The sequence below is a fragment of the Hevea brasiliensis genome, chromosome 16 (genome assembly GCF_030052815.1).
Source record: "Hevea brasiliensis isolate MT/VB/25A 57/8 chromosome 16, ASM3005281v1, whole genome shotgun sequence".
NCBI lineage: Eukaryota > Viridiplantae > Streptophyta > Magnoliopsida > Malpighiales > Euphorbiaceae > Hevea > Hevea brasiliensis.
Genome location: NC_079508.1, coordinates 67,729,260 through 67,801,348, shown reverse-complemented (window position 1 = coordinate 67,801,348; position 72,089 = coordinate 67,729,260). Strand labels below are relative to the sequence as shown.

Sequence of the window (72,089 nt, the reverse complement as noted above, 5' to 3'; positions counted from 1 at the left end):
TATTCCAACGTTCTAGCTTTCAAAAATGGCGGCTGGAAAGTATTGAGTTTTTTTAAATTATTATTTAAAGGTTTTTGTGATCGTTATATGATTCTCACTAAAGTGAAAAAGGTAAAAAATCATCATTTTAATTAAAAAAAAAACGTAAAAAATTGTCATTTTAATTTAAAAAAAAAATTAGAGGAAGCTATTTATGAGAATAAAAATTTATAAAATTACTTTTAAAATAGAGATTCTAGGTTTAGGGTCCGTGTACGCGTGAAAAAGTATTAGACACCCTATTTCGTCCCTTAATAAAGACAAGCAGATTTAACGATGTACTCTTTATAATTTAAGATTGATAATTTTGGAGTTAGTATTATGATGTTAGTCCATGTTATTGATGAGAGAAACATTTGGTATTTCACTATTTTGGGTTGCCTAGGAACAAGAGTATATGGGATGACCCTTTAGTGAATTGATGTTGTGTTTGTTTAATTTGTTATATATTTGTTAGGTTTCTCCCTTGTTGAATTAGGACTCTAATTCCGAAAAGGTATTATTTGGTCCTTAAAGATTCGTAACGAGTGAGGAGGACTCTCGACTTACACATTATGTACCTCAACATTGACGTTCAACTAACTGAGGGTGCGGTGTGTGTAAAGGATACTTTGAGAACCGATATGGGTATAGATTTTCATTCCTATTGATTAGAACTCTAATTCAAAAGGAATGTACTAATTAAAACCTAGAGAATTCCTTTTATTAATGAGGACTCTCAGTTAATAGAGGAAGGTTCCATTATCGGCATCATTACCAGTGAAACCTTTGCCTATATCATTTCATCTTAAAATAATTAAATGTTTTTGGAATTTCGATATTTTGATTAAGCCGAACTAAATGAAGAACTCTACCTTAATAATATAAATATAAGGGCCTTGAGGAGGACTCTCCATCGGACCTCAATATAAGATTTGGGATTCTTTGGAATGACTCTCCTGCAGACCCATTATTTTGAATATATGATGAATTTTATAATGAAAGTATTGGGACTAAAAAGCAAAGGACTCTCTCCCGATCTCTCCTAATTTATACAAAACATCTTTATTAGAACTTTAGCCAAGAGAATTCGGGAAAGGACTCTCTCCCGGTCTCTTAAAACATTTTTATTATAATTTTGGCTAAGAAAATTCAGGAAATGACTCTCTCCCGATCTCTTAAAATATTTTTATTAGAACTTTAGCTAAGAGAATTCAGGTAAGGACTCTCTCCCGATCTCTTAGAATATTTTTTATTAAAATTTTGGCTAAGAGAATTTAGGAAAGGATTCTTTCCCGATTTCTTAAAATATTTTTATTAGAATTTTTGCTAAGAGAATTCAGGTAAAGACTCTCTCCCGATCTCTTAAAATATTTTTTATTATAATTTTGGCTAAGAGAAATCAGAAAATGACTCTCTCCCGATCTCTTAAAATATTTTATTAGAACTTTTGGCTAAGAGAATTCAAGAAAGGACTCTCTCCCGATCTCTTTTGGTTAAGAACTCAGTAAAGGACTCTCTCCCGGTCTTTCTGATGTAGTATCGGACACTTTATAAAAGGTTAAGTTACAGGAATTAAAGGACTCTCTCCTGATCCCCCTGATTCGTTAAAGGTGAATTCTAAAGGTCTCGGATGTGGAACCAAACTTTTTTCGACCTTACTTCAAAACTAGAACGAAGGCATAATGTGCATCACTTCTCGCTCTTCATATTATCTAAACTTTCTTAGTTTCCGATATCATGATTTATTGTCCGAACTCTTCTCGGCTTACTTCGACTCATCTGAGAGCTTTTAGATTTCCTATCTCGTAGTTTGCTTGTCCGAGCTAATCTCGGTCGCCGATCTCATCCTTACTTTTCCAAGCTAGTATAATTAGCTGACCTCTCAATTTACCCGAACTTTTCCTAATCATTTTCTTTCACTCAGATTGAGAATCTCCACATTGTCATTTCCATTCGTACTCCTTATGGTATTTACGGAATATCAGTGACTTGAACTGTCATTTCTCACACGAAATAATATAAGGAAATTAAGAATAACGTAAAGATAAAAAAAAAAAAACAAAAGTTATATTTGTGGGAAAAGTCAAATTTGACGTAAACTTATTATGAAGATTCGGTGTGATGAAGAATCTCAAAGATACTCTTGTTATAAATATAGGCTAGTTATACTTTGAGAATGATAAGTTAAACGCTTACTTGCAGAGAGCCGCAATAATAGATGAGTTGATACCAATGTCCTTACGAATATGGAGCTGCTGAAACTAAGATGGTAAGGTGACTCTGAGGTGCCAAAGGTGTTGAAAGTACGATCCTATTGACGGGCTGAGATTGGGTTTTCAAGATGATGCACGATTGTTCAGGATATGAATTGCAAGACCTGTAGCTTTAGTAAAGAGACCCTTAAGAAAACTTATTTCTAAAGTTTCTAGAAACCTTGGGGGTTTTTTATTGGAAAACAATAAAGCTACAGCAAAAATTTAGGGTTTTTACTTAATAATCACCCCCCCTCCCTAGGAGATGGGTGCTCAAAAATAGAGGGTCAAGATTTCAACAGGAGGAGATGAAGGGTTTAGATCTAAAAGGATACAATCATACGTCCTAGAATTAAAGAGAATCAAAATTGAAGGTTAGGATTTTGTTCAGAATCTCTGTCCTTTCATCTCTTCATCCAACAGTTAGGAATCTCGCCTTACAGAATGGATCCAAGGGCTGGGAGCAAAAGTTGCCGAATTAGTTATTCACTTTTTGATCTAAGGATTTTAAATCTATCCTTACAAGTGTGATCAACGGTGTAAATTGAGATGTACTGGACTGCTTTAACCATTTGAGATCCGATGGTAAGGAGTTAATCTTACAAATTGAGGGTCATGATTGAAAGTGATTTTGATTCTCCAAGCCCTTCAATCTCTATAGGTAATTTCTCAGTTTATCCGATCTCTTTTATGGTTGGTAGATCTGAGACCTCTTGTTTCGATCTCTTAATCCGACTCTTTCTGCATCTAATCTCTTTTCTTCTAGATCTTAATTTCCAATCCCTTCCTCATTTCTTGAAGCAATTAATTCTTCGATTACCGATGAATCGCTTCGAGTTCTACACGCAATAAGTGCCAATGCCCTATATATATGCAGAGGAATTTTGTCCTTCACAACCTCACATTCTCCCTTCTCCGGTGAATTTTAATGTATTCTCCCTCTTCTAATCCTTACTTTTCCGGTGAAAATTCATATCATGACAATCACCTTGATCTTTCTCTGTTAATCTTCTTTGCCTATCACCTGAAAATGGACGATTCCGGCGATCAGAGAATTATGAGAGCGTCATCTGATAACGATGAAAGAACCTGACTAATTTACTGATCAAGGTCAAAACTGACTATCTTGCCGATCTCCGATCGATTTACCGGTATGATCTGTAGACCGATCTTTGATAAGGGAATTGCTAATTTCAATCTTGATAAAGCGATCTTCAGGCTAATAATTTCTTTGACGAAATTGATATGATCATGGTGTATGAAGAGCAATTAAATGCAAGCTTCGATTTCTCCTAGATGAATTCTATAAAGCCGTTCTGAAGTTCCATAATGTCTGTGTAGCCCAGGTGCATCCGAACTCCTGGCAAACCCTGGTGGCCTTCAGAGGTCTTTGCCGGGCTAAAAAACTTGAGCCCACGGTGAAGGTTTATGCGACCTTTCACAAATATTCATATTTGGATGTGGTTATGGCCAAGCTAAAATGGTGAATGATGCGAGTGATCGCCCCTAAGGACTATGAGCTGCAACTCTCTGACCTTGACTCTGGGATCTGTATAATCTATATCCTTAGTCTCTTAATCTTAGCGAACTCACTAATTTGTTCTTTGTGCAGGTATTGCAAGAGGCGAGACTGCAAAAGAAAGCCGTAAGCAGAAAAAGGATGAAAGAAGCTGCTGTAACTGCTGCCCAGACGCCCAGATAGGACTTGGTAGAAGTTCCGAGCTCTCCGTTCTGACCTCCACAGTAGCCAACCTCAGAGCTAGAGGTCATCACTTCTCCGCCTCGGCAGGTTAAACCTCCAACTCCTCCGGTCTCTTCAAGTGCAGAAGGGGGGTCTTCCGGACCAGCCGTTAGGACGCTCTCCTGAGGTGATCAGGTCCTCCTTCAATCTCTGGAAATGAATCGCTTAGTTCTGAGTAATCTCGATCTGGCTAATGTCCTGGGCGCTACCATCTGTTTTCAAGAAGATCGGAATAGGATGGCCTAGGATAGTAGTGATGATCTCCTGACTCAGATGATGAGCTTAGGTTTGGAGGCTATTGCGAACCAGCATGCGATCAGAGAAAAGGCTCATCTCTTAAGACGGGAGATCATGAAAATGGTTTAGGACACAGCAGCCACCAAAGCCCAACTCTCAACTGCCAATGATCATATTGTTAAGTTAGAAGATCGGATGAAGTCTTGCGAAGAAATGATAGCCGAACTAGAGCAAGAACTTGAATATGCTCAGGCCTGCCGATCTACCGATCTCGCTCAATTTACTGAAGAAATCAAAGCGAAGGAGGAAGAGGCCCTGGTGAGAGAGGCCGATGCCTATGTGAATGCCCATAGCGATCTTTTGGTCGAACTCGTGAAGCGCTATCCTGAAGAAGACTTCTTCTGGATGGAGAAGCTTGCCCTAGAAGTTGAAGATGGTGTCGCAAGGGATTTTGCGGTCGCCTGGACGATCACTCACCGAAGTGGGAAAGAGTAAGAGTCGCCACCTTAGTTTTGAGGTGTAACACCCCTGATTTTTTTATATATTATTATTGGGCTTCGTGTAGGTATCCTCAATTCGCGAAAATTCGACAGTTGTCCGGATCTGTGAATTTCCGGCGCATGCACTCTTTGGAAAAGTCTCCGAATTGGATCGAGGTTTTGGCTACCCCACCATTGTCATGCATCCCGAGCGCGTTCCTGAAGTCGGAATCGGCAAAGGTAAACCTGAACCTTGCTTTTTCGTAATTTTCTAGTGCTTAAATCCATAAAATATTCGTGGTAGCTTAGAAAATTACGATTCTTTTTGCAATAGCTTAGTAATATTTCTAAGGACCGCGGGGCAGAGTTTTATAATTTTTAGAGCTTATTTGAGCAGTTTTTGCAAAAATGATCAATTATAAGGACTAAATTGAAATATTACATACTGTGATAGATGATTGATTTGATGGGCCCAGGAGGGGCTGTGGATATATGGATTGTAAATATAAAAGTGTGTTTTGAGCCATTTTGCAGGTTGGGTAGGTCCTAGGTATAGGGGAGACTCTGCCGGATTTTCGGCACGACTTAGGATGTATTGGTCTTTTTTTTTGTTTGTATTGAGTCAAATTTATTAAATGATTGTAATAAAATTGTCAGGTGAGCCGGGACAGCCTTCTTCCTCCGCCCAGCCACCTCAGTGACCATCGTCAAGTCTGTGAGTAAAATATTAATTTTAATTGTAATTTCGATATTATTATATGTTCAAGCATGCCCATGCATCACTTATATGCATATATTTATGTAGTTAAACTCTAGGCACGATTTATGTTGCATTCGCAACTGTTAGCGTGCCATGGATGTTGTTGTGGAAATTTGGAGCAGTGTGCGTGCGTTGGCGTGCGTGTGATGTGGTGTGGACTATGGATAGGACGGGTAGTCACGGCTTGAGTTCTTCGCTGGGACCCGATCCTTCGAGGGGTAGTCACGGCTTGAGTTCTTCGCTGGGACCCTCGATTTGGTTTATTAAGTGAAAGTCCGGCTTGAGTTCTTCGCTGGCACCAGGTTGGATTTAAGAGAGCTGTATAGGGGATCAGCTCCCATATGTTATGATTGATGCTACAGGGTGCGTGAGTGCTCCAAATTACCTTTTTGATGTTATAATGTGAAAATGTTGTTGATGTTGCATTTCACTCTACAGGGTGCATTAGTTTTAGATAGTTATAGAGATTATGGTTAAAATTGATATTTTACTCTCTGAGTCGAACGCTCACTCCTGTTCAATATTTTTTTCAGGCTACAGGAGGATTTTATTTTTGGTTAACCTGCTTTTCTCCTTCGCAGGTTGTTTATCAATATTTGTGTAATTTTATTTACTCCTAGAATTTCCGCATGTGTTAGAAGTATTTATTTGATTATGGTCTGTAATATTATTATCATGTTGGACCTGTAAACGTATAAGGATATGTATGTTTGATGGATTGGATGAGGGAGCTGAGCTCCCATTTATTTTATGAGGATATGAGTATGTGGAGGGTGAGCTGAGCTCCCCAATTGAGCATTTATTATGTTTACAGGTCGGGTGAGTAGAAAACACCCCGTTGGAAAGTCTATTTTATGGCCGGACTCTGTCCGTTTGTTTTCTTGATATTGGGCCCAAATGGGCCTTAGAGTTGGGTTAATGAACAGTTAGGCTTACTACGGGCCTCGGGGGCTTTAGGCTGGCCCAGGTCCTAGTGCCGGTCCGGTCCATAGGTTGGGTCGTGACATGAGGGAAACTAAAGAAAACCATTTGGAAAATAAATCGAAATGAAACCACTTCAAGACAGAGATTTTAGGTTCGGGGTCCGTAAACGGGTGGAGAAGGTGTTAGGCACCCCACCTCGTCCCTTAATAAGGGTAAGTAGATTTAATTTTGCATTAGTTAGGAGGGCTTGAATGGACATGTTGATCCTTTTGACTAAAGGAGCATTTGATTTTTCACTAAATTTGGATCACCCAGATACATAAGTAAATGAGACAACCTTAGTGAGTTACTGTTGCATGTTAATCTTATTTAAAAGAACTATTTTATTAAAATTTAATTTAAGAATTGTATAAGAACTCTTCTCCAAACTCTTTAATATTTATTAAAATTTTGAATTGAGATCGGATAAGAACTCTCCTCCGATCTCTATTAAAAATTTTGAGTTGAGACCGGATAAGAACTCTCCTCCGATCTCTATTTAATGCTTATTAAAATTTTGAGTTGAGACCGAATAAGAACTCTCCTCCGATCTCTATTTAATATTTATTAAAATTTTGAGTTGAGACCGGATAAGAACTCTCCTCCGATCTCTATTTAATATTTATTAAAATTTTGAGTTGAGACCGGATAAGAACTCTCCTCTGATCTCTATTAAGTATTTATTTGAAATTTTGAGTTGAGACCGGGTAAGAACTCTCTTCCGATCTCTATTAAATTAACAGGAACCTGAATGGGATCTTTCCGATCTCCCGAATTTTAATTTCAGCTACTTGTCATAAGGACCTGAAGCTAAGAATTCTGGTGTTCAAAGGTGCTGGGGATAAGGCTTCTTTTAACTAATTGGTATTTTGTGACTAAATAAGGGAAGATGGACTGAATTTTGCTGACCTCCCCTAAGGTCATTTTACCAATACCTATTAATGTCCGATCTATTCTGTTTTGTTTACTTTGGCTTTATTCCACTTTATGGCATCTTGTCGAATTGCCGTTTACGTCAGCCTAATAGTTGGACTATTTTCCTAACGTGTTATTCAGGCTCTCTCTCCCAAAAGAGACCCTTAAGTTGCAGTTACCTATGTCTTACCCAACCACTTATACGCTACTAGGAACTAGAAAATTTGCATTCAGAAATGACGAAGGTTAATAAAATGATGGACTGATCACTAAAGAAATAAACTCGAGAGTAACATTCTTTAAGGTTCTTTGGCACTAAATGAACTTGGAAAAAATCACATGCATAAAAAGAGCAAAGAAAATGCGAAAAGTAAACGTAAACACTTAACAAAACGGCAATATGAGCTCTTACCTGTAAGGAGCCAAATCTATTGAAATAACTACGGGGTGACAAATAGTAATAAGACAATGATCGATTAGCTTGAGGCTGATGTTTGTTGTGAATCAAGGGTGCTTAGCTAAAATGCAATCAGTTAAGATAAAGCCATTGAAATGAAATTGAGCTTGGATAATGGGAATGAAAGCAGAGATAATAAAAGGTGAAAGTGAGAGTGTGACAGATAATGAACAAGCGAAAATGTAGAGTTTCAGATTCGAATCCTTTTAAGAAAACACTTGAAAACTAGTTTCAAAAGTCTTTCTAATCAAAACTTCAAAGTAGCGAGTAACAAAGCTGAATCAAGTTTGAGTTCTTCCGCTATAATAACTACCTCTCTCTTTTGCCGTCCCTTGAGCAGTTTTCATGCGGTATTTATAGGAATCGGGTGCTCCCCATGAAGGGTCAGGATTTATTTTGAGGGAGATGGAGGGTCAAGATTTTGAAGGACATGATCGGATGCTTGAGAATTAAAGAGAACCAAAATGAACGGCTGAGATTATTCTTCATAATTTTTGTCCTTTTCTACTTTCAATCGACGGTCTCAAATCCTCTTGTCGGAGCGTCGAGGGCTAAGAGCGAAAGCGTCTTGTCGTCTCCTTTCTTGATCCAAGGGCTTGGGTTCGTCCTTACAAGTGAAATCAACGGTGGAGATTGGGATGTACAGGTGTCATGACATACCACGGCACTGTCAGCATTGCGGGCGATTCTTAGGCGTGCGGTGGGGATCTCGTCTGCCACGCTTTAACTACCTCGGCTCTGATTCTGACGACGGTTATTTGGGATTTGTCTTATTCTTTTTGCCTTTCGATCCCTCCCACGCTCCTATTCCGATCTCTCATGCTGATCTCCCATCTTCCGATCTCTATTCTTCAGATCCCTTAATCAGCCCTGGTCCGGTCGAAGCATTAATTGCTCTCGATTCCCGAAGCGTCCGCGTCGTTTTCTTCTTAGCAATAAATGCCCGATTTTCCCCTATATCTACCCCTGACAGAAGGAACCCTCCTCATTCGATTTTCCTTTCTTGCTTTTTCTTTCTTGTTTTAAGCTGTTCGTGATAATTCCGACTCATTTGTGGCTTTTGATCTTTTCCCGATGGACTTCTTTATCCATCGACTGAAAAATTACGATCCCAGTGATCGAATAATCGTGAAAACCTTAACTGATGATGGTGAGAATTGAATCGATTGACCGATCTGGGTTGCGGACTTCGATCGTGCCGATCTCGAGTCGCTCAACTGGAATAATCAGCGAACCGATTTCTGTTGAGCTGATTGCTAATGTTCGGCCGATCCCTGGCGATCGCTCTTCCGAGCTTATTCGGCTTCTCAGCACATTGGGTGTTCAAATGGTTTCCCTCCACATTGGGTGTTCGACAATGTTAAGCTCCGATCGGCGACACCCTGTGGATCAGTCACAATGTTGGCTATTGACATAGGCTTCTTTAGATAGGATGTTCCGCTGATCTTTAGAGGTCGGCCTTTTGATGTAATCAGATGTAATCCGATCTTGAGATCGCCCAAATGATGTAATCAAATGTACTCCGATCTCTTGAGATCGCCCAAATGATGTAATCCGATCTTTTGGAAATAAAGATTTTATTTTGTCAATTATCATCTTATTAATTATTTTTCGAGCTCTAATATGATTATCTGATCTGATTCTTTACCTGAATGACACTTATCCAATCTGTAATTCGAAACACCTGGATCTACCGCTCTATAATTAACCGATCTCTTTATGGAATCTTGGGAATATTTGTGAGACGTGTCAGAACAGCTGGCGAGTCCCACTAACCGATGCACTGCCTGGAACCTCGTGAGCATTAAATGCTCGGACTAGTATAAATAGGGGTGAGGGGTTAGCCATTTGCTCCTGTATGTCATTTTCAATCTCTCGCTCACAACCTCAAAGTTCTCTCGTTTGCTCAAGTTCTTCCGACGCCGATCAGACTCCGGTAAGGGCTTTGATCTTCTTTTTAGCTTAAGTTCTTTATTTCCTTTGAAAATGAGCGGTGCCGAGGGTCAGAGAGCGACGAGCCCTCCTTCCATTTAGTTCTCGTGGTCGTCTGACGAAGAAGAGGTGGTCGGGCCAAGCGCGCAACCAGAACCTACTAGGGTCTCCATTCCAGCTCGGGGGCGGATCGCACCATCAAGGTATGCACCATCTTCAGGAAGGGAGAATCTCCCTATGGACGAGTTGCCATCGATTTTGCAAGAATCCGATCTGCAATCGTTTAGCCAGGAGTACAATATTCGTCCTGATTCGTACGAACTTATCCGGTGTCACGGCGATCACCGAGCCGATCACTTCTTTGAAGAGAATGACATGGTTATGGTATATGAGGAACAGTTAAAGGCCGGTCTTCGGTTCCCTCTGGATGACTTCTTCAAGGAGGTCCTAAAACTTCACCGAGTGTGCATTGCTCAAGTTCACCCTAACTCGTGGCGGATATTAGTATCCTTCAGAGGCATATGCCGAGCTAAGGGAATCAGACCTCGACTAAGGTGTTCGCCGAATCAGGCTAACTTCGCGAAAGGACGGCGAGCATTGGTTCTTTCAGAAGCCTCATTGCGAGCTCTTCACCGATCCGCCCTCCTCCCTTAAAAATTGGAAGAACCGCTTTTTATTACGAGGAGCAAAAATCCGACTGCTTTGAGGACTTCCCCGTGTTGGTGGCACGGGGGCCCTTGCTTCAAGCGTATTACACGAACCGGGAGGAAAGCTTAATAGTGATGGATCTCAAGAATCGGTGCCACTCAAAAGTATTCTGTTTAGATGCGGTGGCCGAGCCGCACCATTGGACCATACTGGTGCTCACCGCCAAGATCGCGAACTTCCGCTCTCGACCTCGGCCTTTGGTATTTTCTACATCTCAGATCTCAGGACCTTAGCGATCTCACTGACCTCTTCTTTGTGCAGGTATGGCGGGTGATGAGGGTTCTAGGAAGCGGAAGAAAGAAAGAGAGATCTCCCGGAAAATAAAGGAGATGAAGCGTTCGGAAATGCTTCGAACTCCCGGCCATGAACCAGGGGAGACGCAAGGAGGCCCGTCCCGACCTTCGGGGCCGCCGATCACTGAAGCTGTCCGATCTCCTCCTCAACAGGAAGAGCTGGCTCCAGCTCCTCCAGTTGCTCCAAGCACAGAAAGGGGTCCTTCTCAATCTTCTGTGAGAGCCTCTTCTCGTGGTGCTCAAACGTTGATCGAGTCCCTGAAGAATAACCAGACTGTTCAGGAGAACCCCGGTTTTGCCAAAGTCTTGGGGTCTTCCATCTGCCTTCGGGAGGATCGGGACAGGCTATCCCCGGACAGCCTTGACGATATCTTGACTCGATCCATGAGCCTGAACGTGGAGTGTCTGGTGAACCAGACCATAGTTCGGGAAAAGGCTCATCGCCTGGGCAAGGAGGTCGAGAAGAAGAATCAGGAAGTGACTTCCCTCCGATCCCAACTCGCATCCGCTCAGGATTACATATCTCAAGTTGAGGGGCGGGCGAAGTTCTATGAAGACAGGCTGGCCGAACAGAATCATGTTCTGGCTGAAAGGGATCGTGCTCTCGGGGAAGTCCAGGCGCTCCGGGCCAACGAAGCTTCTCAGGTCGCTCAACTTATCGAGGAGCTTAAGGCGAAAGACGAAGAAATGGTGACAGGGATAGGCGGTGCCTATGTGAATGCTCACAAGGACCTCTTGGCGAACTCGAGCGTTACCCAGAAGAGGACTTCTCTTGGATGGCCGACCTGGCTCCCGGGGGCGAGGGTGAGGATAGTGAAGAGGAGGGAGAGGATGAGCGAAATGTAGATCAGGCTGGGGGATCACCCCCAGCCGAATAACTTGTACAAATTTTGCAATGAAATGAAATAGAATGCCTTTTTGTTCGATGAATGGTTGTGATCGGAAAATTTCTAAACCCTTGTTTGTCTGAGTATATTGAAATAACTGGAAGCGATTATTATCCTAAGTATGAGAGATCGGAAAACACAATATGCATGAGATTGGTAAAGAACCAACGTTAAACAGAACTTAATTGAAAATTTGGCTTGAACATCTAAGATCGGGATCTTCATTAAACCGAATTAGAAGCTTAGCTCGATTATTCCTAAACTTTTAAAAGGGAGGTCGACCATGAATACTGGCAGCAAGGATCTAGTGTTAATTCAATCTTGTCTGACAAGAGAGATCGGGAATATAGTTAACTGGTCAGGATATTTGACAATTGGCTTGAGAGATCGGTGAATGATTTGAGAGACCGGTAAGGCTTTAACGGATACGAGAGCTTAGCATTGACTCAACTCTCTGTGAAGAGAGATCGGAACTGTGATTAGATGGCAAGGAGAGACTTAGTGTTAGGGATCGGTTTCGAAGTTTGTTGATTCTGGGGATCGGCCAAAATATGGTGTCGACAGCTGCCCCTCTTTACATAATTTTTATCAAAGGGAAAAGAATTTCTCGTGTAAGAATTATGTAAAGATTCAGACCCATATTTTGGACGATTAAGTGCTCGAAGTTAGGGAACTAAAGCATACCTAAATCAGTGACCTAGAGATAGGCAACAGAAGTTAAAAGACTAGAAAATTAAAATCAACTTGGATCAAGGAACTAGAGGTTGACAACAGGAAATGTAAATTGCTAGAAATTAAAATCGACTTAGATCAAGGAACCAGAGGTCGACAATAAGAAATTTAAATACAGGAAATTAAAATCAACTTAGATCAAGGAACCAGAGATTGATAGCGGGAAATTTAAATGCAGGAAATTAAAATCAACTTAGATCAAGGAACCAGAGGTTGATAACAGGAAATTTTAATGCGGGAAATTAAAATCGACTTAGATCAAGGAACCAGAGGTTGATAAAAGGAAATTTAAATGGCAAGAAATTAAAATCGACTTAGATCAAGGAACCAGAGGTCGACAACAGGAAATTTAAATGTAGGAAATTAAAATCAACTTAGATCAAGGAACCAGAGGTTGATAACAGGAAATTTAAATGCGGAAAATTAAAATCAACTTAGATCAAGGAACCAGAGGTTGATAACAGGAAATTTAAATGCGGGAAATTAAAATCAACTTAGATCAAGGAACCAGAGGTTGATAACAGGAAATTTAAATTGCAGGAAAGTAAAATCGACTTAGATCAAGGAACCAGAGGTCGACAACAGGAAATTTAAATGTAGGAAATTAAAATCAACTTAGATCAAGGAACCAGAGGTTGATAACAGGAAATTTAAATGCGGGAAATTAAAATCAACTTAGATCAAGGAACCAGAGGTTGATAACAGGAAATTTAAATTGCACTTACAAAGCAAGCCTAATCCGGACACAAGAAGTTCTTCCCCAATGAAGTGTACTTAACAGAATCCCGAAGACCAATGACGAATGGAGGACGAGTTGCAAGACTTGACCTATGGCCTTGTTTCTTCAAATGCCCCTTTTCTGTTTTTGAGACTTTCTCCCGAAAAGCACCCTTGCGGGTTTTCACTTCCCCTTCGTCTATATGACTAGAAGCGCCCTTTCAGGTTTTCACCTCTAGTTTTTTTTTTTTTTTTTTTTTTAGGTCATTCCCTGCAAATCTCATAGTAAAGTACGTGAGGTTATCAATTGTCAAATCTTAATCTTATGGCAAAAATTTTAACTGATTTAAATAGCGCATTAAATAACGAGATTGCAGAAAGATAAATATAAGGGAAAGATAGAAACATGGGGAATGAAATGTGATTTTATTATGGTTTAATATAAACAAAGAAGAAGTTTCAAAGAAGAAGGGTACAAGGATAGATCTCACATATTCCCTGTGGCTGATTTTGAAATCCCTTAAATGCCATTATTTCAAGTTCTCTGAAGCCTCATGCCGTAACAGTTCCCTCTTCATCCTGGTTTCATGCCCCCCATTCCTTATTTCTCCCTTTTTGTTCTCGGGATGCCCTTTCGGGTTTTCACCCCTAGATTTTTTTTTTAAATCACTTTTTCAGGATGCCCTTTCGGGTTTTCATCCTTCACTCATTTTACAGAAAGTGCCCCTTCGGGGTTTTCGCCTTCTTTCACACATTTTGCTAGGAGCGCCCTTTCGGGTTTTCGCTCCTACCCATTTTCTTTTTCTTCTATTTTTTTTTTTTTTTTTAGGCATAGTATTTCTTGACGGTGTCAGCATTCACAGGTCTCGGAAACTCTTCACCGTCCATGTGGGTCAAAATCAAGGCTCCTCCAGAAAATGCCTTTTTAACCACATAAGGTCCCTCGTAGGTTGGCGACCATTTGCCCCGGAGATCATTTTGATTCGGTAGCACTTTCTTCAGAACTAGGTCCCCGGGTTGGAATTCGCGTGGGCGAACGCTTTTGTCAAATGCTCTAGCCATTCTCATCTGGTATAACTGCCCATGACATGCTGCTGCTAACCTTTTCTCATCAAGCAAGTTTAACTGATCCAACCTTGACTGGATCCATTCTGACTCATCAATTCCTGACTCCTTCAGAATCCTTAGGGAAGGAATTTCAACTTCAATAGGTGATACCGCTTCCATCCCGTAAACCAGTGAGTATGGAGTTGCCCCCGTTGAGGTTCTTACAGAAGTTCGATATGCGTGGAGAGCGTAAGGAAGCATATCGTGCCAATCCCTATATGTGACTGTCATTTTCCGGATTATCCTTTTGAGATTTTTGTTCGCAGTCTCCACCACTCCATTCATCTGGGGACGGTATGGGGAGGAATTGAGGTGTCGGATTTTGTATTGATCACACAATTTCTGGATCTTCGGGCCATTCAGATTCTTGGCATTGTCAGTGACGATTTCATTGGGGAGACCATGCCGGTAGATGATATTATTTCTGAGGAATTTGAGGAACGTGTTCTGCGTGATATGGGCGTATGACGTGGCTTCGACCCACTTGGAGAAATAGTCGATGGCTACAAGGATGAATCTGTGCCCATTGGATGCCTTGGGATTGATGGGACCAATCACATCAATGCCCCACATTGCGAAAGCCATGGTGAGACGAGGTTGAACAATTTGTGAGGTGGCACATTTATCGGATCGGCATAGATCTGACACTTATGGCACTTCCGGAAATACTCGATGCAATCCTTTTCCATTGTGGTCCAAAAATACCCACGTCGCATGATTTGCTTAGCCATCATGTGCCCATTGGCATGGGTTGCACAATTTCCTTCATGAGTCTCAAAAAGGATTTTCTTCGCCTCCTTCGCATCCACACATCTCAACAATTCACCGTTGGACCCTCTCTTGTATAGGGTTTCACCACTGGGGAAGTATCCCAATGCTAATCTCCGAAGCGTCCTCTTTTCGTTTCGGTTTGCCCCTGAGGGGAATTCTTTGGTTCTGCAGTAGACTAGGATGTCATGATACCAAGGCTTACCATCGGGCTTTTCTTCAATCATGAAGCAATAAGCTGGCTCATTCCTTGCTTTAATCCTCAATACTTGAGTTGTCTGCCCTTCTTCGATTTGAGCCATAACGGCTAGAGTGGCTAAGGTATCAGCAAATTGATTATTGTCTCGACTAAGGTGAGTGAAAGAGATCTCTTCGAACTTCTTAATCAGCTCCAGTAGGTACTTCTGATATGGGATCAGCTTGGGATCCTTGGTTTGCCATTCTCCCTTGACTTGATAAATAATCAGGGCCGAGTCTCCATATACCTCCAACTTCCTGATTTTCATTTCGATGGCAGCCTGTAGGCCCATCACACAAGCTTCGTATTCCGCAACGTTGTTGGTGCAGTCAAATCTCAACTTAACAGCTATCGAAAAGTGCTTCCCATCAGGGGATATCAATACTGCTCCAATTCCATTGCCTGACAAATTGACAGCTCCGTCGAAATACATTTCCCATACATCGGTTGGCTCCTCTTCTTCGCAGTCTACTTCATTAATATGCTCATCAGGGAACTCAAAATCCAGAGCTTCATAATCCTGGATAGGATTTTCTGCTAGAAGGTCAGCAATCACGCTACCTTTCACCGCTTTCCGAGTCATATAGACTATGTCATATTGGGAGAGTATAACCTGCCACTTGGCTATCCTACCTGGCACGAATGGGCTTTTGAATACATATTTGATAGGATCCATCCTGGAGATGAGCCATGTCTTGTGATTCAACATATAGTGCTTGAGGCGATTTGCTGTCCAGGCTAACGCGCAGCAAGTCTTTTCTAAGAAAGAGTACCTTGACTCACATTCGTTGAATTTCTTGCTCAGGTAATAAATGGCCCTCTCTTTTCGGCCGGTATCATCATGTTGTCCCAAAACGCATCCCATCGAATTCTGCTGGACTGCCATATACAGGATCAGAGGCCTGCCCGCCACAGGTGGAACTAATACTGGTGGGTTTGACAGATACTACTTGATTTTCTCAAAAGCCTCTTGACAAACTGAATCCCATTGGGTGGAATTATTCTTCCGGAGTAGTCTGAAAATAGGCTCAGCTTTGGCAGTGAGATTAGAAATAAATCTCGAAATGTAGTTTAACTTTCCCAGAAAACTGCGCACCTCCCTTTCTGTTTTTGGGGATGGCATTTCTTGAATAGCTCGAACCTTGTCTAGATCAACCTCTATTCCCCTCTCGCTTACTATGAATCCCAATAACTTTCCCGATCTAGCTCCGAATATGCATTTGGCAGGGTTCAGTTTCAGCTGGTATTTCCTGAGCCTTTCGAATACCCTCCTCATCACCTGTACATGGCTTTCTTTTCCTCTGGATTTAATGATCATATCATCTACATACACTTCCACCTCTTTATGCATCATATCGTGGAATAATGTGACCATTGCACGCTGGTAGGTAGCACCAGCATTCTTCAACCCGAAAGGCATGACCCGATAGCAGAATACTCCCCATTGAGTGATGAAAGCAGTTTTATCCTTGTCTTCCTCGTCCATCGGGATCTGATTGTACCCTGATGCCCCATCAATACACGAACACCTGCCCAATCCCGCAGCATTGTCAACTAACACATCAATGTGAGGGAGAGGGAAATCGTCTTTCAAGCTCGCTTTATTGAGATCCCTGTAATCGACGCACACGAACTCTCCGTCCTTCTTCATTCACAGGACCACATTAGCTATCCATTGGGGATATTTGACCACTTCCAGGAACCCAGCGTCATACTGTTTCTTGACTTCATCCCGAACTTTGAGCAGTGTGTCGGGATTCATTCTCCTTAACTTCTGCTTTACCGGGACTGTCCCTGGAATTAGGGGAATTTTGTGCGTCACTATCTGGGGGTTCAAACCAACCATATCATCATAGCTCTAGGAAAATACGTCGAGGAATTCTTTAAGCAGACTGATCATATCTCCCAATTCTTCACTCTCCACTACCTTAAGTTCCCTTTTTACTTCTTCCGTGCCTAAGTTTACGGTGCGCGTTTCGTCTCCACAAGGCACGAGGGAGGGCTCATCCTTTTCACTGTCTTCTTGTGTAGGGTCTTCCTCAGAATCATTTGAAGTAATGGCAGTTATGGGGATTTCAAAATTAACCAGAGGAATCTCTGAATCTATTGGATTATTAGGTGTTAATTGATGAATGGTCCTGAATGAATAAAAAAATGTATTATAAGGATGGAATTCAAAAGGAAAGAAAGAGAAGATTGGATTTTAAAATGCGCTATCAATCCATTAATATTTATGCCATAAGAAAAGGTCCATTTACAGTATTACACTTGTCACCATGGACAAAATGATCAAGTGTAGATAACCAAAGGTACTTTACTCGAAATTGAGTACAGGGATGTCCTCTGTTGTCCAGTTGTTCAGCTCTTGCCCCTCAGTCATTGGCGAGACTAGGGCCTCATACAAGGAATCCAGTTGGATGACATCTATGGATGGATCATCGGGTGATTCTTCTGTATTTGCCGGATGTTGAATGACCGGTTTAGTGAAGATCTCCGTAATTCTCGGGACTACTTTCATCTTTCCCATTTTCCGATCGAACCTTTGATCCCGGAGCATTTTCCTCATCCAGAAATGCCCATCCATAAGGGCATCTTCCTCATAACCCAAACCGCAGCGGCCCACCTTCTGAATAGCCGGTATGGGTTCCACGATTCCCTGTAATGTAGCGCCCAAGCCTTTGCCCTCTTCGTATCCTCCCCTTGTCATTATTTTGGCTACCATAGCCATAGCCCCTCCATTGCCTGAGATGGTTTCTTGTAACTCGAGGGCTTGGAAGGAGCTTTCCAATGACTCCTCAGCTGCCTCCACATAGGGAAGTGATTGCGGCTTGGTGACTAGCAAGGCCTCCTCTCCTTTTACTGTGACGATTTTGCCGTCCATGATGTATTTTATTTTCTGGTGCAGAGTTGAGGGAACGGCGTTCGCAGAATGGATCCAAGGCCTCCCCAGCAGCATAGTATAGGCAGGCTCAATGTTCATCACCTGGAATGTGACGTTGAAAGTGCATGCGCCAATCTGAAGCGGCAAGTCAATATCTCCCAACACTTCTCTTCTGGTACCGTCAAAGGCTCTTACTACCATAGCACTTTGACGTATATCCGATTGGTCAACTGGCAACCTAGCTAAGGTAGCACTAGGGAGTACATTGAGAGCTGACCCGTTATCAATAAGTACCTTGGCTACTATACAACCCTTACACTTTACTGATACATGCAGAGCTTTAGTGTGCCTTAAACCCGCAGGGTCTATCTCGTCCTCCGAAAAAGTAACAAAACTGGATGCTTGGATTTGTCCCACTATCTTTTCAAACTGCCCCGGTGTGATGTCGGGGCTCACAAAGGCCTGATCTAGGATTCTCTGCAAGGCTTGTCGGTGCACTTCCGAACTCAAGATCAGTGATAACAGCGAAATTCGGGCAGGCGTCTTTTTCAACTGCTCCACCACATCATACTCGCTCTGTTTCATTATTTGGAGCAGCAGTTCCTCCTCTGCTTTATGCTCAGCAGGCTCTGCTTCCTCTGTCTTCTCTACATCCTCTTCTGCATTCTTCAATGACTCTCCCACCTTTACTTTCCCTTTTCTCTTTTCTTTTTCCTCGTTCACGTAACACCTCCCACTTCGAGTTATGAACTCAACCTCTTGCTCATGCGAGGAGGATTTTGTGGTAGTGACAGGTCGAAGATTATCCTGGGAAGTAGCACTAGTGGTAGGTCCGGCATAAGTCATCTGAAAGTGTTCATGAGGAGTGAAACATGGCTTAGGAGGTGCCGGAGGTGAAGCAAGGCTAGGAGCCGGTGTGCTGCTTGACGCTCCTTGAGTGAAGACTTGGAAATTGTAGTTCCAAGGTATGGCGTGGGTGTTGGTAACAGGGAGCTGAGATGGGGCTCGGATAACCGTTACTGGTGGTGAGGCTACCGGGGGTGAGAAAGTGATTCTGGGTTTAGGGGTGGGAGCATTTTGGCTATATCTAGTGGTATTCACTCCCTCTTCCATCTTCGACCTTGTCTGGCATCTCAGAACCTTGAGAGACAATAAGTTCCGAACCTCTTGCCTGAATCCCTCACGACCACTGACTCGTGATCATTGCCCCTCCATGATAAGGACACCCGTACTCTCTTCCAATCCGCTACGAGAGGCAGGTAGCCTTCCCTCATTGCCACAGCAAAAATTTCCTTAAAGTAAGGAACCAGCTTGTCTACTTCCAGCGTTGATCCTTCTTCATCAGGCTCTATCATATTTAAACCACTGCTTGCATTATGGGTAGGCAGTGGGTTTGAGGTAACATTGGGGAGGGAACCATTTCCCTCAATCTTTAACCACCTGTTTCTGATTAAAGCGTGCACTCTCCCCCTGAGTGCTCCGCAGTTGTCAGTTGAGTGCCCTTGTGCCCCTCCATGGTACTCACAACGGGCAGTGGCATCATACCACCTGGGGTATGGTGGCTGGATCGGGTCTAGGGGAACTGGTACAATTTGGTTTATACCGACAAGGTATCGGTATATTTCACTGAGTGGGAGGGGAAGAGGTGGATCAGGGTTTCTTGGGGGTCTTGGGTTGTTTAGTGGTGGTCTTGATTGAGCAGGAGGAGGAGGTGGTCTCGGTTGGTAATTTGTAGGTGGGGGATATTGTGGGCGCGGGTGTGGATAATTAGGGAAAGGAGGTGGACTATTTGCGACTGTTTGGCCATGAGAGGAAGGATATGGCCGGTAGTTATTTTGGGGAAATGGGGAGTAATTATTCTGCCGGGTGACTGAATGGACATCACCCTCCTTTTTCTTGCCAAAATTGGCAGTTTTCTTTGCAGGGTTCTCAGCCAACTCCTGCAATCGTCCCATTCTTAGGTTGGCCTCTATTCTTTCACCAGCCTGTATGATGTCAGAGAAGCTGTTGGAAGTGTTCCCAATCATCAAATTGAAATAGGGGGCTTTCAACGTCTCAATGAATAGAGAGCACAGCTCATTGTCAGTCACCGGAGGATGGACTTCTGCCGCCTTTTCTCTCCATCTCTGGGCATATTCCTTGAAGCTTTCTCTGTCTTTCTGTACCAGGTTCTGGAGGTCCCTCCTTGTGGGGGCCACATCGCAGTTAAATTTGTACTGCTTTAAGAAGGCATCAGCTAAATCCTTCCAGGAGCGCAGTTTGCTCCTGTCCAACTGAATACACCACCTCAAAGCTGCCCCTGAGAGGCTCTCATGAAAGAAGTGGACCAGCAGTCTATCATCCTCTGTCAGAGCAGACATCTTGGCGATATAGGTGGCCAAGTGAATGCGAGGATCTGAATTCCCTGTGTACTTGTCGAAATCAGGGACCTTGAACTTGGGAGGCACCACCACATCGGGAACCAATCTAAGCGATGCCACGTCGACTGAACCATAAATATTTAGCCCTTCAATTGCTCTCAATCTCTCCTCTAGAGCAGATAGTTTCTCATTTTCTTTTGACTTATTTTCTCCTCCCACTGCGTGGAATACTCCCCCAGTTGGGAGATGAGGGGTGAAGTGAATGGGAGGGATTATATTTGAAGGGTATGGGTCGGTGTTTGGAACGGTTGGGTAATGAGAGTAAGGTAGGTCATTATTTGTGGTAACCGGATTGTGATGATTGTCGGTCCGGATGGGAGACTGAAAGGTAAAAGAAGTTGAAGCTTGGTGAGGATCATTTGTTGTAGGAGGTGGAGGAGGTAGTGGTAGGCTAGGCTCTGAAGTGGGTTTATTCTGGGACATTTCCCTCATTAGTCTCATAAGTTCTGAGACCTGATCCTTCAATTCGGAAACCTGCCCCTGTAGGTTCTGTACTTGTTCCTGATCTTCCATTATCTTCCTTGTTCGAGATCTTGTTAAGTACACTCGCTTGGGTGGAACCGTGTGCTTGGTCAGACTTGCCTTGTTTGAAGCAATATTGATTTCCTGTAAGGAGGTAAAGAAAATTTTAAATGAACTTTGAATTTTGCAAAGAAACTAAAAGTCCTGATCTGGACGAAGGATACAATGGCATTTGAGAGCCAGGTTGAAATTTGTAAAAGGATAATTGCATCAACTTTATCATGGCGTCGTTCGATAGTCTGACTGTGAATGACTGGATTGAATGCGTGTTTATGATACCTGTCCATATAGCGCATTCAATTTTTCATATAACCCTAGCGAGGGAGTTCCTACGGGAGTCATATTATTCATTCACAAATTTGCTAAACAATGGTCCAAAAATCATTTCATTAACTGAATAATTTGTACATCGTATCCTCTACATTGGCCTAGGCTCTGGAAGGTTCTTTATAATAAGATGACATCTTCTGAGATACTCATATAACCTTTCTTCTTGCTTGGCAGGGTCGAATACTTTGAGAGCATATTCGGATTCACGTAATAGTTCTTGTTTTCCCTGTGCTATCGTTCTTTCCAGCTGGTCAACATTCTCTTTCATTCCTTAATAGAGAGCAGCTTGTTTTTCTTTCTCTTTCCTTTCCTTAGCACACTCTTTCAAGATATCGTTGATGAGTAGTGCCTGTTCTTTCAATTCGAGCTTCTTCTTTTTGTTTTCCTGTTTATACTCTTCAACGAGCACCTCTTGGTATTTCATCTTTTCCTGAAGCTTTCTATTCTGCACTTTCACTTCTTTTACCTCAGCTTGAAGAGAGTCTTTTTCCTTTTCCCACTGTTCCTCTTGCTCTTCGAACCCCATCCTTACGGCCCTTGCCTCTTCCTTGAGCCTTCTCACTTTTCTTTTAAGTTTCTGCTGTTGGTCCTCCAACTGTTTTATTTGTTCTTGCAGTTGTGAGTTCTCGGTGTTTGCTTTTTGTAGTGAGTCAAGCAGACGATTATCAGCTTCTTCTAATAGGACGTTTTGGCGAGGGTTGCTGTCCTCGAATTCTGTAGTTGAGTGTTCTCGGTCCCTGTCAGCTCTCCATTTAAGATAATCGCCCGAGGCACTTGGGCCTTTAGGCGATCTCTCCATCAGAGTAATGTTTTCCCAAGACTTGCGAGCCAGTTTCAATCCTTCCTCTTCCTTGAGCTCATGGTAGAAGTGACCTTGGTGGTATTCTTCAATGTTGATCATGGACTGCGTTGAGCCAAAGCGCCTCATTACCAATGCCAGTGTAACTTGTGTATCCGGTTACTCCGATTAGGGATACCGACTGATTACCTCCCGTACCGATCAAAACGGGTTGGCCTGGCGTCCACAGCTTCCTCCAACAGTAATCATGGCTATTGAAACTCAAAATCCGTTCCCACCACTGCTGTTCATTCTTCGGACTGATTACTAACCGGGTCATCTTCTCGATGGGAGGCTGGTCAAGGTACCAAGTTAATCCCTTTGTCTCCACAGGACACATGTGACTGATAATCCAGAGGTATAGCAACTGAGAACAACACTTAATGGACCCTTTCCCCTGTTGTCTGCAGTAGGTTAGGGTTAACAAGGTTTCTGCAAGAATTGCCGGTATCGGATTGATCTCCTGCCTTTCTACCGTCCAGAATACTTCCACCGCGCTGCAAGTTACGATTCCCAATGGTCCCGGGAACAAAATCAGACCATAGATTCCCAAGGCGAGTGCCACTGAAGCTTGATCCCACTGTTTCTTTTGGAGGTACTGATCTAACCACTTCTGGAGATATGTCCAATACCAACCATATGTGTTTCCTTTGACAGTTTCTTTTGACTTTGCCTCCTCCGAAGGGATGCCCAACAAATGTGTTAATCGTTTCCAGGTCTGCCTATGCTCAAGGTGTAGGTAGATCCGATTCTGTGTTGAATAAGGAATCCCTAATAATGCCTGATATTCTTCCATAGTGGGAACTGTATCAATATCATTGAAAGAGAATACCCCGTACTTAGGGTTCCAAACTGACAACATGGCCTTTAATGCCGGAATTTGGACCTTGACTCGCATTAAGGTTGCAATCCTCCCATACTTCTCTTCAAATCGTGCCTTAACCTGATCGGGAAGCGACCTCCATCCATTAGACAGACCCTCGAGGCTGTTCATTCTGACGTCAATTTTATTCAGATCTAATGAAGGTAGTAAGCTAGCATGTGCCTTGGAAACATCATTTTGCGAGAATACACGACTATGAGCGAACTTGGACCAAAGTTTAGCATTCCGAACCTCTTCTGCCGACTGACTCGAGGATGCCATGATAAAAATGATGCCTATCCTTTTCACAGACTCTTGGTTTGGTGATGCCTGCGGAAAAACTCGTTAGCTAGACAAATTTGGGTAATTTTGAATTATACTGTTGACAAGGTGACACATACACATTTATCAAAGTAGGAAAATGTGTAGGTGTTTCAGTAGAATTCAAGATTACCCTCACAAAAACGAACAAAAGGAAATTAAAGCAGAGCAGGGTAAGAGTAAGTATGCCCCTTTTGTCCTATAATAGGGATACTCTTGATACCGGATGAGCGCTACCTATTTGGATAGTTCTACCTTACAAGGTAGCTTACTACGGCTTTCGGCTATCGTGATAGTTTAGCTCAGGATCTAATTTTCTAAAAGCCACAGGTTCCCAAATTGCCCCTACTGTAAACAGTAGAGCCCCATTCTATAACCATGATATTATCGGGAAAAATCCACGAGTACCACAGTAGATAGAACGAGTTTCAATCTGAGCAGAAGCCTTCACGGATACTAACGGGGTAGAACCCACGGGTACCGCTACATGACTCCCTCCTACTTTCCTAAAATGGTAAGAAAGCCCGGGTATAGGACCGAAGTGTGTGAGGACTTCGTGTGTAACATCCTCCCGGTAGCAACTCCGTACATTCTACTGTTCCGGTGACCGGTGTCGGTCCGGACAGCTAGAACGTCCGGAAAAATATTTAAACTTAAGTGAGAAACCAAAATTAACTCAAATATTAATGAGAAAAATTTAGTAAAAATTTTAGAAATAAAATCTGATTAAGTCAAAAGAGCGGTGCCCAAGCGATGGGTAACCAGAGGTAAGTTGCGGTTCTTGCAACGAGGAGCCCTAGACCCGGGGGAAAAATTATAAAATAATTTTTGGGACTCCAGAAAAGGGTTATTGAGGTTCCCATGGCATTAGAATGCCAAGAAAATATCTAGAAAAATTTTTCAATCAGTCAGACAATTTTGACCCGTTCGGTAAACGGAGGGCATTTTGGTCATTTCGCCTTGAGGTGATTTTTGGCCGACTTGTCCAGTTGAGTAAATAATTAATATGACATAAAATATGAATAAATATTACTAAAAATTAATGTGAAAATGAGTAGAGAAAAGAAAAGAAAATGAAAGAAAAACCTAAATATGACATCACATGATGTCATTTGGAGAAACTTCCACCAATCACAACCTAATAAGCCAAATTAAAAGAAAAAAATGACAAATGAAGACACAAAATTTCTGGTTCTTCTTCTTCATTTGGACGTGAATCTCTCCTCTCCCTCCACCATTTTATCAAGCTTTGAACTTGATTTTCTCTTCATCCACTCACTAAAACCCATAAGTCTCATCATCAAAAATTAATCCCACACCTAGACAAAGCGTATGGCAGCCTAGAAAAGGAAGGAAAGTGAAGTGTTAGCTTGAAGAAATCTGCCCTACAAGAGGTTAAAGTGAGGGGAGTGCTATCCTTTCAATCTCACTCCAATAATCCTTGTTAAAGCATCATTTTAAGATAATAAATGGTAAGAGTGTGAAGTAAAATATATGTGTTAGGGCATCTTTAATTTTTGGCAGCCCTAAGGAAGGATGAGGTTGATTGTTTTAATGAATTTAGAATGGATAGAAATGATGTTTAAGGTATGAATATGCATGGATGTTGAATTAGTGTGCTAATTGAGGTTTATGGGTAATTTAAATTGGACATTAGGGTTTTGAGAAGTGAAACTTGGATTTAGCTTATGGAATTGTAAAAGAACATTATAAGGGTCAATTAGTGACCTTTTTTGTTATGTTGTCCATGAATTGGACTGAAAAATAGTATAGCCAAGTGAATGTGTAGGCTGCCTTGTTAGTGCAGCAGAGGGACTGAAAATTCAGTCCACTTGCACAACCATAACTTTGGCTGTGTAGGTCCAATTGATGTTTGGCCAATTGGACATGAAACTAGGCTTATAATGGCACATTTTTGCTGAAGAAACCATGCCCAAAAGACCAAAGCAAGAGGACCAAAACTTGGCCCCAATCCGGACACACTGCAACAGCCCCTGCAGAATTGACCAAATGAACAGTAACTGTTCATTTGGCCATAACTCACTGTAGATATGGTCAATTGACCTGAAATTTTTACAGAAACAAGTTAAGACATAGACAAACAACTTTCATGAAGAAACCTACCCCAAATTATGACCAGAACCTAACCCAAATGGCAGTCACAGTTACTGTTCAAACCTGCAACTCTGCAGATTTTCATTTGAGCAGTAATGTTTGGATGGTTATAACTCTCTCTAGAAAACTCGGATTTAGGCGATTCTTGAACCGATGGAAACCTAAGGCATAGTAGAACATTTCATATGAAGAAAGTTAGACCAAATTATGAACTTAACTTGATCAAATTACTGACCAAAGTTGGACCAAAAATCTGCGGACCAAAATCTCAGCATGAGCGATTGCGTGAACAGTAAACTTATTTTGGCCATAACTTGAGCTACAAAACTCCAAATGGAGTGATTCAAAAAAGGAAATTCAACTAGACAAAATAAGGAACAACTTTCATGTTTACCATTTCCTCAAATTCCCACTGTAAAAATAACAAATGGAATAGTAAAGATGAAGCATGAAAACCGAAAATTTTGCTCAATTAGCATTAAGCTTAAAAATGGTATTGGCAACCAATACCAACAAGTTTGAAATACAAAATGTGGTATGTTTGAGGTGTTAAGACCAATACACCTATTTTCTATCCAAAAGTCAACATTTTTGTTGACCAATGAGGTGAATAGTGACACCAAAACCAAAAATTGGCAATTTTACCAAAATGACCTAAACTTTGAGAAAGTGACCAAAACTAATAAGTTTTGAATACAACATGTGGTATGTTGGGAGTACTAAAACCAATGTACCTATTGTTTATGCAAAAGTCAACATTTTAGTTGACTAATGAAATGAATAGTGACATGAAAACTTGAAATTCAAAAATTGTGAAACTTAAAAATGCAAAATGCCCTAGTAGGCCTAATGTGATTGGTTTGGATAGTTTGGCATGCCAATAGGGTATTGTTTTAGCAGTACTGCGAAAGGAAAGGCTTTATGCCTGTATTCATGGCTTTATGCCCGTATTCATGGCTTTTATGCCCGTATTCATGGCTTTTATGCCCGATTATGTGATATCATGGCTTTTTAGCCATACTGACTGCATACGTGGTAGACGTTCTGCGTCCCATGGTATGACGGCCCGAGGCACCGCGGTGTCCAGTGCCAACGACGTTATCGATCCGATCGTCCAAAGATAGGTTACTTGGGCATGGAAAAGTATAACTGTAATTGAACTGATTTTTAAAGAAAATACGAAAATTAAATATCAGAAATGATTACGATAGAATACAAAGAAACTCAAGATCATAAAGAAAATAAATAAACAAAATGCATGAAGAAGTTAATATCATAAAACGTAATTAGTCCTCGACTAAACATTAAGTTGGTAATTATTCAGTTCTTATGAACACAATGGCTAAGAAATTATGATTTTTATTTGCATATTATTTCTTTCTATTTTATTATTTGCACCACTAAGCTTTATGCTTAGCGCGTCGCTTTTGCAACGCGTGAGTGCGAAGATCTTGATCGAGCCGAGACCACGAGTTCGGTAAGGCGGTTCACGATTACGCATAGTGTCCGTGTCACCTCACAAAGCTCTGATGCATTGGTAGGACACTAGGTGTCATTTTGGTATTTTGTAATTGATCTTATTTTCTCATGTGTAAATGAACTTATAAAATGTAATTTGATGCTCATGTAAATAATGAGAATTGTGTTTGTAAATGAAAAAGTGAATGTTTATCTGTGATATATATATGATTATCACATGAAATGAATGATTGAGAAATGAATGTGAACTGAAAAATATTGAGATTTTGATAAATGGAGTTGAGATGAATGAATAAGAATATAGGAAGTGTTTTTCACAGGTTCCGAAGAACGGTTTTCTCCATTTTTAGCCGGTACTCTGCCGGATTTTCTTTTAAAATTTTCGGAACCTCCAATAAATTATAATTTCAATAAATGAATTATATTTCACAAATTATTTTCAAAACTATGATAAAAATGAATTAAGATAAAATAGAGTGCTCCGGCACACTGAGTGGCATAACTTGCTTGGCTACACTGTAGTCGGGTAAGGGGTGTCACATCGTGTGAGTGTTCAGTGTGTGAAGGGACACCTTTACCTCTTCCCAATTCAGGGGTATTTTATTTTTCCATTTTTCTTTTTCCCTTTTTTTTTCGAGACGAAGAGCACTGTAAGAGGATAAAACAAGCAAAACAAGCAAAACAAGCGGAACAGTTAGTAAGAATAAACAAAAATTAACACGTAAACTATCGCCGGGTGAGCCCACCTAACTATAATTTGATTGGAAAATTAAATCTACTTTTTAGACCTCTAGACCGGGGTTAAATTCGGATATCAACCTCCCCAGCGGAGTCGCCAAGCTGTCGCAAGGGATTTTGCGGTCGCCTGGACGATCCCTCACCGAAGTGGGAAAGAGTAAGAGTCGCCACCTTAGTTTTGAGGGAAACTAAAGAAAACCATTTGGAAAATAAATCGAAATGAAACCACTTCAAGACAGAGATTCTAGGTTCGGGGTCCGTAAACGGGTGGAGAAGGTGTTAGGCACCCCACCTCGTCCCTTAATAAGGGTAAGTAGATTTAATTTTGCATTAGTTAGGAGGGCTTGAATGGACATGTTGATCCTTTTGACTAAAGGAGCATTTGATTTTTCACTAAATTTGGATCACCCAGATACATAAGTAAATGAGACAACCTTAGTGAGTTACTGTTGCATGTTAATCTTATTTAAAAGAACTATTTTATTAAAATTTAATTTAAGAATTGTATAAGAACTCTTCTCCGAACTCTTTAATATTTATTAAAATTTTGAGTTGAGATCGGATAAGAACTCTCCTCCGATCTCTATTAAAAATTTTGAGTTGAGACCGGATAAGAACTCTCCTCCGATCTCTATTTAATGCTTATTAAAATTTTGAGTTGAGACCGGATAAGAACTCTCCTCCGATCTCTATTTAATATTTATTAAAATTTTGAGTTGAGACCGGATAAGAACTCTCCTCCGATCTCTATTTAATATTTATTAAAATTTTGAGTTGAGACCGGATAAGAACTCTCCTCCGATCTCTATTAAGTATTTATTTGAAATTTTGAGTTGAGACCGGATAAGAACTCTCTTCCGATCTCTATTAAATTAACAGGAACCTGAATGGGATCTTTCCGATCTCCCGAATTTTAATTTCAGCTACATGTCATAAGGACCTGAAGCTAAGAATTCTGGCGTTCAAAGGTGCTGGGGATAAGGCTTCTTTTAACTAATTGGTATTTTGTGACTAAATAAGGGAAGACGGACTGAATTTTGCTGACCTCCCCTAAGGTCATTTTACCAATACCTATTAATGTCCGATCTATTCTGTTTCGTTTACTTTGGCTTTATTCCACTTTATGGCATCTTGCCGAATTGCCGTTTACGTCAGCCTAATAGTTGGACTATTTTCCTGACGTGTTATTCAAGCTCTCTCTCTCAAAAGAGACCCTTAAGTTGCAGTTACCTACGTTTTACCCAACCACTTATACGCTACTAGGAACTAGAAAATTTGCATTCAGAAATGACGAAGGTTAATAAAATGATGGACTGATCACTAAAGAAATAAACTCGAGAGTAACATTCTTTAAGGTTCTTTGGCACTAAATGAACTTGGAGAAAATCACATGCATAAAAAGAGCAAAGAAAATGCGAAAAGTAAACGTAAACACTTAACAAAACGGCAATATGAGCTCTTACCTGTAAGGAGCCAAATCTATTGAAATAACCACGGGGTGACAAATAGTAATAAGGCATGGATGATTAGCTTGAGGCTGATGTTAGATTAGAATCAAGGGTGCTTAGCTAAAATGCAATCAGATTAAGATAAAAACCGAGTAAAATGAAATTGAGCTTGGATAATGGGAATGAAGACAGAGATAATAAAAGGCTGAAAGTGAGAGTGTGACCAGATAATGAACAAACTGAAAATGTAGAGTTTCAGTATTCAGAATCCTTTTCAAGAAAACACTTCAGAAAACTAGTTTCAAAAGTCTTTCTAATCAAAACTTCAAAGTAGCAGAGTAACAAACTGAATCAAGTTTTAGAGTTCTTCCGCTATAATAACTACCTCTCTTTTTTGCCCGTCCCTTGAACAGTTTTTCATGCAGGTATTTATAGGAATCGGGTGCTCCCCATGAAGGGTCAGGATTTATTTTGAGGGAGATGGAGGGTTAAGATTTTGAAGGACATGATCGGATGCTTGAGAATTAAAGAGAACCAAAATGAACGGCTGAGATTATTCTTCAGAATATTTGTCCTTTTCTTCTTTCAATCTGACGGTCTCAAATCCTTTGTCCGGAGCGATCTGAGGGCTAAGAGCAAAAGGCGCTGGTCTTGTCGTCTCCTTTCTTGATCCAAGGGCTTCGGGTTCGTCCTTACAAGTGAAATCAACGGTGGAGATTGGGATGTACAGGACTGTCATGACATACCCTGACACCTGTCAGCATTGCGGGCGATTCTTAGGCGTGCGGTGGGGATCTCGTCTGCCACACTTTAACTACCTCGGCTCTGATTCTGACGACGGTTATTTGGGATTTGTCTTATTCTTTTTGCCTTCCGATCCCTCCCATGCTCCTATTCCAATCTCTCATGCTGATCTCCCATCTTCCGATCTCTATTCTTCAGATCCCTTAATCAGCCCTGGTCCGGTCGAAGCATTAATTTCTCGATTCGGCGTCAAGCCGTTTTACGCTAGCAATAAATGCCCGATTTTCCCCTATATATACCCCTGACAGAAGGAACCCTCCTCATTCGATTTTCCTTTCTTGCTTTTTCTTTCTTGTTTTAACTGTTCCGGCAGTAATTCCGGCTACGACTGTGGCTTTTGATCTTTTTCCGATGGACTTCTTTACCCACCGACTGAAAATTTACGATCCCGGTGATCGAATAATCGTGAAAACCTTAACTGATGATGGTGAGAGAACTGAATCGATTGACCGATCTGGGTTGCGGACTTCGATCGTGCCAATCTCGAGTCGCTCAACTGGAATAATCAGCGAACCGATTTCGGCTGAGCTTATTGCTAATGTTCGGCCGATCCCTGGCGATCGCTCTTCCGAGCTTATTCGGCTTCTCACCACATTGGGTGTTCCGATAGCGGTTTCCCTCCACATTGGGTGTTCCGACAGCGGGTTAAGCTCCGATCGGCTACACCTTGTGGATCAGTCACAATGTTGGCTATTGACATAGGCTTCTTGAGATAGGATGTTTCGCTGATCTTTAGAGGTCGGCCTTTTGATGTAATCAGATGTAATCCGATCTTGAGATTGCCCAAATGATGTAATCTGATTTTTGGAAATGTACTCCGATCTCTTGAGATCGCCCAAATGATGTAATCCGATCTTTTGGAAATAAAGATTTTATTTTGTCAATTATCATCTTATTAATTATTTTCCGAGCTCTAATATGATTATCCGATCTGATTCTTTACCTGAATGACACTTATCCGATCTATAATTCGAAACACCTGGATCTACCGCTCTATAATTAACCGATCTCTTTATGGAATCTTGGGAATATTCGTGAGACGTGTCAGAACAGCTGGCGAGTCCCACTAACCGATCTGTGCACGGAACCTCGTGAGCATTAAATGCTCGGACGAGTATAAATAGGGGTGAGGGGTTAGCCATTTGCTCCTGTATGTCATTTTCAATCTCTCGCTCACAATCTCAAAGTTCTCTCGTTTGCTCAAGTTCTTCCGACCCCGATCAGACTCCGATAAGGGCTTTGATCTTCTTTTTAGCTTAAGTTCTTTATTTCCTTTGAAAATGAGTGGTGCCGAGGGTCAGAGAGCGGCGAGCCCTCCTTCCATTCAGTTCTCGTGGTCGTCTGACGAAGAAGAGGTGGTCGGGCCAAGCGCGCAACCAGAACCTACTAGGGTCTCCGTTCTAGCTCGGGGGCGGATCGCACCATCAAGGCATGCACCTTCTTCAGGGAGGGAGAATCTCCCTATGGATGAGCTGCCATCGATCTTGCAAGAATCCGATCTGCAATCGTTTAGCCAGGAGTACAATATTCGTCCTGATTCGTACGAACTTATCCGGTGTCACGGCGATCACCGAGCCGATCACTTCTTTGAAGAGAATGACATGGTTATGGTATACGAGGAACAGTTAAAGGCCGGTCTTCGGTTCCCTCTGGATGACTTCTTCAAGGAGGTCCTAAAACTTCACCGAGTGTGCATTGCTCAAGTTCACCCTAACTCGTGGCGGATCTTAGTAGCCTTCCGAGGCCTATGCCGAGCTAAGGGAATCAGACCTACGGCTAAGGTGTTCGCCGAACTGCACAGGCTAACTCGCCGAAAGGACGACGAGCACTGGTTCTTTCAGGCGAAGCCTCATTGCGGGCTCTTCACCGATCTGCCCTCCTCCCTTAAAAATTGGAAGAACCGCTTCTTTATTCTGAGGAGCAAAAATCCGACCTGCTTTGAGGACTTCCCCGTAGGCCGGTGGCACCAGGGCCCTTGCTTCCAAGTGCATTAACCTGAACCAGGAGGAAAGCTTAATAGTGATGGATCTGAAGAATCAGGCTGCCACTCAAAAGTATTCCTGTTTAGATGCGGTGACTGCCGAGCTGCACCATTGGACCATACAGCTGCTCACCGGCCAAGATTGCGAACTTCCGCTCTCTGACCTCGGCACTGGTATTTTCTACATCTCAGATCTCAGGACCTTAGCGATCTCACTGACCTCTTCTTTGTGCAGGTATGGCGGGTGATGAGGGTTCTAGGAAGCGAAAGAAAGAAAGAGAGATCTCCCGGAAAATAAAGGAGATGAAGCGTTCGGAAATGCTTCGAACTCCCGGCCATGAACCAGGGGAGACGCAAGGAGGCCCGTCCCGACCTTCGGGGCCGCCGATCACTGAAGCTGTCCGATCTCCTCCTCAACAGGAAGAGCCGGCTCCACCTCCTCCAGTTGCTCCAAGCACAGAAAGGGGTCCTTCTCAATCTTCTGTGAGAGCCTCTTCTCGTAGCGCTCAAACGTTGATCGAGTCCCTGAAGAATAACCGGATCGTTCGGAGAACCCCGCTTGCCAAAGTCTTGGGGTCTTCCATCCGCCGGGAGGATCGGGACAGCTATCCCGCATGCCTTGACGATATCTTGACTCGATCCATGAGCCTGAACGTGGAGTGTCTGGTGAACCAGACCATAGTTCGGGAAAAGGCTCATCGCCTGGGCAAGGAGGTCGAGAAGAAGAATCAGGAAGTGACTTCCCTCCGATCCCAACTCGCATCCGCTCAGGATTACATATCTCAAGTTGAGGGGCGGGCGAAGTTCTATGAAGACAGGCTGGCCGAACAGAATCATGTTCTGGCTGAAAGGGATCGTGCTCTCGGGAAGTCCGGGCGCTCCGGGCCAACGAAGCTTCTCAGGTCGCTCAACTTATCGAGGAGCTTAAGGCGAAAGACGAAGAAATGGTGACAGGGATAGCTGGTGCCTATGTGAATGCTCACAAGGACCTCTTGGCCGAACTCCAGAAGCGTTACCCAGAAGAGGACTTCTCTTGGATGGCCGACCTGGCTCCCGGGGGCGAGGGTGAGGATAGTGAAGAGGAGGGAGAGGATGAGCAAAATGTAGATCAGGCTGGGGGATCACCCCCAGCCGAATAACTTGTACAAATTTTGCAATGAAATGAAATAGAATGCCTTTTTGTTCGATGAATGGTTGTGATCGGAAAATTTCTAAACCCTTGTTTGTCTGAGTATATTGAAATAACTGGAAGCGATTATTATCCTAAGTATGAGAGATCGGAAAACACAATATGCATGAGATTGGTAAAGAACCAACGTTAAACAGAACTTAATTGAAAATTTGGCTTGAACATCTAAGATCGGGATCTTCATTAAACCGAATTAGAAGCTTAGCTCGATTATTCCTAAACTTTTAAAAGGGAGGTCGACCATGAATACCGCGACAAGGATCTAGTGTTAATTCAATCTTGTCGACAAGAGAGATCGGGAATATAGTTAATCGGTCGATATTCGACAATTGGCTTGAGAGATCGGTGACTGATTTGAGAGACCGGTAAGGCTTTAACGGATACGAGAGCTTAGCATTGACTCAACTCTCTGTGAAGAGAGATCGGAACTGTGATTAGATGGCAAGGAGAGACTTAGTGCTAGGGATCGGTTTCGAAGTTTGTTGATTCTGGGGATTGGCCAAAATATGGTGTCGACAGATGGGAGTGAGGGAGAGCCTTAGAGAGGGGAGGCAGAGGATGTTGAAAATGTAGCTGAAGAGCACGTTGGAGAAGACCCTCCTGCCGAATAACTTGTATAATTTTCCCTTGGAATGAATTTCGATTTCTTTATTGATCAGTTCTTGATGAGATCGGAAAAATACCAAACTAAGAACGAATGAGCATTAATTCAATCCTCAATTAATTGGATAAGTCCAATCACAAATCTTAAGATCGGTTATCGAACATGACTACTTAAAGAGCTCGGTAAACATTAAGTGCAAAGATGAGATCAGGAAACCTTTGAAAATACATGATTTGAGACCAGGTCTCTGTCCAATTTTACTAGGTTCAGGATCACTCAGAGATCGGATAAGATATTAACTTGGTTAGATATTTAAACAATGCGAGCAAGATCTGATCCTGGAACTGCCTAGAATTACCTGAAATTTGTGGTTAGGGGATCGGAAAACTAAGTGCAGACTGATGGTTCCGCAATTAATCAAAACAGATCGAATAAAAATAGAGATCGGAAAATGCTCAATTTATTCATGAAATCAGATAGACTCAGGATTTATTATTCATCTGGGAACAAGTTATTGTGGGTTCGGAAAAAATGACTTGAGGTCAAGTAAGTGGTAGAGATCAGGTAAGACGCCTACAAGAGAGATCGGCTGAAATGCGAGTTGTGATTAAAGATCGACCCAAAATGTGGTGTCTATAATTATAAAAAATATACATTAATATCTTTGATTTAACTCAATTTTATAAAAAATTATCATTAAATTTGAAGTGACACCCAGTAAAACAAATCATTAAACAATCGGCCTTTTCCTCTCGTTGTATTTCTTAGCAAAAGAAAATATTGATTCACCTGTCGACTGATTAGTTATTATTATGGTTTTTTCCAATTTTTCCCCTCCCAGTTTCCAGCTCTTTTGCGTCTCCTTTTCTTTTTCATCATGTAGCCAAGCTGCAAAGCAAGTAATCACGATAATACCAGTCAAAAGTTGTAACCCCTACTTTTTTCTTTAATTCACATTCAATATATATATATGAAAATTACATTTAACATAATTAATAAAAATTTTCATCATTAACAAAATGTTTATATATTTTTAAAAATAAAAAGTATAAAAATAAATATTAATTTATATTATTAAAATAAAATAATAAAAAATTAGTATAATATATGAATAAAATGACTAGTTTATTATCAAACGAAGAAGACTCACAAATCAAAAACATTTAGGAAAAACTTTGAAACTCTCTTAGTTTCACATTTTTTGTTCTTATTTTTTGCTTAAAACTCATTTAAATATTTATATATTATGAAATTTGGTATGTTATAAATAGTTTGTATGTTAGATAGTATAAAGAGAAAGAATTCCTATATTGTTAAAATATAAAAAAGTGAAAGAATGGCAAGAGTGAAATATGTATAGAATTATATATATATATAATTCAATATATATTATTCTATTATGGCAATTGACACGTATATGTGTGAAATAAAATAATTATTATATTAAAAATTTTCGTAAATAAATTATGAACAGATGTGTTTATTAACAAGTAGATATGTCTGTTAATAAACAGACATGTCAATTCTATTTTGTATAGGTGTCTGTTAATAAACAGACATGTCTATTTTATACAAAGAGTCATAACTATTTGTATAGGTGTTTGTATAACTATTTGTATAGTTATCTTTTAATAAAAAGACATGTCTATTCTATACAAACAGTCACAACTATTTGTATAGGTGTCTGTTATTAAATAGACATGTCTATTGCACAAACAGTTATATCTATTGGAGATAGACAGATGTATCTATCTAGTAAAGGTGTCATGACTTTTCATTCTTTATAAATATGAATGAGTTTTTCAATCCAGAGATATACTACTTCTACTTCTTTTTTTTTTTCTTCTAGTCTCTATAAATTCAGTTTATATAAAGAGTTTTTAAGGGAAATCTTCAGGAGTTGCTATCTGCAAATTCCAGGTTTTGTTATATCCTGAAGGTATATTGCCATAACCTTACAGCAATCTAGTGGGGCCAATTAATAAATTAAAAATAATGATTCATCACGCCTCAAAATCTATTTTACACCCACTGTCTTAACATTATATTATTATAAATTTGGTATTACGTCCATAGAAAAGCGAAATTCTGTTTGGACTGGTAGCTAATTACATATTTTCTTGTTGGAATTCCTTACGGAGAGAATTCTCCACTTAGCTTCCTCGAAATTTCAGTGATGTTGGAATTGTGCTGCCGCGCATAGCGCGGACAAAATAATGTACCATATTAATTTTTTATATAATGAATTTTAATTATAAATTAAAATAAAAAAATTTACAAAATTTAAAAATATTTTAATATTATTAAATTAAAATTTATTACTATATTATTTTTTTTATAAAATAATAAAGGGACAAACTTGTGTACAAACTTGTCAACGGATTAAAATATTTTTATAATTATAAAAATATTAATTAATCTAATTAATATTAAATAATGAAATTAATTTTTAATATATTTAAAACATTTTAATAAGTTCTTGAGTTTTCTTACCTTCTAAATATCGTATAAGAATCCTATTTTGTTTATAATTTTATTATAATTGTTTTAGAAAAATCGTAGATAATAAGCGATATTAGTATTTTTTAGGTAATTTTTATTATTTTTATAATCTATTTTCCTAACATTCCTATATAATAAATAATAAAAAATATGTATAAATATTGATTTACTTATGATCGAGTCAATCTACTTGTAGTTAAGCTAAGTTTATTAACTATCTGTCACGACCCAACCTATGGGCCGGACCGGCACTAGGACCTGGGCCAGCCTAAAGCCCCCGAGGCCCGTAGTAAGTCTAACTATTCCTCAACCCATAACCAAGCCCACAATTTAGGCCCAATATGCATATAAAAATAATTTAAATTAAACTGTTATAATTTTATTTCAGGCCAACTTAGCCCAGAAATTATCAGAAACAAAAATTAAGGGAGCCCAGCTCAACCTTGTTACCTCATTTATAACCATTTAAAACTCATAAATTTTTTTCTTTTCATTTATTAATACGAAAACTTGAATTCATACAGTCCCTGACAGGCTTAATGCTACTACTAGCACATGCGGAGTCCTAAATTACAAATTTAGAGAATAATAATACAATTAAGTAATCTTTTCATAACCTGAGAGGAAAGGGACAGGTTATTCTGAAAAATGTCTCCTCCTGTAGCCTGGAAAAATATGGTGAACAGGAGTGAGCGTTCGACTCAGAGAGTAAAATATCAATTTTAACAATAATCTCTATAACTATTTAAAGCTAATGCACCCTGTAGAGTGAAATGCAACATCAGCAATAATTTTCACATCATAACAACAAAAAGGTAATTTGGAGCACTCACACACCCAGTAATATCAATCATAATATATGGGAGCTGATCCCCTATACAGCTCTCTTAAATCCAACCTGGTGCCAGCGAAGAACTCAAGCCGGACTTTCGCTTAATAAACCAAATCGGGGTCCCAGCGAAGAACTCAAGCCGTGACTACCCCCGAAGGATCGGGTCCCAGCGAAGATCTCAAGCCGTGACTACCCTTCCTATCCATAGTCCACACCACATCACACGCACGCCAACGCACGCACACTGCTCCAAATTACCACAACAACATCCATGGCACTTTAACAGTTATGAATGCAACATAAATCGTGCCTAGAGTTTAACTACATAAATATATGCATATAAGTGATGCATGGGCATGCTTGAACATATAATAATATCGAAATTACAATTAAAATTAATATTTTACTCACAGTACACCGATGACTATTGTGGTCTTTGGATGCGAGAAAGATAGCTGACATCGATCACCTAATAATTAAATTATAAATTTATTAGTACTAAGTTAAGATAAAACTCTAAAGAGGCAATAGACAGCCTAATTCATGCTGAAAATCCGGCAGAGTTTTCCCTATACCTGGGACCTACCCAACCTGCAAAAAGGCTCAAATAACACTTCTAGATTCTCAATTTCCACAATCACATCTCATCAATATCACACGGCCCCTCCTGGGCCCTCCAAATCAGATAATACTCAAAATCTTAAAAATTACGTTTTAGTCCCTATAATCGACATTTTGCAAAAATCCACTCAAACATGCTCTAAAAATTCTAAAATTTTGCCCCGCGGTCCTTAATAATATTATAAGGTTATTGCAAAATAAATTGTAATTTTCTAGTCACCCATGAATATTTTATTCAAGAATTTTACTCAATTCCATAAGTTTCCAACAGCTAACATATTCTTAATTCAACCCAATTCAATATTCACATATTTAAACCTCTACCCTCAAGCTTCAACTAATCATATAAAATTTAAATATCTTAATTTCAAATAATCTTATATGCCCACATACTAAAAATCTAACTAAAATCCATCTATATTTTTCAAAAATATTCTACAATCACCCAAAAATTTAACAAACACCATAAAATATCTCCAAATAATTTTACTTTCATCATATATTTTTCTTAGAATTTTTCTCCAATTTTTCCTGTTTAAGAAACACTGTATTTATGCCCCACAGACAGAGAAATAATAAAAATAGTCTTACCCGAAGTTTATCTGTGTATCAAAAATTTCAAAAATTTATGGGGAAGCCTCTGGAAGTTGAATCATCTCCATAGCCCACCGGAGCCACCGCTGGAATCACCGCGCACGGTGATCGGCCGCCGGTGACATTTGCCGGATCTGATCATACCACCATGTTCCTCTCCTCTTCCTCAGTCCATAGGTGGTCTCGGATCGTCGATCCAACGGTTGGATCGTCGTAGATCTGACAAAAAAGCTTGAAAAACCCGAAACTTCTTTCTTCCATATCTCACTCATCCGACCTCCATTTGTTGCAAAATTGATATCAAAAGAAAGGTCTCAGAACAAGCTTTCCAACGCCACCTGAATCGCCTCGATCGGACTTCGGATGAAGCCGGAATCGCGCCGGAAAGCCGCTGCCCACTGTGCGCGCGTTTTCTCTCTCTTCTCCCTCTTTTGCCGCCTTTTCTGGTGGTTTTGGCCGTCGCCGGCAGGGTGGGGAGCTGCTCGGGAGGTCGCCGGCCGATCACCGGAAAAAGAAAGAAGAAGAAGAGAGGGAAAGAGAGGAGAGAAGAGGAAATGGGGGGGGGTGTTCCTCCTCCCGTTTTTGAACTTTTTTTTTTTTTTTTTTGTTACATTCTTCCCTCCTTAAGAAAAATTCGTCCTCGAATTTTCGAATAAACAAAGAAATAAGAAAAAGAAGATTATTAGAACAAGTGCAATCATTACTCTTTCAGCTATGCAGAGATTGGTAAAACATTTATTATTCAAACTCTTTGTATATTATATATGACATTCTACCGCTCTCTGATTCTACTATAGTGTCCTATTTGTCATCATCTCTTTCTAGAGATGGTCTTTTCTCTTGGCTATTCATTGACTATTTTTCTGACATTTCAAGTATTCGCTATACCTCATTGTTCTTGACTTGATGTCTCATAATTTCAATCAACTTTGGCGCTTATCTCACTTATTATTACGCTCTAACGTGTCTCTTGGTGATTTCAGTCCTCATTCCTTTGTTTCAATAATCTCTGTTTCCCCAAATGACATAACTTATGTTCCTTATTCCATGGTATCCTATGAGTAGCTTCCCTGTAGCACCTAATCTAGGCATCTTGTTCGAGATCTTCACTCTTCTTATGACCTCAATGGTCAATACCTATTTATCTTCTCACTCCCATGATACTTCAAATTTTTAATCTCTTTTGTGTCATTACTAAGGTACTTAGACCAACCTCTATCCATCTTATGTAACTAGTCAGGTAGAGTCTCCTCCAAGAGCCAAATGTATCATTTATCAACATTGGAAAGTAAACTGGGTCTCTCCTTCTAGGTAACAAAAGTGTTTATATTCCCTGACAACTCAATCCAATGCGACTTTATCAATTCTCACTCCTTATTTGGAATGAAAATATCTAGACTTCTTCCTATAGCTTCTTAGTATGTGGCCTACTTCTGACACATTGGCACTTAGATCGAGGCTCTACTACTCCTTTAATCTATCATCTCATAATAACTTGTTTTAAACATCTCTTAGTGTGTTCCTAGCATACCTATTCCTTCTTATCCTCATCATTATAACTGGCTCTATCGAGCTTTCTTCCTGTCCTTTGCATCTTATCCACTTCCCTTTTCCTATTTCTGGTATTGTTGATATCTTTTCAACCTACTGTACTTATTCCTTAATTTTAGTCCTATCTCACCCTTACACCTTTTCCTTCAAAGATGTCTATCCCATCATCAACTTTAACTTTTTTTTTTTTTAAATTTCTTAGTCTTATCTTGATTACTAGTTCCATTACTTTGAGAATTCTAACCTTACGATTTACTCCTACCAGCACATTCTTTACCTTATGTAACACTTATAATTACCCATAGAAGTTTCTTTTTGTATCTCCTTTTCCCAACTTACCTATCAGAACATTATCATTCCCTACCAGCCTTAGTAGGAAATTGCTCATCCTGGATGGATAGGAGCTCTAGAAACTATAAGTTCCATCTGAACTAACACGGCTGTGGGAAATGTGTGCCATGTCTTAATTCTAAACAAGATACTTCACATGTTTATTCTCCTTAATATAATCACATATACTGCCCACAACTTTCTAAACTTCAACCTCAAATTACCCATCAGCAACAATTTCATCTATTGAAACTCATCCACAATTAGTATTTCCTCCAGCTCATAGTTTAAAACAGTTGCAAGCTTTAGTAGCTAACTCAATGTAACTCCTGTCATTACTCTGATCGTCCTTTCATACTTAACACTAGGTATGCACTTACTATCATTCTCATATCAGGAAATTGTGTATGAATTGGTGCCTACCAAACTCTCAAATAAGTGGGTCTCCTTGATTCAGTCTCTGTTCCTTATATAACCCTCTAGAACCAAAAGCACAAGCTAAACTTGAAAAGAAAGAAAAATATCCTCTTATATTCAACTACACCCGATCGTCATATTATAACGTTTCACCTATGTTTCTTGGTCTTTCTCTCCAAATTTCATCATCTCCTAGCACAATTGTGCTCTACCTATAAGGTATCATCTGCATGAACCCTTTCTGCACTAACTGTCCTTCCTGACATAATATTTTATAATTTATTAACTTTACTTATACTCGACCTATGATTCATATCTATCATCGTTTATATTGTGCCCTTAACTTTGGTTGATTCCTGAAAGATTTCTCTTACTAATAGATTCTTCCAACACTAATTCCACCCTTATCTATGGTCATTAATTTGATACTTGAACTTTCTAGTGATTTATAACCACCCAGACTTGTCACTTCTCATTCTACCCCTACTGTTGTTCTGTCCTTATTGCTTCACTGCAAAGTGATTCTGTTGATTACACTAAAAATGTTTACCTGACATTCATAATGAACCTCTAACTACCTTCTCACTATCTCAAAAGTCTAAACTAAGCCAATGTATGGGAAATGTATTTCGACGGAGCTGTCAATTTGTCCGGTAATGGAATAGGAGCTGTATTGATATCCCCGGAGGGGAAACACTTTCCGATAGCCATTAAGTTGAGATTCGACTGCACCAACAACGTCGCGGAATACGAAGCTTGTGTGATGGGCCTACAGGCTGCCATCGAAATGAAAATCAGGAAGCTAGAGGTATACGAAGACTCAGCCCTGATTATTTATCAAGTCAAGGGAGAATGGCAAACCAAGGATCCCAAGCTAATCCCGTATCAGAAGTACTTATTAGAGCTGATCAAGAAATTCGAAGAAATCTCTTTCACTCACCTTAGTAGGGACAAGAATCAATTTGCTGATGCCTTAGCTACTCTAGCTGTTATGGCTCAAATCGAAGAGGGTCAGATGGCTCAGACATTGAAGATTAAAGCAAGAAGTGAGCCAGCATATTGCTTCATGATTGAAGAAGAGCCCGATAGAAAGCCTTGGTATCATGACATCCTGGTCTACTGTAGAACCAGAGAATTCCCTTTGGGGGCAAGCAAGAATGAAAAGAAGATGATTCGAAGATTAGCATTGGGATACTTCCCCAGTGGAGAAACCCTATACAAGAGGAGCTCCAACGGCGAATTATTGAGATGTGTGGATGCAAAGGAGGCGAAGAAAATCCTTTTTGAGACTCATGAGGGAAATTGTGCAACCCATGCCAATGGGCACATGATGGCTAAGCAAATCATGCGACGTGGGTATTTTTGGACCACAATGGAAAAGGATTGCGTCGAGTATTTCCGAAAATGCCATAAGTGTCAAATCTATGCCGATCCGATCAATGTGCCACCTCACAAGTTGTTCAACCTCGTCTCACCATGGCCTTTCGCAATGTGGGGCATCGATGTGATTGGTCCCGTAAATCCCAAGGCATCCAATGGGCACAGATTCATCCTTGTGGCCATCGACTATTTCTCCAAGTGGGTCGAGGTGACATCCTATGTGCATATCACACGTAATCGCTTTCGATTTTTCAAAAGCAATATTATCTGCCGGCATGGCCTCCCTAATGAAATCGTCACTGATAATGCTAAGAATCTAAATGGTCCAAGGATTCAGAAATTGTGTGATCAATACAAAATCCGACACCTCAATTCCTCCCCATATCGTCCCCAGATGAATGGAGCGGTGGAAGCTGCAAACAAAAACCTCAAGAGGATAATCCGGAAAATGATGGTCGCGTATAAGGATTGGCATGATATGCTTCCTTACGCTCTCCACGCATACCGGACTTCTGTGAGAACCTCAACCGGGGCAACTCCGTACTCACTGGTTTATGGGATGGAAGCAGTATCGCCTATTGAAGTTGAAATTCCTTCCCTAAGGATTCTGAAGGAGTCAGGAATTGATGAGTCAGAATGGATCCAGTCAAGGTTGGATCAGTTAAACTTGCTTGATGAGAAAAGGTTAGCAGCAGCATGTCATGGGCAGTTATACCAGATGAGAATGGCTAGAGCATTTGACAAAAATGTTCGCTGCAATTCCAACCCGAGGACTTAGTTCTGAAGAAAGTACTGCCGAATCAAAATGATCCTCGGGGCAAATGGTCACCAACCTACGAGGGGCCCTATGTAGTTAAGAAGGCATTTTCTGGAGGAGCTTTGATCTTGACCCACATGGACGGTGAAGAGTTTCCGAGACCTGTGAATGCTGACACCGTCAGAAAATACTATGCCTAAAAAAAAAATAAAAAATAAATAAATAAAAGTAGGGGTGAAAACCCAAAAGGGCGCTCCTAGCAAAATGTGTGAAAGAAGGCGAAAACCCCGAAGGCGCGCTTTCTGTAAAACGAGTGAAGGATGAAAACCCGAAAGGGCGTCCTGAAAAGTGAGTCAAAAAAAAAAAAAAAAAAAAACTAGGGGTGAAAACCCGAAAGGGCATCCCGAAAACAAAAATGGGGGGCATGAAACCAGGATGAAGAGGAAACTGTCACGGCATGAGACTTTAAATAACTTGAAATAATGGCAGTTAAGGGATTTCAAAATCAGCCACAGGGAATATGTGAGATCTATCCTTGTACCCTTCTTCTTTGAAACTTTTTCTTGTTTATGTTAAACCATAATAAAATCATACTTCATTCCCCATGTTTCTATCTTTCCCTTATATTTATCTTTCTGCAATCTCGTTATTTAATGCACTATTTAAATCAGTTAAAATTTTTGCCATAAGATTAAGATTTGACAATTGATAACCTCACGTACTTTACTATGAGATTTGCAGGGAATGTAAAAAAAAAAAAAGAAAAAAAAAAAAATTAGAGGTGAAAACCTGGAAAGGCGCTTCTGGTCATATAGACGAAGGGGAAGTAAAGACCCGCAAGGGTGCTTTTCGCAAGAAAATGGGGCATTTCAAGAAACAAGGCCATAGGTCAGGTCTTGCAACTCGTCCTCCATTCGTTGTTGGTCTTTGGGATTCTGTTAAGTACACTTCATTGGGGAAGAACTTCTAATCTCCGGATCAGGCTTGCTTTGTGAGTGCAATTTTAATTTCCTGCATTTGAATTTCTTGCTATCAACCTCTGGTTCCTTGATCTAAGTTGATTTTAATTTTCCTGCAATTTACATTTCCTGCTATCAACCTCTGGTTCCTTGATCTAAGTTGATTTTAATTTCCTGCAATTTAAATTTCCTGTTATCAACCTCTGGTTCCTTGATCTAAGTTGATTTTAATTTCCTGCAATTTAAATTTCCTTGTTATCAACCTCTGGTTCCTTGATCTAAGTTGATTTTAATTTCCTGCAATTTAAATTTCCGTTATCAACCTCTGGTTCCTTGATCTAAGTTGATTTTAATTTCCTGCAATTTAAATTTCTGTTATCAACCTCTGGTTCCTTGATCTAAGTTGATTTTAATTTCCTGCAATTTAAATTTCCTTGTTATCAACCTCTGGTTCCTTGATCTAAGTTGATTTTAATTTTCTGCAATTTAAATTTCCGTTATCAACCTCTGGTTCCTTGATCTAAGTTGATTTTAATTTCCTGCAATTTAAATTTCTTGCTATTAACCTCTGGTTCCTTGATCTAAGTTGATTTTAATTTCCTGCAATTTAAATTTCCGTTATCAACCTCTGGTTCCTTGATCTAAGTTGATTTTAATTTCCTGCAATTTAAATTTCTTGCTATCAACCTCTGGTTCCTTGATCTAAGTTGATTTTAATTTCCTGCAATTTAAATTTCCTGTTATCAACCTCTGGTTCCTTGATCTAAGTTGATTTTAATTTCCTGCAATTTAAATTTCCTGTTATCAACCTCTGGTTCCTTGATCTAAGTTGATTTTAATTTCCTGCAATTTAAATTTCCTGTTATCAACCTCTGGTTCCTTGATCTAAGTTGATTTTAATTTCCTGCAATTTAAATTTCCTGTTATCAACCTCTGGTTCCTTGATCTAAGTTGATTTTAGTTTCCTGCATTTACATTTCCTGCTATCAACCTCTGGTCCCTTGATCCAAGTTGATTTTAATTTAACTTCTGATACTGATCCCTAGGTCTCTGACTTAGGTATGCTTTAGTTTCGGACACCTAATCGTCCAAAATATGGGTCTAAATCTTTACATAATTCCTACACGGGAAATTTTTCCCCTTAATAGAAATTATGTAAAGAGGGGCAGCTGTCGACACCATATTTTGGCCGATCCCCGGAATCAATAAACCTTGAAACCGATCCCCAGAATTAATAAACTTTGAAACCGATCCCCAGCACTAAATTTTCCTTTGCCAGCCAACTACATTTCCAACCTCTCTTTGCCATATTACCGATCTCTTCTCACAGAGAATTGAGTCAACGCTAAGCCTTACCGGACTCTCAATCATTCACCGATCTCTCAAGCCAATTGTCAAATATCCTGACCAGTTAACTACATTCCCGATCTCTCTTGTCAGACGAAATAGAACTAACACTAGAACCTTGCTGCTAATATTTATGATCGACCTCTCTTTTAAAAGTTTAGGAATAATCAAGCTAAGGTTCTAATCCGGTTTAATGAAGATCCCGATCTTAGATGTTCAAGCCAAATTTTCAATTAAGTTCTGTTTAATATTGGTTCTTTACCAATCTCATGTATATTGTGTTTTCCGATCTCTCACACTTAGGATAATAATCGCTTCCAGTTATTTCAATATACTCAGACAAACAAGGGTTTAGAAATTTTCCGATCACAACCATTCATCGAATAAAAAGGCATTCTATTTCATTTCATCGCAAAATTTGTACAAGTTATTCAGCTGGGGGATCACCCCCAGCCTGATCTACATTTTGCTCATCCTCTCCTTCCTCTTCACTATCCTCACCTTCGCCCCCGGGAGCCAGGTCGGCCATCCAAGAGAAGTTCTCTTCTGGGTAACGCTTCTGGAGTTCGACCAAGAGGTCCTTGTGAGCATTCACATAGGCACCAGCTATCCCTGTCACCATTTCTTCGTCTTTCGCCTTAAGCTCCTTGATAAGTTGGGCGACCTGAGAAGCTTCGTTGGCCCGGAGCGCCTCGACTTCCCTGAGAGCACGATCCCTTTCAGCCAGAACATGATTCTGTTCGGCCACTCTGTCTTCATAGAACTTCGCCCGCCCCTCAACTTGAGATATGTAATCCTGAGCGGATGCGAGTTGGGATCGGAGGGAAGCCATTTCCTGATTCTTTTTTTCGACCTCCTTGCCCAGGCGATGAGCCTTTTCCCGAACTATGGTCTGGTTCACCAGGCACTCCACGTTCAGGCTCATGGAGCGAGTCAAGATATCGTCAAGACTGTCCGGGGATAGCCTGTCCCGATCCTCCCGAAGGCAGATGGAAGACCCCAAGACTTTGGCAAAACCGGGGTTCTCCCGAACAGTTCGGTTATTCTTCAGGGACTCGATCAACGTTTGAGCGCCACGAGAAGAGGATCTCACAGAAGATTGAGAAGGACCCCTTTCTGTGCTTGGAGCAACTGGAGGGGGTGGAGCCGGCTCTTCCTGTTGAGGAGGAGATCGAACAGCTTCAGTGATCGGCGGACCCGAAGGTCGGACGGCCTCCTGCGTCCCCGGTTCATGGCCGGGAGTTCGAAGCTTTTCCGAACGCTTCATCTCCTTTACTTTCCGGGAGATCTCTCTTTCTTTCTTCCGCTTCCTAGAACCCTCATCACCCGCCATACCTGCACAAAGAAGAGGTCAGTGAGATCGCTAAGGTCCTGAGATCTGAGTTGTAGAAAATACCAGTGCCGAGGTCAGAGAGCGGAAGATCGCGATCTTGGCCGGTGAGCAACTGTATGGTCCAATGGTGCAGCTCGGCGGTCACTGCATCTAAACAGGAATACTTTTGAGTGGCAGCCTGATTCTTCAGATCCATCACTATTAAGCTTTCCTCCTGGTTCAGGTTAATGCGCTTGAGCGGGGCCCTGGTGCCACCAAACACGGAAGTCCTCAAAGCAGGTCGGATTTTTGCTCCTCAGAATGAAGAAGCGGTTCTTCCAATTTTTAAGGGAGGAGGGCAAATCGGTGAAGAGCCCGCAATGAGGCTTCGCCTGAAAGAACCAGTGCTCGTCGTCTTTTCAGCGAGTTAGCCTGTGCAGCTCGACGAACACCTTAGCCGTAGGTCTGATTCCCTTAGCTCGGCATAGACCTCGGAAGGCTACTAAGATCCGCCACGAGTTAGGATGAACTTGAGCAATGCACACCCGGTGAAGTTTTAGGACCTCCTTGAAGAAGTCATCCAGAGGGAACCGAAGACCGGCCTTTAACTGTTCCTCGTATACCATAACCAGGTCATTCTCTTCAAAGAAGTGATCGGCTCGGTGATCGCCGTGACACCGGATAAGTTCGCATTTAATCGAGGCGAATATTGTACTCCTGGCTAAACGATTATAGATCGGACTCTTGTAAGATCGATGGCAGCTCGTCCATAGGGAGATTCTCCCTCCTTGAAGAAGGTACGTGCCTTGATGGTCCGATCCGCCCCCGAGCTGGAACAGAGGCCCTAGGAGGTTCTGTTTGCGCGTTTGGCCCGACCACCTCTTCTTCGTCAGACGACCACGAGAACTGAATGGAAGGAGGACTCGCCGCTCTTTGACCTTCGGCACCGCTCATTTTCAAAAGAAATAAAGAACTTAAACTAAAAAGAAGATCAAAGCCCTTACCGGAGTCTGATCGGCGTCGGAAGAACTTGAGAAAACGAGAGAACTTCGAAGTTGTGAGCAGGAGACTGAAAATGGAATGAGAGAACAACTGGCTAACCCCCCACCCCTATTTATACTAGTCCGAGCATTTAATGCTCACGAGGTTCCAGGCAGTGCATCGGTTAACGAGATTCGCCAGCTGTTCTGACACGTCTCTCGAACATTCCAAGGAGATCGGTTAAATGGAGATCGGCATAATAAGTTGAATATTTTGAATGAAGGATTAGTTAAGAGTCGTTTTGTTAGGAACCAGATCGGACAAATATATCAGAGATCGGAAAATAATCAATAAGATAATAATTGGAGAAACAAGATTTTTATTTCCAAAAGATCGGATTACATCATTTGGGCGATCTCTAGGGATCGGATTACAATGAAGGTCTAACTACATCACCTGGGCGATCTCTAGAGATCTGATTACATTGAAGGATTACATCATTTGGGCGATCTCTAGAGACCGGTGGAACATCCTATCTAAAGAGTCCCAGGTTTATAACTGATCCCAAGGGTGTCGCCGACCGGAGCTTAATCCGCTGTCGGAACACCCAATGTGGAAGGAAACCGCTGTCGGAACACTCAATGTGGTGAGAAGCCGAATGAACTTGAGGAAGCAACCGCCAAGGGTCAGCGGAGCATCAGCAATTTGCTCGGCCAAAATCAGTTTGTCAATCATGCCAGTTGAACAACTCGGGATCGCATACCGAGGTCCGCAATCGGTCGGTCAATTAACCATCCTCTCACCATCATCGGACAAGGTTATGCGATCACCGGTCGTAAATTTTCATCGAGGAATAAGGTAGTCCATTGGAGAGGGATCAAAAACCAAAATCATGGCGGAATGACCACGAGCAATAGAACTGAAAAGAAAGAAGGACGAGAGGAAAATCAGATGAAGGACCTGTCTCTGTTGTCAGGGGTATATATAGGGGAACACGGGCATTTATTCTTTGGCGTAAAACGGCTTAACGCCGGAATCGAGGGAAATTAATGCTTTGACCAGACCGGACTGAGAAAGGGAAAGATCGGAATAATAGATCGGAAGATGGGAGACCAGCATGAAAGATCGGAAAAGAGCATGTGAAAGAGATCAGAAAGAGGGAAGATCGGAAGGCAAAAAGAATAAGACAAATCCCAATAACCGTCGTCAGAATTCGAGCCGAGGTAGTTAAAGCGTTGCAGACGAGATCTCCACCGCACGCCTAAGAATCGCCCGCAATGCTGACAGGTGCCAGGGTATGTCATGACAGTCCTGTACATCCCAATCCCTACCGTTGATCTCACTGGTAAGGACAAACCCGGAACCCTTGGATTAAGAAAGAAGACGACAATACCAGCGTCTTTCGCTCTTAGCCCTCAGATCGTTCCGGACGAGAAGATTTGGGATCGTCAGATTGAAAGAAGAAAAGGACAAATATTCTGAAGAGTGATCTCAGCCATTCATTTTGATTCTCTTTAATTCCTGAACATCCGATCATGTCCTTCGAAATCTTGACCCTCCATCTCCCTCAAAATAAATCCTGACCCTTCATGGGGAGCACCCGATTCCTATAAATACCTGTATGAAAAACTGTTCAAGGGACGAGCAAAAAAAGAGAGGTAGTTATTATAGCGGAAGAACTCTGAAACTTGATTCAGTTTGTTACTCTGCTACTTTGAAGTTTTGATTAGAAAGACTTTTGAAACTAGTTTTCTGAAGTGTTTTCTTGAAAAGGATTCTGAATACTGGAACTCTACATTTTCAGTTTGTTCATTATCTGGTCACACTCTCATTTTCAGCCCTTTATCATCTCTGTCTTCGTTCCCATTATCCAAGCTCAACTTCATTTCACTCGGTTTTTATCTTAAGTTGATTGCATTTTAGTTGAGTACCTTTCATTTCACGACGAACATCAGCCTTCAAGCTAATCAGTCCGCTGTCTTATTACTATTTGTCACCTCGTAGTTATTTCAATAGATTTGGCTCCTTACAGGTAAGAGCTCATATTGTTGTTTTATCAAGTATTTACGTTTACTTTCCGCATTTTCTTTGTTCTTTTTATGTATGTGATTTTCTCTAAGTTTATTTAGTGCCAAAGCACCTTAAAGAATGTTACTCTCGAGTTTATTTCTTTAGTGATCAGTCTATCATTTTATTAACCTTCGTCGTTTCTGAATGCAAATTTTCTAGTTCCTAGTAGCGTGTAAGTGGTTGGGTAAAAACGTAGGTAACTGCAACTTAAGGGTCTTTTTTTTTTAAGAGAAAGAGCCTGAATAACACGTCAGGAAAATAGCCACAATATTAGGCTGACGTAAACGGCAATTCGGCAAGAGGCCATAAAGTGGGATAAAACCAAAGTAAACGAAACAGAATAGATCGGACATTAATAGATACTGGTAAAGTGACCTTAGGGGAGGTCAAGAAATTCACCCGACTTTTCTTATTTTGTCACAAAAATATCAATTAGAAGCCGTACCCCTAACACCTTAGAACGTCAGAATCTTTAACTTTAGGACCTTATGACATGTAGCTGAAATTAAAATTTGGGAGATCGGAAAGATCCCATTAAGGTTCCTGTTAATTTAAAAAGAGATCGGAAAAGGGTTCTTATCCGATTCTCAACTCAAAACTTTAATTAAATAGAGATCGGAGGAGAGTTCTTATCCGGTCTCAAATCAAAATTTTAAATAAATACTTAATAGAGATCGAAGGAGAGTTCTTATCCTGTCTCAAATCAAAATTTTAAATAAATACTTAATAGAGATCGGAAGAGAGTTCTTATCCGGTCTCAACTCAAAATTTAAAATAAATACTTAATAGAGATCGGAAGAGAGTTCTTATCCGGTCTCAACTCAAAATAAATATTAAATAGAGATCAGAGGAGAGTTCTTATCCAGTCTCAACTCAAAATTTTAATAAACATTAAATAGAAATTGGAGGAAAATTCTTATCCGGTTCCTGAGCTAAAATTTTAATGAATGCTTAAAAGAGATCGGAGGAGAGTTCTTATCCGATTCTCAATCCTAAATTTTAAATACCCCAAGAGACATCGGAGGAGAGTTCTTATCCGATTCTCACACCAAATCTTAACCTGTACGCAAGATAATCCCAAAACCAAAAATGATTCGCGACGTCAATTCACTAAGGTTGTCTCATTTACTTATGTATCTGGGTGATCCAAATTTAGTGAAAAATCAAATGCTCCTTTAGCCAAAAGGATCAACATGTCCATTCAAGCGCTCTTAACTAATGCAAAATTAAATCTACTTACCCTTATTAAGGGACGAGGTGGGGTGCCTAACACCTTCCCCACCCGTTTACGGACCCCGAACCTAGAATCTCTGCCTTGAAGTGGTTTCATTTCAATTTATTTTCATAAATGGTTTTCTTTAGTTTCCCTTAAAACTAAGGTGGCGACTCCTCACTCTTTCCCACTTCGGTGAGTGATCGTCCAGGCGACCGCAAAATCCCTTGCGACACACATCATAACAATAAAAAGGTAATTTGGAGCACTCACACACCCAGTAATATCAATCATAATATATGGGAGCTGATCCCCTATACAGCTCTCTTAAATCCAACCTGGTGCCAGCGAAGAACTCAAGCCGGACTTTCGCTTAATAAACCAAATCAGGGTCCCAGCGAAGAACTCAAGCCGTGACTATCCCCGAAGGATCGGGTCCCAGTGAAGATCTCAAGCCGTGACTACCCGTCCTATCCATAGTCCACACCACATCACACGCACGCCAACGCACGCACACTGCTCCAAATTACCACAACAACAACCATGGCACTTTAACAGTTATGAATGCAACATAAATTGTGCCTAGAGTTTAACTACATAAATATATGCATATAAGTTATGCATGAGCATGCTTGAACATATAATAATATCGAAATTACAATTAAAATTAATATTTTACTCACAGTACACCGATGACTATTGTGGCTGCTGGATGCAGAAAAATAGCTGACCTCGATCACCTAATAATTAAATTATAAATTTATTAGTACTAAGTTAAGATAAAACTCTAAAGAGGCAATAGACAGCCTAATTCATACTGAAAATCCGGCAGAGTTTCCCCTATACCTGGGACCTACCCAACCTGCAAAAAGGCTCAAATAGCACTTCTAGATTCTTAATTTCCACAATCACATCTCATCAATACCACACGGCCCCTCCTAGGCCCTCCAAATCAGATAATACTCAAAATCTTAAAAATTACGTTTTAGTCCCTATAATCGACATTTTGCAAAAATCCACTCAAACATGCTCTAAAAATTCTAAAATTTTGCCCCGCGGTCCTTAATAATATTATAAGGCTATTGCAAAATGAATTGTAATTTTCTAGTCACCCATGAATATTTTATTCAAGAATTTTACTCAATTCCATAAGTTTCCAACAGCTAACATATTCTTAATTCAACCCAATTCAATATTCACATATTTAAACCTCCACCCTCAAGCTTCAACCAATTATATAAAATTTAAATATCTTAATTTCAAATAATCTTATATGCCCACATGCTAAAAATCTAACTAAAACCTATCTATATTTTTCAAAAATATTCTACAATCACCCAAAAATTTAACAAACACCATAAAATATCTCCAAATAATTTTACTTTCATCATATATTTTTCTTAGAATTTTTCTCCAATTTTTCCTGTTTAAGAAACACTGTATTTATGCCCCACAAACAGAGAAATAATAAAAATAGTCTTACCCGAAGTTTATCTGTGTCTCAAAAATTTATGAGGAAGCCTCTGGAAGTTGAATCATCTCCATAGCCCACCGGAGCCACCGCCGGAACCACCGCGCACGGTGGCCGGCCGCCGGTCGCCGGTGACATTTGCCGGATCTGATCATACCACCATGTTCCTCTCCTCTTCCTCAGTCCATAGGTGGTCTCGGATCGTCGATCCAACGGTCGGATCGTCGTAGATCTGACAAAAAGCTTGAAAAATCCGAAACTTCTCTCTTCCATATCTCACTCATCCGACCTCCATTTGTTGCAAAATTGGTATCAAAAGAAAGGTCTCGGAACAAGCTTTCCAACGCCACCTGAATCGCCTCGATCGGACTTCGAATGAAGCCGGAATCGCGTCGAAAAGCCGCTGCCCACTGTGCGCGCGTTTTCTCTCTCTTCTCCCTCTTTTGCCGCCGTTTCTGGTGGTTTTGGCCGTCACCGGAGGGTCGCCGGCCGGTCACCGAAAAAAGAAAGAAGAAGAAAAGAGAGAATGAGAGGAGAGAAGAGGAAATGGGGAGGATTCCTCCTCCCGTTTTTTAACTTTCTTCTTTTTTTTTTTTTTTATAAAATGATGGCAGTGACAGTGGAAATTCACTGTCACACGCCAATGTCAAATCTTTTTTTTTTTTTTTGTTGTTACACTATCCAATAACTCAAGATAATAAATTGAAAAAATTTAATCGTGATATTAGTGGTGTATTATACTGTAAATGGGAGATTTTTTTTTAATTAATGTTTTAATATTTGTTAAGTCATTTTATATAAAAAATATTAAATAATGAAAAATTACGATAAAATATATTTATTTTGATAAATTATTTAAACATTAAGATTTAAAATAGTTATTAATTTGTGTAATATAGGAAATAATTAGTTGTTTATTTATTTTGAAAATAAAATAAAAATAAATTTATATAAAAATTGAAAAAAAATATATATTCATCAAATTTATTTAATTATGGATAAATTTAAATCAATTTAAAATTTAGTTTATCAATTTTACCGATCAATTCGGTTTGAAATTAATCATAACAACAAGAAGCTTTCTCAAGTACTTTTTTAACGTGCAGAAATTCATATTATTACTAACATTATTGTTAATATTATTGTGATTAAAAATTATTACATCTAAATTTAAATTTAATTAATATTATATTCATATCAAATTTGATTATTATTATTTGAAAAATATTTAAATTCATTTAATTTTATATTTTTTAATTAATAATTTATATAAAAACATTTTTTATTAATAATTTATATTTTAAAATTTAATAATTTCATAAATATTTAAATTTTATTTTATTTAAAATAAAAATATAAAATTTATAAATATTATTATAAAAAATATATATTTTATATTTAATTATAATAACAAACTTCAATAATATATATTAAACATGTAAAATCTAAATTCAATTAAATTCATCACAAAAATTAATTTTTAAATTCAATCTCATTCTGAATCTAATTATACATTATTTAAATTTATTATTATAAAATTTGATAGATGAATATTCACAAAAATTTAATTAACCCGTGGCCATCCTGTTCACGTGAGACCCAAAGCCACGTTCAATGCACTGAAGGAGCCCCCGTGTTCAATGCACCCACACCAATATCCCATGTTGAGCACAGTGAAATTTCAATTTATGGGCAAGCTATTTCTTTTCCCCCCGAAATTCACTTTGTTTTTTTAGGGCACCCAGAAAAGAACTCAACACCGAGGCCGAGACACCCTATTGGTCCGCATAAAGATAATCACAAACATCTGCAAAACACTCACATCCAAGGCCGAATTTTACTTTATTGTATGCTAATAAAAATTAGGTCAAGAATAGAAATTATGTGAGAATTTTTAAGTAATGTTTGATTGCTGAACGAAGGCCTCCAATAAAATGCATCAAGAATCAACTACCGAGGATTATTTATTTATTAATTTAACGGGGTTGGTGAATGAAATCCTCAGCCTACCCAGCATTGTAGTGACTTTTTAGAACTGCTTTAACAAATGATTTCTAAAAACTAGGAAGATGAGAAGCAAAGTTGGTGTCGTGGTGTAGTTGGTTATCACGTCAGTCTAACACACTGAAGGTCTCCGGTTGGCGACGCCATTATTGTAAATGTTTTGGTTTGGCTCTCTGCTTTTTGATTTATCTCCCAAATGGAAGAGTATCTCAATTTGTGAGTTATGTTTTCTCTGCGTACTGTGTCCATTAATTAAAAACGTTTAAAGGGTTTGAGCAATAAAAGTAAAACGTTTAAAAGGCTCAGTCTATCAGCAATCGAAAACGTAACCAACAATATTGATACAGCCTAAGTTTGAATTTCGAAGCCAAATTAGAACAGCCAACCTAAATCAAAGACGCTTCCTTATAATGGGCAAAGGTGTTGGGCCAGGGGGAAGCTTGCCTGGAGTTGTTTTTATTTCCCCTTGCAATAAAATTAAAAGCTTAAGCAAGGAGAAAACCGATGAAAAAGTCCATTATTCCTATCAATTAATTCAATAATTAATGTGAATTTTAATCGATAGAAATTATATCACTAATCAATTAAATAGCTCTATTAATTAAAATAGAGGCTTTGATATTTTATGATGAGAAAATTGTGCATCTTAAGTATTCTCATAATAATTACGTTTTCATAAACTATTAGCATTCATATCGAATGCTTCATCAATTTAAGACCAACAGAAAAATAAATTTGAAGGTGGTTGTTAAAAATAGAGGTTCATCTCTCTTTTTGTATATGTATTAATCAGATTTCTCTTATTAATTATCCAGGGAAAAATTTAATAAAACAAGTCATTCTATACCCCAATAATATTGATATTACAAAATCAAATTTAAGACTTGAAATGTTAATTAAAAAAATTTAGAAGAAATACAGAGCACAAAAGCACAGAAAAATATGAAAAAGTTGTTGAAACAAACAGAAATAAAAATCAAAATAAAGCATCAAAATCATCACCAATTCAATTAAAAAAAATTATAAAGTTTCAATCCTTAAATATGCATTGGCTCGCTATAAGAAGCTTGTTATTTATCCAATGCTAGAAATATGAATATATATTAGACTCATGAATATGGAGATCATCTTATTTAAGTGTAATTTGAAATGATTTATATTATTTCAAATTCACTTTAAAAACTTATTAATTAGTAAAAATGGTGATATTTGAAATCTATAATTTATCAGTAATTTATATTAAATTTAAATCCAAATATCTTATTTTAGAGGTAGGCATCCAAACATAAAGTTAAAAAAAAATTCTTTGTAAATTCAATAAGAAAAATAAGAAGATCCCTTATAAAAAAACAGGCGAAAAAAACATTTAAAAGCATAAAAATGATAAATTCTGATGAATTAAAAAAATAATACCTTGTATACTTACATAAATTTGATGGTACACATGCCTAAGCACACGATAAATTTCCTTTCACGATTAAGATTTTAATATATTATTAAAAATATTATTTTATATGTTGTTAAAAAAATAATTTAAAAAAAAATTATAATTAAAAAATCAAAATTAATTTTTAATTAATTATTTGAAAGTTAAACAGAAATATCCAATGGGTTTTTTTTTTTTTTTTGAATATCATCTACTCTTGAATTTGTTGAATTAAAAATGTTTAGCATTTTGTGTTTGTTACTGCAGAATCAACCACCCAAGGATTATTTATTTGTCAATACAATGGGTTGGGGGATGCACGCCAGGATTGGTGAGCATATTTATATTGCTTCAAGAAAACAGCAAGCAAAGCTGGTGTCGTGGTGTAGTTGGTTATCACGTCAGTCTAACACACTGAAGGTCTCCGGTTCGAGTCCGGGCGACGCCATTTTTTTGTCATTTAAAAGCTCTCTGTTTAATTTCATTTTTAATGGACCATTTAATTTATTTTTTAAAGAATAATTTGTATTATTATGATGAAAATTACAAAAGAGAAGCCCTATTTCTACTGTGTAATGTAATCACAACTTGTGGCTAATTGATCTCTTCATAGAAAAGAAAATTCCACTTTTGCTTCGGTCAAAAATTTCACATTCAAAACAAAAAAACATCTTCTTGCTCTTCAATTCAAGAGTTTGTATAAAATCTTCTAACTTTTTTTATATTGAGAATTTGTGAGATATATCGATACAAAAGGGAAGGCAATATGTTTTTACTTTTATAGTTTGGATCTTCTTATAGATTTGAGTCTCTACCTATTTACACAATTATTGATTATTAAGACTGAACATTCGATTCAAATTAAATTGAATCGAATCAAATTATCAAAATTGATAATAAAAGCAAAAGCCTCTGTGGGCTCAGGTGGGTCATCACTTGAGTTGAACCATCTTGGGCCCCAGCAAGCATTAGGTTTAAATGTATTCATATCCAGAGCAAGCCCGGCAAGTTCTATTCCCTGTCCTGAATGGCAACATCTTCGCCGTGTCCTTAGTTGCTGTCAGGACAACGCCCTTCCAAGAACCGCTGTTAATTGTCATCTCCTTTTAATAATCTCTCCGGTCTAAAAACACCTGGATCTTTCCATAAATTCGGATCCTCTGTCATCCAGTCAGTGTAAAATTCCACATTCATGTTGGTCGGAATCTTGGAGCCTCGTCCCTAAATTTAGGAGCAGGCCAAATTGTTTGGTCAGAATCACAGAATGCACACAAGGTTTTGGTGGGTGCATTTACTAGAAAAACTGTATATGCTACTATAAAAGAAGATTAACTATTTTCATTATTATATGATATTATTTTCATAATGAAATTTTATCATAAATAAAAATGAATCAGGATTTAATATGAAGTTGAATTTTGACTCAACATAATAGATTTACACACAATTAATAATGCAATGAATTTTATGGATTTTTTTTATTAGCCACCGGTATCTCCCCCACGCATACGGGCGAATTAATCCCGCTCAAACTGAGAACAATATTTAGATAAAGTTTTTCTAAATTATTGACCTTATAAGTAAAATTTGTTTAAAAATTAGCTTAAAGCCACTAATTTAATTATTTATTGACAATTTTATAAATTTTTTAGAGCTAATAATAGTTCACACTTTGTCCTCTCCACCTCAACATATAAGAAGTTAATAAAATATATTTAAAATATAAATATATGAAATTTGTATGTTTAAAACTGTTTGGTTTTGGATGCAACTGATAGCTATTATTTTTTGCTAATAATTGATAGGTGATAGCTATAACGGCTGATTTATATTAAGTGCTTAGTAAAATTATATTTAGCTATTGATATGTAAAATGACTAATAAGGTATATATCATATAATTTATTTTATTATTAAATAAATATAAAATTATAAATTTATTATATTATATTATATTATTTTATTATTAAAATAAATATATAATTATTAATTTAATATATTATATCATTTAATTGTAATGTTAAAATAAAAATATAATTATTAATTTATTATATCATATTATTTATTTTATTTTTGATAAAGAAAAAAAATTTTATAATTTTAAGTTTTTTTTAAATATTTTTACATAATAAATAAATATTTTATATTTTATGTTATTAATATAAAATATTTTAATAAAATGTAATTTGATAATTAAGTTATTAAGATTGTAAATGAAGAAAAGATATAAGTAAATAATATTAATAATATTGATTTTCGAGCTTCAAGAAAAAGTGTAATATAATTTAAATAAAAAATAAAATTAAATAAGTTATTTATTTATAAAAAATAATTTTAAAAATAAAATAGATATAAATTGTAATTGATAGATATAATATTAGTAAATAATTAATTATTAATTTTATTTTTTTAAAATTATTAAATATTTTAATTTATTTATTTAAATATTTGTTTGCTAGTCTTAGATTCATAGGGGAAGAGTCTGGATAATAAAAATACTGATAATAGCAAGAGAACGAAGAAGATATGAATAAGCATAGTTGGCGTCCTTGCCAGAATGGATGTCTTCTAGTGTACGGTTACCAATTACACATGGCCAAAATCTTGACTATGCTCTCTTCCTGGTTCATGCACCTATTTATTTCACCAGTTGCTTTTCTTCTTCTTCTTCTCACTTTCCTTGCCAAGTTTCCTTCTACATTTCCCACCTTCCACGCGGACCAAAACTCAAGACCGACAGCAGGAATGTCAAGCGGCAAGTAGCCATCCCCCACGATGTGAAAGTGTGCTTTACGCACTGTGGATGAAAATTGTTATTGAAGAAGAAAACAACAAAGGCCTATTTGTCATCAGACTATAAACAATAGGTCCTACTTGCCTGACATCGCGTGTGTGTTTCTGTCAACACCTGCACAAAGGTCTGAGATGTCAGAAGGGTTGCAGTCTCACTTTACAACTATGTCTTGAATTGGTGGGCATGTAAGACAATTTATACCTATGGCAGTATTTGATGCCTTGGTGTTCTAAATGTCATTTTTATGGCTGTAAAATTAAATACTAGATAGAAACCCCTAAGGCTATCACCGCTTTTTGACATTTTTCTCTTTTTTACTGTTAATCGAGCTTCTGATTTCTGACTTGAGATCTACAGTAGCTGCAGCTAACAGAGAAACACAAGTTCAGTCTTTGATTGGTATTCTTTTTTACTCAATGTGACTCAGTCTGTTCTCCTGTGCTCTTTTTGACCCTTTTTCATGCGCGTATGCTCGAAATGGAGTCCCAAACCCAACCTTCAAAGATTGCCTGTCTTGCTGATTATTCTAGCACTATCTCACTCTCACGTTATCTAGTTTCACTTCTTCCCCTTTTCTTTAAACAAGTCTAACGCCATTCATATTTAAAATTCTTTCTGTTCTGTTTAAGTTTTAGGTATTGGACAGACAAGTTGTTTGAACATGGAGAGACATGGGTCCAGCGGGGGTTCTGCAGGGTCACCTCCAATTGGGCTAGGACTTGCGCTTGGACGTGGTGGCTCGACTGATCGTAGACCAATACCAATCCCTGGCTGCACCTTATCTTACGGCTTCACCATTCTGCAACTTCAAGAGCTACAGCTCCAATCTCTTATCTACAAGTACATTGAATCTGGATTCCCAGTCCCCTACCATCTTGTTCTCCCAATATGGAAGAGTGTTTCTAGCTCCCTCAGCGGTTTCAATTCAAGCTTGTACCAACTCTACCCTACCTGTAAGTGCCCCCAAAATATTAAATCTTCAAGCAAGTGGTTCTTAAGGTGTAATTTGATTTCGATTTCTTTTATGGGGTGTCTACAGTCATGGGGTATAGCATCCCATTGCATTTGGAATATAAAAATGGGATGGACCCGGAGCCAGGGAGATGTAGAAGAACAGATGGGAAGAAATGGAGGTGTAGCAAAGAGGCTCTTCCAGATCAGAAGTACTGTGAAAGGCACATGCATAGAGGGCGCCAGCGTTCAAGAAAGCTTGTGGAAGCTGCTTCTCAAAACAATAGTGCTAGCACCAACCTCTCCATTTCACTTCCAGTAAGTTGAACTGCTACCAGTAGTTTCTCTCCTCTATGCCATTCAAATAGTGATCGTGAAAATTATTAATTAAAAAACCAGTCATAATTATTCAATGCCGACAGCATCAAACATCAAACAATATGAAATATAATTCTAATCATTTTCTTGGATATTTATTTATATATAGTTCTCAAATGATCCATCAAATGGAGAAGTTGGATTGAGGCCGTAGTTTCAAACAGGAGAAAGGTTGTTGTTGGTGATAGCATTGTCAGAAATTTCGTGGGCTCCAGCGTTGTTTAATTTTGCCTTTCCAAACAGGACATGTTTGTATCTCTGCTAGACCTTGTTCCTAGCGAATTGATTAATTTTGGGTTTTGTAGCAGCATATCTTATGGAATAGGATTTGCATTTTAATTGCATCATTTTTAATTATTAGATACATTAGGAGCATTATAAAATAGTATTTTTTCTCTCGTAGAAAAATGTATGCTTTCTATAATATAGAGAGTGAATCCCACATAATTATGAGAGATAATATATGTGCACTGAATGTACCTAATAATTTCTCTTAATTGTGATAAAATAATCATTTTTCTCATATTTTTTCTCGACTTGTTGAATTAAAGATTACAAGTTAACGTAATAATATTGGAGTCGTTATTAAAATTAAAAGTCTTAATAAATTCAAATCTAAAAAATTAACAATTAAATTTCGTTAAAAAATCATTCAATCGTAATTATTGTATCAACTATCATACATATATTAAGTAATTAAAATATATTTATCATCACGCCTTTGGGGCAATGGATTTGGCCGTGTCCCTTGCGAGGGGGTTAATAAAATGGCTTTTTGGGTCATTTACACCAAGGAAGCACGAGGAACCTTTGCATAGATGGGCCCATGACTGTTCGTTTGTGGGCTGAAGTGAGCCCAATTGACATAACAATTCTTTTTTTTTTCTTTTTGGATAATAAAGTTTTATATTTGTATACTAATCAATACCATCTGGTAGGGACAGTTCCTCCCCAATCCATTCACACATTCCAAATCCAACTAAAAATTTGCAACATAAAATTAAAAAAAGTAAAAAAAAAAAAAATTTGATGGGAAGAAAATAAATAAAGGAGATACAAAAGAGAATATATAAATGGACCCTTTGGGCCCAAAGGAGGGCCACTGATGGACAACTACCCACATGTGAGATCCTGACCCATTTTCCCCTTTTCTGCTTTCGCTTGCTTTTTGTGTAGTCTTCTCTTTTGCTCTAATCTTGAGGGATTTTTTTTTTTTTTAATGATTGAGAGATTAATGACTAGGGGTAGGCAGATTTCGGTTCAAAGAAAAATTGAATTGAATTAATTCGATTTAATCGGTTTGATTTTAAATTTAATCTATTTGGTTCAGTTTTATATTATAAAAATTTCAATTATTTCGGTTCAGTTCGGTTCGGTTCGGTTTTGCAGAGAAAAAAATCGATTAAATTGAATTGAATAGTAATTTATATATTTAAATCAAATCAAATCAAATCGAATTGATTTTTGAATTGATATATTTTTATGGGAAATTTATAAATTATATTTAATTATATATATATAAATTGTTTAATTTCATTGATTAATGGTTATTATGTTCAAACCAAAATTAAAATTAGGCCAAATAACTTAAAAATCAAGTTTAAATTAAAAAATCAATCAAAAATCAAAATCGATCGGTTTGAACTGAATCAAACCAGAATAAAACGGTTCAGTTCGATTCAATTTTTCATCAATTTCAATTCGGTTTCTAAAATATATAATTTAGTTTTCATAATTTAATTCGGTTCAATTCGATTTGAACCAAATGCTCACCCCTATTAATGATTCAAATTTAATGCCTATCAAGTGAATGATATGATTTTGACGATCAATTAGGCAGTCTTATTTTAAAGATGAGCAATGACCAAAGTGTCTATTAGCAACTTGGATTGCATAATGAAAAGTTGAAGGCAAGATTTCCCCTATTTATTTATGTATAATGGTCGTGTTTGAAGTGGGAAGTTGCTAAATCAATGGAAATGTTAAATTGTTAGGTTGGCCGTGAAATATAATAAATTAATTAATAAATAAAAAATAAAGTGGTGTGGACTTGTCACATGACACCTAAAGTTGGTGATTTCATTAAAATTTAAGTTTTTGGTGTGTTACTAAATTGAGAATGTTGTTTTTCTTTTGATTGTGTTATTAGATATGCATTGTAGTGTGTCATATCATTGGATCAAATAATTAACTTGCCTAAAATAGTTACCAAGTAATTATTTATTAAACTTGTTATATACTTATTTTAATGCAATTGTGATTTTGTGTGGAGGAATGATGGTAGTTGAGAGTGAAGACATAACAGCAAAAAATGAATCAATAAAATAAAGTATAATGGAAAATAAAAGTTCACGGCTTAAGGGACACTTATCAACTTAATTAAAATATTAAATAAATATATTAAACCATTAAATCATTTAAGTATATGAATGAGCAAGTTTCTCAACACATAAATCATATTTAATTAAAATTAAATATTTAAATTTAAACCCTCACTTTTCAAAAATTCACTTTAAAAACTATTTTTTTATGAATTTTTGTTTTACGAATAAATTATGAAAAATAAAAAAAATACTTTCTTTTTATTTTCTCGAATAAATTATATTTTGATTGATAATTGGCCCCGAACGGTAAAGAGCGTCAGACGCGTGTAAAAGGTCAAAAACCTTCGAATGTTGTCTTAGCCGTTCTGAGTTCTGACACAAAACGACGCGGTAATAAAAACACGGTAAAATCTAGTCAGGTTAAGTCATCCCTCTATTACACAAAAATAAAAAAGTAGCCATTACCGACACTCTGACTCACTCAAATGATGTTTTATTCTCCTTCCATGCTCTCTCTCTCTCTCTCTAATCCAACGGCCAATATCTTTTTCCCACACCAAATCTGCATCTACACCCTCCATTCAGATCCATATACGCCCCATCCCTTTGCAACACAAAAAATATCATCATCCCCATTCCTCTCAGATCTAAACACAAAATACAGACGCGCTCTTGCTGGCTCTTTGTCTCTCTACAGAAACACAGAGAGAGGAGTTTTTTTTTTTTTCCTATTACCGATTTTGCCCCTTTTTCCGGAGATGGTGGAGGCACAGACATGGACGACGAGGAGAATGAGCAACCCCAGGCTGGATGCCAACTCCACCACCGTGGCTACCACCACTGACCAAGTTCTTGATATTCCAGCGACCCCACCTGGTGATGTGCGGAATAATGCTTACTCTACCGCCGGATCGTATTTCTCTCCCAACATTTTAACGGCCATGATCATTGCTTCATGGTACTTCTCCAACATTGCTGTTCTGCTCCTCAACAAGTACCTACTCAGCTTCTATGGCTACCGCTATCCAATATTCCTAACAATGCTGCACATGATTTCTTGCACTTGTTATAGCTATGTGGCTATAAAGTTTCTTGAAATTGTGCCGTTGCAGCATATTTTATCCAGGAGGCAGTCCTTAAAGATCTTTGCTTTAAGCGCAATCTTCTGTTTTTCTGTGGTTTGTGGTAATACTTCTTTGAGGTACTTGCCGGTGTCGTTTAACCAAGCTATTGGAGCAACTACGCCATTTTTCACTGCCATTTTTTCATTCATAATAACTTGCAAGAAGGAATCTGCCGAGGTTTATTTTGCGCTTATGCCTGTGGTTTTTGGGATTGTGTTGGCTAGTAATAGTGAGCCTCTGTTTCATTTATTTGGCTTCTTGGTTTGTGTTGGTTCTACTGCTGGGCGTGCTTTGAAGTCTGTGGTTCAAGGGATTTTATTAACTTCAGAAGCTGAGAAGCTTCACTCTATGAATTTGTTGCTCTATATGGCACCAATGGCTGCTTTGATTTTATTACCATTTACCCTTTACATAGAGGGGAATGTGGCAGCAATTACAATGGAGAAAGCGAGAGGGGATCCGTTTATCGTGTTCTTATTGATTGGGAATGCAACAGTGGCTTATTTGGTGAACTTGACAAATTTTTTGGTGACCAAGCACACGAGTGCCCTGACTCTGCAAGTGCTAGGCAATGCCAAGGCTGCGGTGGCTGCTGTTGTTTCGGTCTTGATCTTTAGGAATCCGGTGACTGTGATGGGAATGGCAGGATTCGCAGTTACGATCATGGGCGTGGTGCTTTACAGCGAGGCAAAGAAGAGATCCAAGGTTACAACCCATTGAAAGATAAAAAAGCTAAAAGATTCATTTTGATTGCCACAAGCAGCACTGGTGCGGCTCTTTCTTCTCTTTTTCTTTATTACTTTTCGCTTTAATTGTCCAATTTCGACTATTTTTTAATGGAAGGAAAGAGGAGAATTTGGATAAATTGATTGTACAGGACACTGGAACAAAAGGGAAAGGGTTATGCTCTTTTCCTCCTCTTTTTTGGGCTTTGAATTGTAACTGTGGGGGTGGTTATTGAGAATAAAATTCTCTCTAACTTTTCCCTGTGTGTAACCTTATATATTGAATTTTCTGCAACTGGAACGCACAAAGAACTGATTCAGATATTGAATTTTCAAGTGTTTTTATTGGAGGGAGAACAAAGTTCTCTCTTTTCATTCATCAATGGTATTACCTTTTGTTTCATTTGCCTTTATTCATTCTTTTTGGTATCACATATGTTTGGCCTGAATTCGGGATTCTTTGGTTCGTTTCTGGTTATGGAGGTATTCTGTTCTTTTTTTCTTTCTCGGCACTTGCTTGCTGCCCTCAGCTAAAGTAGCAGCAACCATTTTGGCTGCTTTACTTGATCCAATTTTTGGGTCACAATTCCAGGATATAAACTTCTTTAATCCAAAAAGGAGGAGAAGAGATGAACTTATGGTGTCCTTGGTTGAATCGCATGAGGAAGCTGAATTTCATATGACTCTGCATCTCTGTGAGGTAATTCATGATTATCAGGAATGGTGTTAATTATTGAATGAAATAAATCAATTTCTTGCATTTATTTGTGACCCGGACTGCCGCTGTCCTTGGCATTTTGGATTTATCCAGAATTTTCATACACATGAGACAGATGCTCAATGTTGATAGGTTGAAGCTAGACATCCCATTCAGGCTTGCTGGCAAATTACTGGATAAGCAAGCTGGTCACTAATGATCCATTTGGTCGCTTTTAGAGAAAAAGAACATAGCTTTCAATTATTTGCATTACTGTTCATAATCGCATGTTTGTAAGATTCTGAATTCCTTGTGTGAGAAACTGAGAGACTGACTTTATTTTGAGTATGTAATTGTGTCCAGGCTTTTCTTGAAAAATTTTACAATTACACTGCTGGTATAAAAGCTTGTGTTGTAATTCTTGTCTGTGACTCTGTCAATATTCTTTTGATTTGATGCACCATGGAACATGAGAAGTTAAGATGGCATGTTACATCAAACTCTGAATTGTAATTAATTTTTAGATTTAGCTTGTTCCTGTTTGATCTACTTCAACTTTGTGGGTGAGTTCAGTACATTGAGTTTGGGCAGTGGGCTTCATATGGTTTGTCATGGCAAATGCCTTCAAGATCAAACAATGTGCCTCGCCGTATCTTTCCATTATTTTTTGTTCATCAGTAGGATTTGCTATGGAACTTTGTTCTGATTTCTGTGTTTTAGGGAAGAATATGACTGAATAATAACAGCATTCCATCTGGGTATTCACAGTAGTTGAGCTCTCCAAATTGAACATTTCTCGTAGTTTTGTCCTCTTGTAAGATTCCCTATATGGCTAGGGTCCAAATAGAGCTGTGATTGTTTGCATGACCGATCAAGTGACAATTATGTTTTAAAGGAAAATGAACCAGGTGAATGTATGGTCACTTTAGCAGATTGAAAGCGACCAATTTTAACATGAATGTGACTTGGCACTGAGTCATTTTAAGCCAAAGACTCCTGCTTTTGGTTAAGGTACCTTGTAGCCTGTCACAACAACCAAATATTGCTACGTAATTGGTTTGTAGTTGTGCCTTTTTGGCAACTTTCTTTCTGGGCAGTGAACCATAAGCATCATCATGTGTGGGACATCAGAAGCTAGACTTGCTTCAGTATTGGTGGTTGTTACAGCTTCCTGCTCAGGTTTAGCTTAATATTTTCTTGTTAGTTGAGAGGTTACGATTAAAAGTCTTGGCTAAACTGTAGTAGTCATTCTCTGGTGAGTGGAGTCAATTCAAGACTTAAAGCTTGAGGTTCAGTTGTTTCAACTTTCAATGAGCAACTTTTCTTCAAGCTTGGACAAGCATGTTCTGATATTCACTTGGTATCTCAACCTAATAATATTGAGGACATCTAAACCTACTGATATTGAGGATGTATACTTAGAATGAGTCATTTTCTGATGAGGTAGGAGTTGCTGTCAAATGGTTGATATTATACTACACCTTTAATTGAGTGAATTTTATACTGTTTTAATCAATTTCACTAACTTTTACCATGAAATCCGCATCAAAATGGGGGAATAATCAACTCTTTAATAAATAGTCGGTGAACTCAATCCCATGATATGATGGCCTTAGAATCATGAGTTGACAATATCTGTAATTATTTTCTTGTTGTGAGATGATATCACTGATTAATTTGTTTTGTATTTTAATAAGGAATATTTTTTATAATGGGATATTAATATGATTACCAAATGTACAGGGAGACTGTTCTGGGGAATAATGGAGGTGTGCAATTGGACTGTTTTGGGGAACGGGTCTCAGCGCATTTAAGCTGGAGTATCCATATGTGACTTCTCTGTGCTCCTGCTACAACCTACAGTGCATACAACAGATTTTTCCCCCTTCGAATCCCTGCCAATTGGTGTCAATAGATATCATAAAGTTACTGTTATGGCAATAAAAGTTGCATACTCCTAAGGGGATATGACAATAATTAGAATTTAAAGTAGTTTATTAATATTTTATTTTCTTAAAAAAAATGATAATACATATAAATTATTACACATTCAACAATAAATATTATGCCTTTATAAATACACACATTTAAAATTACCTTATCATACTTATATCAAAACTAAAATTTAAGATATTTTCGTAAATGAAAGTATTTTAAAGATAACTCCATAAAACATTTTAATATAATATTTTTAATATATAAATTGTGTATAAATATAAATAAATCTCATGTAAAACAAATTTCATATATTTTATCTATTTTTCATTTTATTAGAAATTATTGTTTGCCATTAAAATGCTCTAAAATTACACAATCACCCCATCCATTTTGAAAAATATAAATGACACGTAGAGATTTTGTTTATAAAATTATTAAACGAATGAAGTAATTACATTTTATTTATATTAAGTAAATAAGAAGAAAAAAATGCATGGACCTTTTCATTCAAATTTCTAGGGTTTTATTTTTATGGGCTTTTTCCTTTGTCTGGGCTTGGACGGCCCAGCATTAATGTGTCTTGGAAAGTTGATGAACAGCTCTAATTAAAGGTTTCTCTCTTATTGTCTAATTGAGCTATGGTGTTTTTTTTCAAAGATATAAACATAAACTAAATAAAAAAATATATATAAAAATTAAAAGTAAAATAGAAATCACCTGTTTAGTCATCTAAAATTTTGAATTTTATAAAACTCAAGACTTTTTAGTCATTTTCCTTTTTTTTATTATTATTATTAGATAATAAATATCAAATTATGTCATAGAACTAATAATTTTTTACTTTGACAAAAAAAAAAAAAAATTTTATAAAGTAATGTTAATATTCTGACATCACTATTCCATTTAAGATATCATAAAATATGAAAGATGATAATATTATATTTTTTATTCATAAAAAAATTATCACGTGTCACTAATTAATGGCTATAATGTATTTTTCATGTATATAAAATGACATCATTTTGTATAAAATTCAAAAGAATGCAAACAATAAAAGAGTTATTCTTTTACACCATTAATAAATGTTGCTAGATTAAACAATGAACATTCCACGAATTCCAGTTATGGCAACAATAATCCACCCACAAAATCCAGTTAAAGCACTGCTGCCTGTTGCTGCTGAAATTGGGGTTTGGCTGGGAGAAGGCGAACCTGTCGGAGATCCCAACTCAGGCAACACATTTATGGTGATTTTCATATTCCCAGATTCACAATGGTTGCGCACACCACAGATGTACCATTTCCTGCCTGGAGATGTGAGTGGGATGGTATCTTCTCCATTGGTCAAGGCCTCTATGCCAGTAGGCGCCTTGCATTGTTGGAATCCAGTTCCATTAACTCTCAACACATTGTGTGTTTCTGGTGGATACCTAAAAACTGCACAAACAAGTTAATTAATTAGCAGCGCGAGTGATTAATTTAAAGAAATGGAAAGCAGTGCTAATTTAATTACTATTATTAAATTTACCAAGCTTGTCTCCAACATGAAATTTCTTTCCCTGAGCCCAAGCTTGATAATCAAAGTTGGTAGTCCATCCTGTCTCATCACCAACAACAAATTCTGTAGCCAAAATTGAAGGAAGAAATACAGCCGCAATGGTAATGATGATGCATATCTTGCAAGAAGCCATTACAATTTTTCACAAATTAAGCAACTTTCTTTTCTCCTTATAGATTGATTTTCTAGATGAGATGCTCTGTATAACTTAATTGCTATTGTTCTTTGCTCTTTGCTCTGCCTATTTATAGACTAGAGTCATCGCTCAAACCAAAGTGAATCGAGCAAATATAGCAGATGGGTCCGGCAACAGGCGGCACTGCCCAATGGCGCAATAGAAATGCTCAGGATAATATTGCATTACAATTATTATCATTATAATTTTTAATTTTCCTTCCATCATGAGAAATCCCTCTACAGATACCTGCTTTTTCCCAAGAAAGTTTGGGTTTCCACCTCTTCTACAAACAGCCAATGCAAGCTGCTATCTTCTTTTTGAACTTCTTGTGATGTCCCTTACTCCCATGTGCTTGCAAAAGGAAGAATGAATTATATTTATACATCCTGTAACCAAAAGATTAAAAGCTAGTTTCTTTTGGTTTGATCCTTTGGAAGAATTAAGCTGGAGAATGGAGCAAGACCGACTTCTAGTTCTCTCGAGACCCATTTCTTGGATATCCATGAAGTATTGCCGGAGGAAGAAGAAGGAAAAACAAGAATGACAGACAAAGTCAGAAGGGGTCTAAATAGAAAGCTTAAAGCTAGAGAGGCAAAGAGGCCCATCGGAGTTTTAGCAGGCAACTGTCGCTAGAAACAGGCTTTACAGCTCTCAATAGAGAATCAAAGGCTAAGGATTTGGGGGATTTGATTCGGTTAATGGGATTAACATTGGAGAATCAAGGAAAGGAGATTTTAGCAGCTTCAAGACCAAAACGACTCTCAGCAAGCAGAATTCTCTGATGCCCGAAACACAGGATCAAGACATGGAGTCTCAGGGACTTGATTGTTCTAATGGGCTTAATGACTCTGTTAACGAAGGAGTTCCTGTTGGGAGATACTTTGCTGCTCTTAGAGGACCAGAGCTAGACCAAGTCTGGGTATATTAATAAGGAAAATACTTGTCTCGTATTTGAGCGTTAATTTACTTCAAATGCTGGTGGGGTGGTTTGAAGTGGCCATGTTATTGTGGGCAATTGGCTTTGCACATTATCTTGTGGTGTTTGTGACATTACATGAGAGATTGCCAGCAAGCGAAGCATTGCCCAGGGAGCTACAACCTGTGTATTCTATGTTCATTGCAGCCTTATCAGCTGCAAGTATTGCCTGGGAAACTATTTAGAGTGAGTTTGAAGGGTTGTCAAGGACTTGCTATTTCATTGCACTGTTTCTCTATATTTCCCTGGTTGTTCGCATCAACTTCTTCATAGGGTTCAGGTAAGACCAATCCCTCCCTTGTTCTTCACGTTCCTGGTTAAGAGACTAGTCTGAAGTGTACTGAAATAATTCAGTTAAGTAATAACTGAAGTTGTATAAATGAGAGTAATTGACGGCTTGGTTTATTTACAAACTGTAATAACGGTCAACTATCTACCCAATAACTTCACAGGTTCTCACTGGCATGGTGGTCTTACACTTTCCCTTTGACAACAGTATCAGTTGCAACCATCAAGTATGCAGAGCAGGTTCCTGCTGTTCTAAGTAAAGTCCTCGCACTTATGCTTTCTTTCATGTCATCGACAATGGTTTCTGTTCTGTCCGTGTCCACCCTTCTCCACGCCTTTGTTTGGCAGACGTTTCCCAATGATCTTGCCATTGCCATAACAACAAAAGACTTGCGCAGAAAGCCTTTGATACAAGGCGTTGGACTAGGCAGGCTCTTAACAAGCACAGCCAAGCGTACAATAATTTTGGCAGAGAGAATGATGACCCCACGGTAAACAAGTGACGTAGTTAACTCCACCGTATAGTATAGCATGTCTTGTAATTTGCAATCAGGAGTGATGCAGTCATAAAATAGGTTATTTGGCATGTAAAGGAGTAGAGAATCCATTAATGGCATAGCTATGAAAACTTAAGAAATTTTATATTATTTTGTTTGACATCATGATATTTGGTATTTATCCTCTATCACATTTATAAATAACTAGGGGTGAGCATTTAGTTCAAATCGAACCGAACTAAATCAAATTATAAAAATCGAATTACATATTTTAGAAACCGAACCGAACCGAAATGAATGAAAAATCGAAACGAACCGAACCGCTCTATTTCAGTTTGGTTCGGTTTAAATTAATCGGTTTTAGTTTTGATTAATTTTTTAATTTGGACTTGATTTTCAAGTTATTTGGTCTGATTTTGACTTTGGTTTGAACCTAATAACTATTAATCAATGAAATTAAACAATATATATATATATAATTACATATAATTCATAAATTCTCCATAAAAATAAATCAATTTAAAAATCAATAAAACTATTCGGTTTGGTTTGGTTTAACTGATTTTTTTTCTTTAAAACCAAACCGAACCGAAATAACCGAAATTTTTATAATATAAAACTGAACCGAATCGAATTATCTTAAAAATCGAATCGAATTACAGAATTAAGGCGGTTCGGTTCGATTTATTCGATTTGAACCGAATAATGCTCACCCCTATAAACAACTGAGTTCTCCATGTAGCGTCTCTCTAGAATTTCTAGAGAGCGAATTCTCTATCAAGTTAGGAGAGTTTTTCCCCTTTAATTTTCTTTTTTTTCCCTTGCCCTTTTAGGCAGGTAGGCAACTTCCTGATTCTGGTTTGATTGCTGAGTTTCCACCCTCCCCTTAGTCAAGTCTGTTGTAGGTACTTTTGGGCTGATTGTTTTTCACAGATCAAGTATAGAATGAGAGGGTGTTGTCCTTGGTGATTTGTGAATTGAGTTGGCTATGGATGTTACGACCCGATCCCACAGGCCAGACCGACACTAGGACTTGGGTTAGCATAAGACTCCCAAAGCTCGTAGTAAGCCCAACTAATCTCTAACCCATCTATGCAACCCATATTTGAGCCTAATTCTAAGAAATCAACCAGATAGAATTCGGCCATAACATGGACCATCCAACGGGGAGTTCTCAACTCATTCGAACTGTAATCTCAAAATAAAACTATTTGGAGAGCTCAGCTCACCCTTACAATCATCCATAGATCAATATAAAATCAAATGGGAGTCCAACTCCTTCATTTAACAAGCCATTCATCCACACATTTACACATTCATAGATTAGTAAGTTTACAACCCCAAAATAATTAATTTTACAGTCTCAAGCTAAATAAAATGGTTCTACATATGCGGAGATCTAGACTTTAAATTTAACATTACAAAATACGAGAATAACAGTTAGTAGACCTGCAAGACAGGAAGTAGGTTAGACACACAAAAATAAGCTCTCCTGTAACCTGGAAAAATGAGTGAATAGGAGTGAGCGTTCAACTCATAGAGTAAGATATTGATTTTAAAAACAATTTCGATAACTATCTAATTCTAATGCATCCCTAAGGATGAAATGCAACACCGATCAGTAATTTCACCAGTTTCAAGCAACATCCGTACAAAGAATAATTTGAAGTACTCACATATACCAATACATCACAACAGATATAAACATATGAGTACCAATCCCCTATACAGCTCTCTCAATCCAAGGCCTGCTAGCGAGATCAACTCGAGCCAGACTTTTGCTTAATAAACTAAATGTGGAGGTCAGCGAGATCAACTTAAAGCTGTACTCACCCCGACTTTCTCAAAAAGGACCGAGCCCCAAGCGAGACTAGCTCAAGCTGATTTGCCCATCCTACCCATATCCATCACACCATGCCACACGCACGCCAACACACGCACACAACTCCAAATTACCCTAAGACGACATCCACATCCATTTTCAAATAAGAAAATGCAACATAGAGCATGCCTAGTATTTAAATACATACATATATTTATATGTGATGTATGAGCATGCCTTGAAAATATAATAATATTGAAATTATAAGTTAAATCAATATCTACTTACAAATTAACTGTTGATCACTGACGTAGTTGGGCGAATGAGGAAGACT

General features: G+C 38.6%; 3 protein-coding genes, 1 long non-coding RNA gene, 1 other non-coding gene and 1 pseudogene across 13 annotated transcripts; 5 read left to right on the top strand and 1 right to left on the bottom strand.

Annotated features, from left to right (window-relative positions):
• Positions 1-5,281: 5,281 nt before the first annotated feature.
• On the top strand, positions 5,282-6,288 carry LOC131174553 (uncharacterized). Its single transcript, XR_009144924.1, has 2 exons — positions 5,282-5,445; positions 6,024-6,288. It is a non-coding gene; the product is annotated as an uncharacterized LOC131174553 (long non-coding RNA).
• A 49,592-nt stretch (positions 6,289-55,880) lies between these two features.
• TRNAV-AAC (transfer RNA valine (anticodon AAC)) lies at positions 55,881-55,954 on the top strand. Its single transcript has one exon. It is a non-coding gene; the product is annotated as a tRNA-Val (tRNA).
• Positions 55,955-58,218: 2,264 nt separating this feature from the next.
• LOC110631803 (growth-regulating factor 10) lies at positions 58,219-59,975 on the top strand. 2 transcript variants are annotated; one of them, XM_021779769.2, is made up of 4 exons: positions 58,219-58,828; positions 58,935-59,252; positions 59,339-59,568; positions 59,738-59,975. In XM_021779769.2, exons 1-4 carry the CDS (start codon positions 58,768-58,770, stop codon positions 59,780-59,782), a joined length of 654 nt encoding a protein of 217 aa, XP_021635461.1. In that variant the 5' UTR covers positions 58,219-58,767; the 3' UTR covers positions 59,783-59,975. The 2 variants fall into 2 exon arrangements, with proteins under 2 accessions (XP_021635461.1, XP_021635460.1); XM_021779768.2 differs by having other exon boundaries at positions 58,222-58,828; positions 58,929-59,252.
• Positions 59,976-62,403: 2,428 nt separating this feature from the next.
• Positions 62,404-66,540, top strand: LOC110631842 (probable sugar phosphate/phosphate translocator At1g12500). 8 transcript variants are annotated; one of them, XR_009144741.1, is made up of 3 exons: positions 62,404-63,844; positions 64,394-64,501; positions 66,242-66,540. XR_009144741.1 is itself a non-coding variant. In XM_021779821.2 (2 exons), exon 1 carries the CDS (start codon positions 62,438-62,440, stop codon positions 63,794-63,796), a length of 1,359 nt encoding a protein of 452 aa, XP_021635513.2. In that variant the 5' UTR covers positions 62,404-62,437; the 3' UTR covers positions 63,797-63,844; positions 66,242-66,540. The 8 variants fall into 8 exon arrangements, 2 of the variants coding, with proteins under 2 accessions (XP_021635513.2, XP_021635509.2); XR_002490574.2 differs by having other exon boundaries at positions 64,285-64,501; XR_009144740.1 differs by lacking the exon at positions 66,242-66,540 and adding an exon at positions 64,652-65,047.
• Positions 66,541-67,529: 989 nt separating this feature from the next.
• On the bottom strand, positions 67,530-68,525 carry LOC110631832 (blue copper protein 1b-like). The gene is made up of 2 exons (XM_021779798.2): positions 67,965-68,525; positions 67,530-67,873 (listed from the first exon to the last, which is right to left on the bottom strand). The coding sequence occupies exons 1-2, from the start codon at positions 68,125-68,127 to the stop codon at positions 67,530-67,532; spliced, it is 507 nt and encodes a 168-aa protein (XP_021635490.2). The 5' UTR covers positions 68,128-68,525.
• A 76-nt stretch (positions 68,526-68,601) lies between these two features.
• LOC110631831 (guard cell S-type anion channel SLAC1-like) lies at positions 68,602-69,800 on the top strand (annotated as a pseudogene).
• Positions 69,801-72,089: the final 2,289 nt, after the last annotated feature.

Coding starts and splice junctions, on each gene's coding strand:
- LOC110631803 (XM_021779768.2), top strand. CDS start 58,768: ATGCTCGAAATGGAGTCCCAAACCCAACCTTCAAAGATTGCCTGTCTT. Junction 58,829..58,928: donor CTGTCTTGCTGATTATTCTA/GCACTATCTCAC, acceptor GTTCTGTTTAAG/TTTTAGGTATTGGACAGACA. Junction 59,569..59,737: donor ACCTCTCCATTTCACTTCCA/GTAAGTTGAACT, acceptor ATTTATATATAG/TTCTCAAATGATCCATCAAA.
- LOC110631842 (XM_021779821.2), top strand. CDS start 62,438: ATGATGTTTTATTCTCCTTCCATGCTCTCTCTCTCTCTCTCTAATCCA.
- LOC110631832 (XM_021779798.2), bottom strand. CDS start 68,127: ATGGCTTCTTGCAAGATATGCATCATCATTACCATTGCGGCTGTATTT. Junction 67,874..67,964: donor TCATGTTGGAGACAAGCTTG/GTAAATTTAATA, acceptor TTGTTTGTGCAG/TTTTTAGGTATCCACCAGAA.